Genomic DNA, 62,395 nt, shown 5'->3' on the forward strand with positions numbered 1-62,395 from the left:
CCATGACCGTGTTGTGCTAGATGAAGGCTGCCGCTCAGACCTACGATTCTGGTCCCTCCTGCTCGACCACTGGAACGGCATCACCTTCTTCTATGATGACATAGTGTATTCCTCCGACTCAATGAGGTTCTTCACGGGACGCCGCCCCATCCGTGGGTTTTGGGGGTTTATTTCAGGGAGAGTGGTTTGCGGGCCCATGGCCTCCCACATTCCCAATCATCCTCATCCTCCGCCCTGCACGAGAATCTACCCTATCGCAGTTGCCTGTTATGTGTGGGGTCACCTCTGGCTACGGAAACGCATCTCGGTGCTCTGCGACAACCAAGCAGTAGTGGGAATAATTAAACAAAGCTCGCTCCCCGTGCAATGACATTATGCCGTTTATGAGAAGCATCACATGGTCTTCCCATTACCCATAACTTTCTCATCTCAGCTCGTCATGTTCCCGGCCACCTCAATACAGCGGCTGACTCCCTCTCTCGCTTTCATTTCCAGACCTTCCGGAATCTCTGCCCAGAAGCCAGCTCACAGCCCGTCGAGATCCCTCCCTGCATCTTCTCTCCCTCTCTTAAATGAGAAGCCCATTAGCCAGGCACCTAGAGTCCGCCAGGTTCTTTATGAGGAAGGGCTTAGCCGTTTCCACCCTTAAAAAATATGACTCCGCATGGAGAACCTTCGCTTTCTTTGCGTTTGCTGTAAACATCTCACTTAAACCCGTCCTCATATCCACCGTGTGCGCCTTTCACGTGCTACTGCGCCACTGATCGCCACCTCAAACCTCAATACATCCGAGGCCTCCTAGCTGGCGTGCAGTTTAATGTTCGCTGTTACGATCCCAGCTTCCCGTCTGTTTTCTAACCAATCAGTCAAACTCATTTTGAAAGGTCTTCAAAAAACGTTTCCCACAGTTACAGATTCATAGGCGACCCATTACACTCTCCACCCTGCGTCTCATGCTCTCCAAACTCAGAGAAGGAGTATTTTCTCCCTACGTCGACGCACTACTCGATGCATTATTTCTGTTAGCATTCTATGCTTTTCTCAGACCAGGAGAATTCGGCACAGCTTCCCTAACATTCGATCCCCAATCAAGACGTCTGCTTTGCCGACTTATCTTTCCATGCTAGCCATTTTAGTCTAAAACTTAAGCACTCCAAATGTGGAGGCGCTTGCTCCGTTAGCGCTGCTCGCAACGATTCTCCTTCTGCCCCTATAAATCCATGATTAAATTCCTGCATTTGAGATCTTCCACAAATCCTCTCTCACCACTATTTCTTCTTCCAGGGAATATTCCCTAACTAAACACCGGTTCAACTACTATTAAAACAAATTCTCCTCTAAATCCGGACTAGCACCCCAATATTCTCGGGGGCATTCGTTCAGGATAGGCGCAGCTACATCTGCTGCCATTCAAGGAGTCTCATCCTCATCCCTGCAACAACTCGGACGGTGGTCCTCCTCTGCCTTCACATCCTACATTCGCCCGGGACATCAGTGCCGTGCTGGCCATCCAAAGGTCCCTCAAACATAACGGTACTTATATATACAACTGGTGGTGGTTTAAGCAAGTCAGCACAATTTACGTGTCACCCGTGTTCACGTTTAAACCCACTTCTACTTGTATCGTCAGGTACCTTCGGGTCCGCTTGTATTGAAATCCTGGCAGCGCAGGTTCGGCCATTGGTTGCATTAGTTTAAAACCCGCACGTGCAGGGGCCAGTAGGTCGTGTCATGTTTAACCCTGCGTGCAGGTTGAGGCCTAGGGGCCACGGCTGTTTAACCCTGTGTGTACAAGTTGCGGCCTATGGGTCAGCTTTGTTTAACCATGGTGTACAGGTGCGGCCATGGGTCAGCTTGTTTAACCCTGTGGTACAGGTTGCGTCTTATGGGTCAGCTTTTGTTTAACCCTGTGTGTACAGGTTGCGGCCTATGGGTCAGCTTTGTTTAACCCTGTGTACAGGTTGCGGCCTATGGGTCAGCGTTGTTTAACCCTGTGTGTACAGGTTGCGGCCTATGGGTCAGCGTTGTTTAACCCTGTGTGTACAGGTTGCGGCCAGGGTCAGCGTCATGTTTAACCCTGCGTGTGCAGGTTGCGGCCGTGGGTCAGCGTCATGTTTAACCCTGCGTGTGCAGGTTGCGGCCAGTGGGTCAGCATTCGTCTAATCCACCATGCAGGCGCTAAGCATGGCGGCGTTCACATTAACCCTACAGTTATTCCGACATTCTCATCATGTCCCTGTGTTATCTCATTTCATCCACAGATCTCCTCAATCAGCCAGCAAGGTAAGAAATGCTCACATCTCAGCACTTCTTACTTCTCTTCTCTTTGGGGGTTCATCTGAGCGGTTTTCCCCTCCTGAATGATATCCTACAAACCGGGGGCCTAATCTCCAAACATCAGTTGATTCTTTGTTGTAATCCGTCAATCATAATTTTCTATACCACGTGTCCGGTAATAAACATGTATTTCATACATCACGTCTCTCATGATCGAAATGAAGCTTAGCGCAAGTTCAAGAAGGAAGACCATACCCCCTGGTGTTACACGTCACTGCAAGCTCTTCTCCCATTAAGTAATCAGGGGCGGTACTCCCCAGCTAGTCAATCATCGCACCTGCTAACCCTTTAAATCTGCTCCTCCCTCTCTGTCAGTTGTCATTTCAGGTGTCAATGCACAACCCGCCTCCACCCCTTCGTCTCCTGTCTCCTAATTCAGGGCCAAGGTAATCCTTCTTCCTCCAGACCAGACCGAACCATTATCACCACCACCAGTGTCTAGACCCCGGGGGGTTCATCGGAGCGGTTTTTCCCCTCCTGAATGATATCCTACAAACCGGGGGCCTAATCTCCAAACATCAGTTGATTCTTTGTTGTAATCCGTCAATCATAATTTTCTATACCACGTGTCCGGTAATAAACATGTATTTCATACATCACGTCTCTCATGATTGAAATACACACAACTGATAAGACTGGCAATGATTTTATATTTATTAGACTATTAAAAAAAAGATCATGCTCCAAATAAGTGGGGGTACGGCGTACCCCCGCGTCCAACGCCCACTACACCACTGGTTATATCAGTTCATAATGTATATTTTTACATTTATACATTTATGTATTATTAATCTAATATTATTTGTTTTAAATCATAAATCGAAAAACATCTACACCATGTATAAATAAGAGAGAACGTGATAAAGCATCGGAGGCGGGACTCTGCTCATTCCTTTGAAAGCTGCTCAGTGGCACATTAAGCCAAAAGGGCCTGACGCTGTCGAGAGCAAATGTGCCCGTATGTTGTGGGCCCATATTGCAAATCAAAACATTTATTGACTACTAATTACCAAAAATCCCAGTTCTATCTCCTGTTATTAATTAATTAAAATGGCCCGCCACGAACTTCTGGGAACTATCTGAGTTTCCATTAACCACGTGACGATCAAGCATTTTGGACTTCCGCTGTCGCAACTCTTTAGGGCTCTGGGGTAAAGTATTTGTGGGCCCAATGACGTCATGGGCCCACAAATACCCATGTGGGCCCATGACGTCATTGGGCGTCACAATGACGTCATGGGCGTCATGAGGACAAGACGGACGTTGAAGTACCCTAGGATCATTTGCTTCAACGTCCGGCGCACTGGTGGGCTTGGTAGGAACCAGAGCTGTTTAGGTAGGAAACCAAAAGACTTTATTTGTTCATTTCAGTAAAAACTAACGTTCACATTTCTCTTTTTGATTATAATACTGATGAACGTTCAAAACAAAGCACTTTGGCAACTTACCACATACGTTTTAAAATGCTTAATAAACACCGTAACTTTCATGATATCATTTCTCGGTCATAATCGGTTGTTTCCGTGAACGGCCGACTGTTGTGTGACGGCAAATGCTGCGGCCGCAAGGCATTGTGGGGCAGCACTTTCTCCTCTCCTTTCGTCAAGGGTGGTCCAGTGGTTCCTAAGCTAAAGGAGGTTAAAGGAAGTTTGAAACCACCTTTCCTTTCATCTAGATCAGTGGTTCCCAACCTTTTTTCCCAAGAGCCCCCCCAAATGACTCCTGTTGGAAGTTGCGCCCCCCCCCCCCCCCCCCCCCACACACACACACAAGGGAGGGGCGCAACAGCGGTAATTAAAGTTTCAAAGTCTCAAAAATGCTACAACTACTGTCACAAACTGGATGAATGTGATGTATTTTGTTAAAGGAGGAAGAAAGCGTAATTAAGGAGCACTATTGGAGTGGCTTTGATAGTTATTGGACTCAGGATTAATTCATTTGGATTCCCGCTGCATGAAGAAATTAAAGGACGGCGCAAGTGGAAACAATTCACAAAGGGATTAAACTATTTAAAACACATGCTCAAAATAAGCCGGATTTTGCCGATGTGTTTATGTGGATTCAAAAGTCGTAAATAATCTACAAAATGGAGGGGACCAATCTGATCAGAGCAACTGTGAGAAATAATCCAACTGAAAACCGGCATGGACAATGACTATGTTTTAAAAATGCGCTTATTCCAGACAAGCCCGGTTTGGGACACTTTAACGGGCAGAAGAAATATTTCTATTAAAGAAAGAATTATACATTTCTGTCTTGTTATGCCTATAATAGCTACTAACTTGAATTTGTATTCAAATTAATTAATCAATTATCTTTTATATTTTATTGTAATGTAGAGACAAGGCTTTTAGGTGACAATCATGTATTGCCTTACAATCAGGGGCGGATCTAGACAAATATTCATGGGGTGGCAAGAGGGTGGCAGGAGAATTTCAGGGGTGGCATCCCCTGGCAGAAGTATATGCTGATTTAATCGCAGTTCATATCAACAATGTTAACTTGGAAAGCCACAATATTGATATTTTAATAGGTGCCTCTCTGAAGAACCAGCACCTTACCGTGGTAGAGAGGTTTGTGTGCCCTGATGAACCTGGGGGCTGTGTTGTCTGGAACCTTGTGTTCCTGGTAGGGTCTCCCATGGCAAATTGGTCTCAGGCAAGGGGCCAGACTAAGATTGGTTCAAAAGACCTCATGAAAGACGATACAAGAAGTGAGGATACTCGGCCCGGAGGAAGCCCGGAGTCCCCTTCTGGAGCCAGGCCCAGAAGGAGGACTCGTCGGCGAGCGTCTGGTGGCCGGGGCTTGCCACGGAGCCCGGCCGGGCCCAGCCCCGAAAAGGCAATGTGGGCAACACCTCCGCTTCTCCGTCCCGCGGGCCACCACCTACGGGAAACAGCGATGGGGTCGGGTGCGCTGCCAGAAGGGTGGCAGTTGAAAAGCGGAGGGGTCTTGACGGACCAGACCCGGGCGACAGAAGCTGGCTTTAGGGACGTGGAACGTCACCTCTCTGGGGGGGAAGGAGCCGGAGCTTGTGCGGGAGGTGGGGCGTTACCAGTTGGATCTGGTTGGGCTCACCTCTACACACAGCGTCGGCTCTGGAACCTTACTTCTGGATAGGGGTTGGACTCTATTCTTCTCCGGAGTTGCTCAAGGTGTGAGGCGCCGGGCGGGTGTGGGGATACTCACAAGTCCCCGGTTAGGTGCTTCGTTGTTGGAGTTTACCCCAGTGGACGAGAGGGTCGCCTCCCTACGCCTGCGGGTTATGGGGGGGAAAACTCTGACTGTTGTGTGTGCTTATGCACCCAACAGCAGTTCAGAGTATACGGCCTTCTTGGAGACCCTGGAAAGAGTCCTTTATGGGGCTCCTGAAGGGGACTCTTTAATCTTGCTGGGAGACTTCAACACACATGTGGGCAATGATGGAGACACTTGGAGGGGCGTGATTGGGAGGAACGGCCCCCCTGATCTGAACCGGAGTGGTGGTTTGTTACTGGACTTCTGTGCTAGTCATGGATTGGCCATAACAAACACCATGTTCGAACATAAGGATGCTCATAAGTGTACGTGGTACCAGAGCACCCTAGGCAGAAGGTCCATGATCGATTTCGTTATCGTATCATCGGACCTGAGGCCGTATGTTTTGGACACTCGGGTAAAGAGAGGGGCGGAGTTGTCAACTGATCACCATCTGGTGGTGAGTTGGGTCGAGTGGCGGGGGAAGCCTCTGGATAGACCTGGTAAGCCCAAACGTGTAGTTCGGGTGAAACTGGGAACGTCTGGAGGAGGCCCAAGTTCAGGAGGCCTTCAACTCACACCTCCGGCGGAGCTTTTCGGGCATTCCTGTGGAGGTTGGGGACATTGAACCAGAGTGGTCGGTGTTCAAAGCCTCTATTACCGAAGCCGCGGCGGGGAGCTGTGGGTCTCAAGGTCCTAGGTGCCTCAAGGGGCGGTAAACCCTCGAACCTCCTGGTGGACACCGGTGGTCAGGGAAAGCCGTCCCGACTGAAGAAGGAGGCCTTCAGGGATTTGTTATCCCGGGGGACTCCCGAGGCAGTTGCAAGGTACCGACAGGCCCGAAGGGCAGCAGCCTCATCCGTGGCCGAGGCAAAGCAGCGGGTTGGGGAGAAGTTCGGAGAAGACATGGAGAAGGACTTTCGGGCGGCACCAAAGTTGTTCTGGAAAACTGTCCGACACCTCAGGAGGGGGAAGCAGGGAACCATTCAAGCTGTGTACAGTAAGGATGGGACGTTGTTGACCTCAACTGATGGAGTGTTAGGGCGTTGGAAGGAACACTTTGAGGAACTCCTGAACCCGACAACTCTGCCCTCTATGTTAGAGGCAGAGCTGGAGTATGACGGGGGATCAACACCAATCTCCCGGGGGGAGGTCACTGAGGTCGTCAAACAACTCCACAGTGGCAAAGCCCCGGGGGTCAGGGCCGTATCCAGGATTTCCTAAATACCGAGGTCCAAACATGCTAGGGGGGTTTGGGGGATACGAGATTTTTGGGATTTTCATGATCTAGTTATGGTGCTTTTTAAGTCCTATGGGGGGTCACAAATTAGATAATATATCGATTTCAAACCATTTCAGTGGGCTGACAATGTCAGCATCAATTATTTTGAAAGTGTAATACATAATAAGAATCAGTTGATTGTTACTATTAATGATCTGGACATGCAGAAGAGGCTAAAATGATCACAAAACATTGTCAACATCAGTGGCGAGCCGTGACTTTTATACCTAGGCCCTCTGACCCCCACCCCTTCCCTCGAGTTATTACGTCACAGCGTATACTTCAGCGGAATATCAAAACAACGGCCCGGGGTGCAAAACGCATCAATGAAAGCGACCCTCTACCACACAAAACAACACCTGTAAATAACCCTATTTGTGTTCTTTGAAATTGAAAAGGATATTGCATTGTGTTTGTTACTTTCGTTGCAGTTGTATGTCTTAAGTGTAATTTGGCATGCTTTTATTTTGAAGGCGAGTTAACGCTGTTGACAGGAAGTTGTTGTTGCTATGGAAACAAGAAACGTTTCACAGCGGGCGGAACTTGTCATAAAGTCTGTGATAATAACACCCACCCATTTAGCGGGAAGATATGATTGGTCAATTGTACTGTCATTTGACATTACTCTCTCGTTCAGTTACTAGAGCGGGGCCCTCTGTGAATTCATAGCTGGACCGCCTGGACGTCCAACAGCTCCTCTCTTCACAGTAACTTGCAGAGATGAGCTTCTTTCATTTAACTCTTCACATTCCAACATAAACTGAATAGGCAGATTTGAAGGATTTATTTCTTTGGAAATGTTATTTTAATTACAATTAAATCAAGTTATTTTGGTAAAACTAATGAAAAATATAACTAAAAAAATATATAATTTGTTTTAATGTTTTTAAATATTATTTACACAGAGGGCCCTGACGGCTCGCCACTGGTCAACATTCATTTTCCATGTCTCTCTCCTTTCCATAACCTACAGCCTCTCTTCCATCTTCTTGAGTCTCTCTGTCTTCTTCCTGTTCATTACTCTCTCTGTCCTCTACGCTTTCTCTTTGTTCAATCTCTCCCTCGTTGTTCACTTTTTGCTCCTCCTCACTTGTCGCTCCTGCCAGTGAATTAAAAGCAATTCAGCAATTTAGTTCATTTCACTTGTTTGTTTGCATTATTTTTTTATTTAAATCTGTTTTGTTTGATTCTCAAAAGAGAACAAAGATGTAAGCAAATTGTGTTTTATACAATTGTATGTTATTATGACATCATAACTGCAATAGATGTATGTTTTAAAAGTATGCCTATTGTAAATGAACACTATTGTTATAGATAAATAGATAGATATGGGGTTGTTAAGCCTACATTATTTTTGTGTGACTATACCTGCAGTTCCTTCCTGACTTCCATCACTTTCACTCTCTCTATTTCCCTGTCCTGTCTCTTCCTTACCAACGCTGAGCTTTGACTGACGTAGTCTTTTCATTATATCTGAGTCAGTGTAAAAAGAAAACAATACAATGTTATATCTTCAATGTTTTACTCAAATTGAAATGAAAGAAAACCATTAAAATGTTTGTTAAAAGGTAATCCTTCTGACATTGGATGAATGTAATTAACTTTAGCTCTCTAGCTAGATTATTCACGCAATTTAAACCAAAGTATAGCCTATATCTGCAATATAAGTTAGTGTGCATGTTGTCGGACGTCCACTGACTAACGTAGAGCGTTCACACAGGATCTGCTGCTCATATGATGTCCTGATGAACAGAAACACAAGTAGCCCGCTGGACTCAGATCTCTAGATACCTCATCACTCTTCCGCTGCTCCCGTACAAGTCCGGGCTGCGGTGATTTGTTGATACATGTCGTCTTCTTCTGTTTGCTTTAATCGAGGCTACGTAGTTATGCAGCGCCCCCATGGTCAGTAAATGGAAGTACTACAAAGAACCCCGTTTAGTGTAATTATTTCACAAGTTTTGTATACACAGCTCGGAAAATATTACCGAGGTCCGGACCTCGGTGACCTCAATGGTAGATACGGCCATGCCGGGGGTGGATGAGATCCGCCCGGAAATGCTGAAGGCTCTGGGTGTTGAGGGACTGTCATGGTTGACACGTCTCATCAACGTTGCGTGGAAGTCGGAAACAGTACCGAAAGAGTGGCAGACCGGGGTGGTGGTTCCCCTTTTTAAAAAGGGGGATCAGAGGGTGTGTGCCAATTACAGAGGCATCACACTACTCAGCCTCCCCGGGAAAGTTTACTCTAAGGTACTCGAAAGGAGGGTCAGGCCGATTGTCGAACCTCAGATTGAGGAGGAACAATGCGGATTCCGTCCTGGTCGTGGAACGACGGATCAGCTTTTTACTCTCGCAAGGATCCTGGAGGGGGCCTGGGAGTACGCTTATCCGGTCTACATGTGTTTTGTAGACTTGGAGAAGGCGTATGACCGAGTTCCCAGGGAGTTACTGTGGGAGGTGCTGCGGGAGTATGGGGTGAAGGGGTCTCTACTCAGGGCCATCCAATCTCTGTACTGCCAAAGCGAGAGCTGTGTCCGGGTCCTCGGCAGTAAGTCGGACCCATTTCCAGTGAGGGTTGGCCTCCGACAGGGCTGCGCTTTGTCACCAATCCTGTTTGTAATATACATGGATCGGATTTCGAGGCGTAGTCATGGGGGAGGGGGTCTGCAGTTCGGTGGACTAAGGATTACACCACTGCTTTTTGCAGATGATGTGGTTCTAATGGCTTCATCGGTCTGCGACCTTCAGCACTCACTGGATCGGTTCGCAACCGAGTGTGAAGCGGCTGGGATGAGGATCAGCACCTCCAAATCTGAGGCCATGGTTTTCAGCAGGAAACCGATGGACTGTCCACTCCAAGTAGGGAATGAGTCCTTACCCCAAGTGAAGGAGTTTCAAGTATCTCGGGGTCTTGTTCTCGAGTGAGGGAACAATGGAGCGTGAGATGGGCCGGAGAATCGGAGCAGCGGGAGCGGTACTGCAGTCGCTTTACCGCACCGTTGTGACGAAAAGGGAGCTGAGCCAGAAGGCAAAGCTCTCTGTCTACCGGGCCATTTTCGTTCCTACCCTCACCTATGGTCATGAAGGATGGGTCATGACCGAAAGAACGAGATCTCGGATACAAGCGGCCGAGATGGGTTTTCTCCGCAGGGTGGCTGGTGTCTCCCTTAGGGATAAGGTGAGAAGTTCGGTCATCAGGGAGGGACTCGGAGTTGAGCCGCTCCTCCTTCGCGTCGAAAGGAGCCAGTTGAGGTGGTTCGGGCACCTAGTTAGGATGCCACCTGGGCGCCTCCCTAGGGAGGTGTTCCAGGCACGTCCAGCTGGGAAGAGACCATGGGGTAGACCTAGGACCAGGTGGAGGGATTATATATCTTCGCTGGCCTGGGAGCGCCTTGGGATCCCCCAGTCAGAGCTGGTTGATGTCGCCAGGGAAAAGAACGTTTGGGGCTCTCTGCTGGAACTGCTACCCCCGCGACCCGACCACGGATAAGCGGGAGAAGATGGATGGATGGATGGACATTATTGTGGCACATCAGTAAAGCCTTACATATAAATATATAAGGTGGCAGACATAATTGAATGAATTTTAACTGAACAATAACTGAATGAGTTCACTCTTAGACCAGCAGGGGTACCAAATGTATGCAGACTGCTGCAATAAGTACATTAATTAACTGTCACATCGATGTTTGTCTGTATGAATATGATAATATTAACAATCATATTATTCCTATCAGCTGTCAATCACTGTTATGATTCACATATTCAGTGTTATTATTAAATAAACTATATTTTTTGGAGGAGTTAATGATGAATGTTCCACAAGATGCTTGCTCACCCTCCTTCAAATTTGAAAGACAAGTAACTACTATCATAAATCAAAAGAATCAAAAGAACAGTTCAGCGCCCCACAACTTCATTGCAAACAGTTACAACCTTGACTTTACATCAGAAAGAACAAACATTAAAGAAGTGACCAACTGCATCAGTTAGGGTTAAAAAACGTGTATTCAGCTAAAACATAAACATCGCTGCAGTTATCCAGTGGAAAGTCCTTACCTACTGGCCTAGTTAAATCAAAGTGCTTACTTTTTTTTGGGTGGGCAGTGAAGTTTTACACACCGTCTTATTTGACTTTCTCAGGACTTAAAACAGTTTTTTGGGGGCAGGACCCCACAAAGAAAAAAATATATATGTACACACGTAAGGTCATCATCTTAACAGTTTATTATTCTCATCGACTCATCCGTGAGCAGAGCATCAAGTTGGCATGCCTATAACAGCTGAATGTGGCGATTACCATCTTGTTCAGCAAAACGCCTCACAAACGTATTAAGATTTAAAGCTATGGTGCGTTTTGATTCAATGCTGAGTACAGCCAAACTTGACAGGCTCTTCTCTATCATTGTAGACCGCAAACAGTGGCGGGGCCAGAGTATTTGTGTTGGGTAATCTATGGTAGGGCTAACCCATACAGTGGTGGGGCTCAAGTCAGTATTTGCAATGTAATTACATACACGCTCCCCTTGACAGTGAAACGCCACGCGTGAGGTTTAGATTATTTACCTGTCTCAATCCAACTGTATGAAATAAAAAGGCACATTTTTCTTGTAGTAAATAAAAAGGGCGACCTGGAGCCAATCCTGCAATTTCCCCACAGGTGAAAGAATTGACATGCTGAAAACCCAACCCCTGCAGGGGGTCTGGGAGATTTTTTGAAATACTAACATAAAATACACATTCTGGTACTCTCTTGAGAAGAAAAATAAATAAATCTATTACTACATGACATATTTAAAAAAAGATGAATGCCATTTTAGTTTTGTGTTACTTTGTTCTGAAAGCTGAACCTGCTGCTCCTCACAGAGAGAAGAGGGAAGAGGCTGTGTGAATTACTTTACATTGTGGATAGCCCCCATTGTTCTGTGTGTCAAAATGAAAGACAGCCCACACACCTATCAATCATCAAACCGTGGGGTCTTATTTCATTACGTGTTGATTTCTATCAACACGTAATGTTGAATCGATGTATACCTATAGAGATGTACTACAGCAAAAGTATTCTCCGTCGGGAATTCCTGCAACAACACCACACCGTTATCTTGATTCTGATTGGCCAGAAGACATTATCAAAGATGTTCTATTGAGAAGACGATCACTACGTGACAAAAGTTTTCAAAACCGTTTCTAGTCTTCGGTATTTCCAGGCAAGTGGCTACTGAAATCAATCTGACTAACTGCTGTCTGTGCAATTTACTCCGCGCGAGTTGGCGGACTTTATTTTGCTTACTTTAACATCATTTTTCATGGTGGGGCTAAGCCATTTCCTCGCGCCAGGGCCGGGGGAGGGGTTACAAGGCTCGCGTCTTGTGCTGCATTCACTGGCACTCGGACATTAGAGATTTTCTCTCATAAATGTCTGATGAGAAACAACTTTTCTTTCAAAACAAAGCTGCCAAATGGGGTTGCAGCTGGGGTGGCAAGGCCTTTTTCTGAGGTGGCAGCTGCCACCCCGTGCCACCCCGTAGAACCGCCACTGGTTACAATTATATGTAAAAAAAATCTAAATATATTATTTGGCCTCAAATCATCTGAGGCCTGGCGCCCCCCCCCCCCCCTGCGATCTTTGGTGCGCCCCCCAGGTTGGGAACCTTTTTATATATATATAAATGTTTTATTGAATATTTTTAAAACATACAAAAGCTCGGTGAGGATATCATCAACTTATCAACATAAGTGCAAGACATTCATTCACAATAAGACAAAAAAAAATACATCCAATAAGAGCCAGGGGGAGAGAAAAAAAGCATAAAGGCACAAAAACATTTGAGAGGCATTAAGCTTACTTAAAATAATAACCATTTGGAAATGTCATTGCAAATCTTTATAGACATGTTACAAGATTGTATTTTCCTAAGGGACAGAAAAAAGGACTTGAACTCATTTATGAAACAGGGAAAGGAGGGCTTGCCTCCTCTCCATTTACTACAATGTAAATGGTATTTACCCAAAATAATAATTATATTTACCAAATCAGATATGGGAGAATCCAAATTATCAATATAATATAAAATGTGATATATTTTGAAGGCCGGAATGTTTGTTAATTTAAGTAACAACCAATCTCTCACATTCGACCAAAACAATTTAGAAAAAGGGCATGAGAAAAATAAATGTTCCAACGATTCATCAGATAAATTACAAAAGGAACATGGTTCCACTTCAAATTTAAATCTTGAATTTAAAAAAGTAGAAACCGGGTAGATTTTATGAACAATTTTAAAATGAGTTTCTTTTGCTTTAGGAGAAATAGGCCATTTTATAAAATAAGATAGAGCTTTTTCCATTACAGATAAAGTGTCTAAATCGGTCCCTTGTGGAAATAAGCCTCTGTTCAAATTGTGAAAAATGTGGGATTTCAAAGAAGCATTAATAGATTCTTAAGAGTATCGCCAATAAATTCCAAACTAGGTAAAACTGATACAACATTTGAGTACAGTAAAGTATTATGAATCATTTCAATAAGTGGTACAGGAATTGCTTTACAGATTTTGTTATAATCTTTAGCAGTACACGTTATATTGTATTTCGTTGAAAAAGCCAAAACATCTAGCAGTTTACCATTGCAATCTAGTAAATCACTAACAAACAAAATACCCCTCTCATGCCAATCACTCCTAAACAAGGATTTTCTGTTTATAATAATCACTCTATTGTTCCATAAAGTAGATCCATGAGGAGAAAAATTGTGGGTAAATATCATTTTCCAATAATGAAGTATCTGCTTATGAAAATTTGACAATTTGGTCGGAATCTTATTAACCTCAAAATCACATTTTAAAAGAAAATCAAACCCTCCTAGACGTTTAAATATGGCCTTTGGAATGTGGAACCACATGGATTCTGGCTGGGACAAAAAAGCTTTCAACCATTTTATTTTAATTGTTCCAATCATCGATTCAAAGTCTAAAGCTTTAATTCCGCCTTTATCATATTCTTTAACAAGCTGTGACTTTTTAATGTAGTGAGTTTTATTTCTCCACAAGAATTGGAAAATAATTGAGTTGTTTTTTTTAATATTGGCCGAAGAGACAAAACATGAGTGGCATGGATAAATAAGTTTAGATATACCTTCTGCTTTAGTAAGAAGAACTCTGCCAAAAATAGTAAGATCTCTAGTTAACCAACGACTGAGAGATTTCTTCATATCTGTGATACGGTTACAAATATTAAGATCTTCTCTCCTGATATAATTTTTAGATAATGTTATTCCTAAATATTTCCCTTCAGGTACCACTCTAATAGAGTCAATAATGGAATCATCACATGAATGGATAGGGAGTAATTCACATTTGAAAAAATTGAAATTGTGTTAAGAGTTCCCTTTACCATGGATTTATTCTTTAGGAAAATGGATGTGTCATCCGCGAATTGACTAATTTTAAATTCTTTGTCAAAGAGGGTAATGCCTAATATTTTGTGATTCTTTATAATAAGCGTTGTTAAAACTTGGGTGGTAAGAATAAATCATTTTGGGGAAATAGGGCAACCCTGTCGAATACCACGGAAAACCTAGGGCTCATTCCAGGGTTCAAAGATACAGAACTATAGATGTCCGAATAGAGCATCCTAATTATGTTGCAGAAATGTTCACCAAAACCCAGAAATGTTAGAGTTTCCATTAAAAAGGAATGTTCAACAGTATCAAAAGCCTTATAAAAATCCAGAAATAGTACGAGACCTTCAGTATCAATAAACTCCTGGTAATCGAGCATATCCAATATCAGTCTGGTATGGTTGTGAATACTTCTGCCCTTAATAAAGGCTGATTGACATTCATCTAGTTGATTCAGACCTGAGTTTAACCTGTTAGCATAAACATGTGCTAACAGTCTGTAATCATTACATAGTAGGGTAACAGGTCTCCAATTATCCAACAAAAGATCATTTTTATTTGGTTTTGGAATTAAGGTAATAAGGCCATGTTTCATGGTTGGCGAAAGGTTTCCTGCTGAAATGCAATCTGTGAAAGCCTTATAAAGCATTTTTCGCACATCTGACCAAAAACATTTGTAAAACTCTATGGTTATCCCAGGTTGGGAACCACTGATCTAGATAATTCGAACGGCACTTATCATGGCTGCCACTAAGGGACTTCCGGGTCATTTCACTCCGTTAGGAAGGTTCCTTAGCTAAATGGACTATTCAACTTCAGCCTAGACCTAGATAATTCGAACGGCACTTATCATGGCTGCTACTGAGGTATTTCCGGGTCATTTCACTCCGTTAGGAAGGTTCCTAAGCTAAATTGACTATCGAGTGTCGAAGTCACGCCCATCTACTTCCGCCCCATAAGAGCTTATTTCTGATAAATTAGGCTTGTTTGAGACAAGCGAGACATGCGCAATTACGACCGCCGTCTTGCTAGTGCGTTGCATGATGGTTAGTCATTTTGTCCGACTTGCTCTGGAGGCTCGCCTACATGAGACGTTGAAATCTCGCGGGACAAAGACGCCCGCAGCCTTGATGGCCCGTCCACACAGCGGCGTGCGTTGAAGCTTCCAACGCTTCTGCCCATTCACTTTGAATGGGGTGACGTCACTTTTAGCCGAACTGCATTTTGGGAAGCGACGTGGAGCGTTGCTGGCGTAGCTGGCGTCAAAAGTTGAACAATGTTCAACTTTTGACGCCTCGACGGAGGCGTCAGCCAATGAAATCCCGTTTATGCAAATCTGCCAGTACAATCGCATAGCCAATCAAACCGCGTGTATGCTGGGAGAGACTACGCAGGTCATTTCCTCATATTCAAAAAAATGGAGGGAAAATTCATTATAGCGGTAGTGAATCACCCGGTGCTGTATGATCAGTCTCTGTTCGTCTACCGGGATACAAACCGGAGGAGCGAGGCATGGAGGGAGGTGGCAGAGACAGTGGATGAAACTGGTAGGTTTTCGCCTGTTTGGGGATTTTATATCCAGTTTACTTCGTTTTAACATTGCTATTGCTTTGTATGTCGGGGGCGGGAGATTCATGTGATTGGTTGTTGGTCGCGTTGCTCGCAAAAAATCCCCAAGCTTCAGATACGCCCACCTCCAAGCGTCAACGCACGCTGCTGTGTGGACGCTCCGTGAGAGCGAGGCGCGGCGAGGCGGTGCAGTTTCTCTCCACGGGCTGCGGAAGCGAAATGCTTGATGGGAAACGACTCGCTGGTATCTCGAGCTGAGCGCTCATTGGTGGTTTTTACCACGTGCTGCTGATGAAACTCTCCAATTGGCTCGGCAAAAGTTTGTTGTTGTTTTGTGTCAGTTTTACCGCACTTCCATTCACATTTTCATCATTGTTCCACAATGTTTATCATCATGAAATTAATATCTATATATTTTTATACTAGGATAGGCTACTTGGACTGCTTACCCTTTTCATACTTTATATATCTTAGCATATTCATACACACTGTTAATACTGCTCACAGGCTGCTGTGTATATCTAGTGTATTCATACCCCTCACTGTTTATTCATCATTCAATTCATTCTATCTTTTATTCTGTAGATTGTGTACATTACTTTTCACTTAGAAGCTAAACTGCATTTCGTTGTCTCAGTACCTGTAATCTGTGCAATAACAATAAAGTTGAATCTAATCTTGAGCAACAACTAATGTATTTACTTAGTACATATCTGACATTAACGATTAAACACATTTGTGCATTCTTTATAAATGCAAACCGAGTCAAGCCGACTCCGGAGGCGGCAGTATGCACCTTAAAGTTGTTTGCAATCCGCCAAAAAACCGAGAGGAGAAGGAGAAGCAGAAGAAGAAGAAGAAGAAGATTTTTGATTTTTAAAACAACATTTTATTTGCATTTGTTTTAAACATACACCCACCCTGCAAAAGAGTCGGAACAAAACTAATACATTACACAATCAAATAAATAAATAAACAGATTTTCATGACTACCAAATAAATATCATTTGAAAACCCCATTTGAAAGCGTTTTACCCATTTAAAAACATCCTCTTTTACACACTTTAAAAACGAAAACTACACCTATCCTTTAAAACTTCAAAATTAGAGAGTCATTCTCCCCCAGCGAGCACAGAACCTGCCCAACAGCCCACACATCCAGAAACCCCTGCAGATGATTGATCAGCGTATAGTACGCATGCTCCACCCTCAGACGCGCTGCCACCAGCCCCCTCAGACAGAGCACTGCATCCGTCCATCCCACTCCAGCAAGTTGGTTCTTCCTACTTTTCCAGATTGCTAATTTTGCATTAGCAAACAAGAAATTCATCAATAGTAGGGTTTCCTTCTTTTTCAGGATGTATTTGGGGCCATGGACAAAAAGTGGTATGGAGAAAACCTCCCCGAACCCTTCCACCCACACCTGTAAAAAAATGTTAAGACCAGCCAATCGGGGACAGGACACCACTAAATGCTCCAATGTTTCTGCCATAAAACAGAACGGACAGCCTCCCCTTGTGCCTAGGTCAAAATGAGCTCTGTATTTGTTAGTGGCTATTGCACCGTGTATAATTCTCCATTGGATGTCAGCCATCCTTTTCTCAACCGGAGATTTATTCAGGATCCGCCAGCTGCCCTGAGGGGAAAAGCCCAAGCCAAACACATTTGTCCACCTCGACTCTCTGACGCCTGCGAGCGAGCTGAGGTTTAACACCTTTACACAGCTAAGGTATAGCTTCTTCCCATTGCAGGCGCTGAACTTTGCAGGTGTTAGAGTCCCCAGTGATAGCAGGAGACCATCCTCCTCTCTCCATTCCCCTACCGCAGGACCCACACTCAAGGCATGAAAGACATAATCATGTCCCTTTCTCCACTGGTCAGCCAGATCTGCATCCAGAGCAAAAGTCCGGTGGGATGGCGACAGTGACTGCCACACCTCATCTACCAAGTTCTCCAGAATGCCCGTCACCTCAGCCAGTTTTTCTGTGGAGACCCCCATCAAATGACCAAGTTTTACCACTCCCGCTTCAATAAACGCATTTTTTAGGGTGGCTGAAGAGAAAAGGGTTCCAGAAAGAAAACCAGTGTCAAACAGTGGCTCCTCAAACAGCCACATCCCAGGCCGGGGGTCAGGTGGTCTGGTAAAACTCAGAATCTTCCAGGCATTGATGACTGAGCAGTAAAAAGGTGTAAGTCCAGTTATCTTGTATGCAGGGGCCTTCAGCAGAAACAGGTGTTTATCAAAACCAAAGCCCCCTGCCCTCCAGAGCAACAGCCGGGCCATAGCCAGCCAGCAGGGAGAGGCACCATACAGCAGCCGCTGAGCTGCCTGCAGTCTAAAAGCAGCAGTCCTTGCAGTAATGTCCACGAGGCCCTGGCCCCCCTCCGCCACAGGCAGGTACAGGACCGATGCTGGCACCCAGTGATGACCCGACCAGAAGAAATCCACGAGGAGCCGCTGCAGTTGTTTCATGAGGCCCGGCGGTGGGGTTAACACCTGGAGTCTGTGCCACAGAGATGAGGCAACCAGATTGTTGGCTACAAGAACTCTTCCCCTGTAGGACAGCTGGGGTAGCAGCCATGTCCATTTAGCTAATTTAGCCTGCACCTTTCCCAGCAATCCCTCCCAGTTCTGTGCCACCATGTCCTCAGACCCCAACCAAACTCCCAGGACCTTTAAACCCTTGTTTCCCCAGCTAAGGTTACCAGGAAGACTGGGCCTATTTTCTAGACTCCACTGACCTACCAAAACTGCCTCACTCTTCTCCCAATTAACTTTGGCTGAAGCAGCCTTCCTATACAAAGCTAAACTGTCCTGTAGCTCCTGGATATCTCGCTGACCCTGGACAAAAACACTGACATCATCAGCATAAGCTGATACAACCACCGGGGGGGCCTGAGCTGACTCTGGCAGACACAGACCCCTCAGACGGTTTCTAAGTCTGCACAAAAGCGGCTCGATGGCAATACTATATAATAGGCCTGAGATAGGGCAGCCCTGCCTGATCCCCCTTTTAACTGGTACAGGTCTGCTCATCCCTCCCCCCACCTTCACAACACAACATGCATCACTGTACAAACACTTCACCCAGGACAAAAAATGCTCCCCAACACCAAAAGCCTGCAATGTGGCAGCCAGAAACGTGTGATCCACACGATCAAACGCCTTCTCCTGGTCAATAGAAATAATACCAACATTTATATTATACAGTTTGCAAACATCAAAAGTGTCTCTCATCAAAAACAAATTGTCCACAATTGATCTGCCAGGGATACAATATGTCTGATCAGTACCAATAAGAAGTTCGATAAAACACTTCAGTCTGTTAGCTAAGACCTTTGACAGTATCTTATAGTCTGTACATAAGAGAGCCACAGGTCTCCAATTCTTCAGCAGGGTTAGATCTCCTTTCTTAGGCAACAGAGAAATCACTGCACGCCTACAGGAAGCTGGAAGAGTCCCTTTCCCAAAGGACTCCATCAATACTTCTAGCAAGTCATGTCCCAGAATACTCCAGAAATGTTATAAAAAGTCTGCAGGTAAACCGTCTATGCCCAGAGCCTTGCCGGAGGCCATCTTCGTCACCGCAGAGGTCAGTTCCTCCAGCGTAATGTCAGAGCCCAGGGTGTCACTTTCGGCTGGACTCAGCTGTGGAAGACCCTGAAGAAGTTCATCAGCAGCTTCCATGTCACAACCTTCAGCTTTGAACAGGTCTGTGTAGAAGGACACTGCATGCCTCCTCATCTCAGCAGGTTCAGAGGTTACCTGTCCATCGGGGAGACGCAGACATACCATCTGCTTCCTTTGGCCCACAGACCTCTCCAGGTTGAAGAAAAAGGTGGTTGGTGCATCAATGTCTCTCATGGAAGTAAAACGGGCTCTGATCAGAGCTCCCTTGGCCTTCTCCTGAAGAAAACAGTTAAGCTGTTGTTGTTTTAGGAGGGACTGTTCTATATTTCGAGCAGACACACTCTCTAACTCTCTGATCTCCCTCTCTAACTGCTCTATAGCTCTCCTAATGTTTGCAGTGGAGTAGGCTGTATACTGTTGGCAGAACACTCTAATCTGAGCCTTTCCTACCTCCCACCACTGACTCAGGGAGGGAAAAGACTCTTTCTTTGATTTCCAGTTGATCCAAAATAATTTAAAATTCTCACAAAAAGTCAAATCTTGTAAAATGTTAACATTAAACTGCCAGAACGATCTAGGTTTCTCTGTGTTGGATAAAACCAAATCTAAAGAAACTAGCTGATGGTCTGTAAAACCAACAGGTTGGATGTGACAGTTCACTGCACGAGTAATAGAAGAAGCAGACATGTACAATCTGTCTAGCCTGGCTGCACTGACGCCCCCATCTAGCATTCTCATCCAGGTGTATTGTTTAACAGAGGGGTGCTTCGTCCTCCACACATCCACTAAGTCAGCCTCTCTTATCACCTGTGACAGTAAAAGGGACGACTGAGGATGCGGCTCCCGTCCTATTCTGTCTAAAGTGACATTAGTGCAAACGTTCCAGTCCCCCCCCCAGTATAACACACTCCCCCTGTACACTAGTGTCTAGCTCGTCTTTTAATAACTGAAACACAGATACACGTGCAGGGCCCTGATTGGGTGCATAAACATTAATAAAAGTGAAAAAGAACTCTAACAGTTCCACTTTCACCATCAAGGCTCTACCTGCCACTATCTCTGTGCTGGATAAAATCTTAAAGGTCCCATGTCATGGCCATTTCCACTGATCATAATTCCATTGTTGAGGTCTACTAGAATAGATTTATACTGTGCAATTTTCCAAACTCACATTGGTTTCGCATACAGCATCTCTGTAAACTACGTGTATTCACTCTCTCCACTAAACGGCTCGTTGCAGCTCTTGCCCCCCCCTCCCTGTGAGCCCAGTGTGCTCCGATTGGTCGGGACCAGTCGGGACGTTGTGAATCGCGCTGAGCTCCGTGGAGGTGTGATTTCCTTGTTTAGCGATACACAGCGAAACACAGCCAAACTCACCCTGAGCACACACAAAGTCACAGCCGAAGTAAAAACAATAAGTGTGGCTTGATATTGAGTAAGAAAAGGGTTGATAAACGCTGTGAGAATGGGTCTGCAGAGAGAATGGGTCTGCAGAGAGAATGGGTCTGCAGAGAGAATGGGTCTGCAGAGAGAATGGGTCTGCAGAGAGAATGGGTCTGTAGAGAGAATGGGTCTGCAGAGAGAATGGGTCTGCAGGGAGAATGGGTCTGCAGAGAGAATGGGTCTGCAGAGAGAATGGGTCCGCAGAGAGAATGGGTCCGCAGAGAGAATGGGTCCGCAGAGAGAATGGGTCTGCAGAGAGAATGGGTCTGCAGAGAGAATGGGTCTGCGGAGAGAATGGGTCTGCAGGGAGAATGGGTCTGCAGAGAGAATGGGTCTGCAGAGAGAATGGGTCTGCAGAGAGAATGGGTCTGCAGAGAGAATGGGTCTGCAGAGAGAATGGGTCTGCAGAGAGAATGGGTCTGCAGAGAGAATGGGTCTGCAGAGAGAATGGGTCTGCAGAGAGAATGGGGCTGCAGAGAGAATGGTTGCATGCAGGGAGAATGGGTCTGCAGAGAGAATGGGTCTGCAGAGAGAATGGGTCTGCGGAGAGAATGGGTCTGCAGGGAGAATGGGTCTGCAGAGAGAATGGGTCTGCAGAGAGAATGGGTCTGCAGAGAGAATGGGTCTGTAGAGAGAATGGGTCTGTAGTGAGAATGGGTCTGCAGAGAGAATGGGTCTGCGGAGAGAATGGGTCTGCAGAGAGAATGGGTCTGCGGAGAGAATGGGTCTGCAGAGAGAATTTTGCCGCGATCCCAACTGTCTGTTATCAGCCTGCAGCCAGGGAGGAGAGATCAGCTGAGCTGCATGCACTGAGTGTGTGAGGAAGTCCGTGGATTGGTCAATTTGGACCAATCAGCGGGGGCTTAAAGTAACGGCTCCGCGGACGTAACGTAACGGCTCCACGGATTGGTCCATTTCGTTCCGGGGACGACATGACGTCATGATGTACCAGGAAGAATCAAATGGACAGTGACGTATCTCCAACGAGGCGTTTTGGGGAGGTATTTTCTGTTTTAGAGTTTTACTCCCTACATGGTGTACTTTGAGGGTTTTGACTCTGCACACCGTTTACATGCATAAAAACATTCATAACACACAAGGGGACGGGTACTAACCGGAAAAGCATGACATGTCACCTTTAACATTTAGAGAGGGGGAGAAAAAAACAGCTACTCCAGCACTAAGGTTTGAGCCATGACTGAGTACATACTGACCCCCCCCACCACATTCCCCAGTCCGTCTCATTCAGGCTCTCACTGTGCGTTTCCTGAAGAAATATCTCATCTAATTTTTTCTGATTAAAGACCTCCAACACTAAAGCTCTTTTCTGTGCACTTCTACCCCCGTTAATGTTTAAAGAAGCAACCCTTAAAGCCTGCATTAGAGGAAGGAGATAGAGAAAAATAACAGACAGGTACACACAGCAGAGAGGAGACACCAAGTGTTGCATGATCATTTTGAAATTATTTAGACCTTTTCAGTTTCCCCCCTGTTTTACTTCCTTTCGTAACTTTTTTCATAGTAGTTACATGCTTCCTGAGACGATAGCGTCTCTTTTCATCCAGCAGGTCTAACCCTACAACTTTCTGAAGAGTGCTCACTGTATGAAGAAACTTGTTAGTGTCAGGGAAAAAGTCTCTCACTTCCACTGCCTTGCCAAAGGACTCATCTAAAAAGACATTAATCTCTTCCAAAGAATATATCTCTGTGTTCTGAGAGAGACTATCTGCAACTGAAACACAGTCAGAATCCCCCTCACCGTCTGTGTCCATCTCTGTCACCTCATTATTGTCTGCAGCCTGTTGAAGCTCTTTTTGCCTCCCAGAACCAGACGGCAGCTCCTGCTGTGTGCCAACAGCCTCCACCTGTCCCACAGCACCAGTCCTCGCCTGTCCTGCTACATCATCTCCCACCCGTTTACCTGTTTCCACATTTTTTCCTCTCAGACTCACCACACTCTCTACAATCCCCGTTTCATCTCTCACGATATTCATCCCTACTTCATCCGCAGCCCCTGGGGCCCCGGCGAGTGCAACAGCAGCCCCTGCGACACCGGGCTCCGCGGCCGCCGACCTAGCGGCCCCGGCCGCCCCAGCGACTGGCTCGGCGGCGCCGGGCTCGGCGGCCCCGGGCTCAGCCGCACCCGGCGGAGCGGCGTGCCGTCTCTGTGGACATGCAACACGTTTGTGACCCGACTCCCCGCACTCAAAACACTTTACGTTCCCTGAGCTCGCATAGACCATATAAAAACCCTCTTCGTGCCTCACCCGGAAAGACACATCTAGTGTCTGAGTGGGACAACTCAGAAACATGAACACCTGTCTCCGCAGAGATTGGACATGTTTTAGCTTTTCATCCTTACACCCCAGAGCAACAGTGCGGAGATTACTGGCAAATGTACCGAATCGCTTCAGCTCCCGTTCCAGCGCCTCATTCGGGATGAATGGAGGAACGCCAGACACAGTGATCCGCGTGGACGGTGTCGCCAACGGCGAAACTTGAATATATTCCTCGTTTACCATTAATCTGCTCTCAATAAGTTCCGTCACATATTTCTGGTCTTTCAAAAAGACCACGACCGCTTTGTTCATGCGGGAAGCATCGGAGATGTTTACGTGACCGACCTGCTCCCCCACAGCCAGCAGCACCTGCTCCACTGTGCTTGCGGCCTGAGCCACCAAACGCACTCCGTGTCTCAGAGACACCGGCGGCGCCCCGAAGGACGCCATCCCCGCCACGAGGCACGGAAAAACACTCACGAAAAAGTATTAACCGTACTTGCAAAGAGTACAAATATCCCCACGTAAGATCATACAGTTAAAGAAACGATTGAAACAGAAACAAACGAAATAAAAGTGAAAATCCCTCTTCCCTCTTCAAAAACACACCTCCACCACAGAAGAAGAAGAAGAAGAAGAAGAAGAAGAAGAAGAAGAAGAAGAAGAAGAAGAAGAAGAAGAAGAAGAAGAAGAAGAAGAAGAAGAAGAAGAAGAAGAAGAAGAAGAAGAAGAAGAAGCTGATGCCAACAGACTCAACAAGCTCATCAGGAGAGCAGGCTCTGTCCTGGGAGTGGATCAGGAGTCGTTGGCAGTGGTGTCGGAGGGGAGAATGCTGAGGAAATTCCTCGGCATTCTGGACAACGGGTCTCACCCCCTGCATGCCACACTGGTTTCCTACCGGAGCACTTTCATTCATAGACCGAGATCACCGAAGACCACCACACAGCGCCACAGGAGGTCTTTCCTCCCAGTCAAACTCTTTAACTCTTCACCCCTAAGTAAAGGGAACTGAGAACTTCCACACCAACACTATGTGCAATATACATATCAATATAATTAACATCATTGCAATACACTCGCTGCTATATATATATAACTATGTGCAATATTATATTATATTATTATTAGTATTATTATTAATAATGCTATGATAACGTGCAATTACGTAGCCTAACTGCCACTACGTTTTAATTTTTGCACTACTAACTACTAAATACTGCTAATAATGATTGCATTGATTGTGTGACCATCTATGTTTCTATGTTTCATGTTGTCTGTGGATGTTTAATTGCTCTTTTTCTGCTGTGTTTATTGTATTTTGTTACTCTGGCACAACAATTTCCTTCGGGATGAATAAAGTCTTATCTTATCTTATCTTAAGAAGAAGAAGAAGCCGACTCCGAGCTGTCCGACTTCAGGCGTGCTTTTTGAGACCTCCCCCGGCTGCGATCGGCTATTCTCGTCTACTTTCGAGGCGAGCCGCAACGCGTCTCAAACAAGCCTACTATGTATTGAAGTCAATGGAGAGAGAAAACGTATCTTTCGATCCCGTTTGAATTGTGCCACGAATTACACATATGATGTTTGTCAATCTTAAAAAATTATTTCCATGTCAAAAAAGTCACGGTTTGTCTTAAAACTATTGAAATATAAGACTATGAAAAATATGCAACTAGAAAGACTACAAATCCCAGAGTCGCGTACATTAACGTTACACATACACTTGTGTTAACTGAAACCTTGTATAGCCGGTCCTGTATGCTGGCTCTTACGGAGCGAATAACTCCCCTTGAGTGTATGTACAGTTCTCAACGTGGCCAGACTTGTAGTGATTTTCACCTCTTTTAATACTTTTCACTTCATTCTGAAAGAAAGAGGTGAAATGTGCTAATGTGACGGCCATCTTGGTGTTGGTGACGTATGCAAGACCAGAGTTGTAGTTCATTGAGCGCTTCACACAAAATAATGTGTTACTTCACAGTTTTACGACACATTTTTATTTTTTTTACTTGCAAAATTATCTTTTAAATTGACAAACATCATATGTGTAATTCGTTGCACAATTCAAACGGAATCAAAAGATAATCTTTCTCTCTCCATTGACTTCAATACATGATTTTTCCGAAATTTGGGGCCCTTCTCACTTCGGTTAAATGGATTCCTTGCGTCCCTCACTTGCGTCGTTTCCCTGCGTCTAGTCCCTCCCACCAGGGAAGCATGGAGGGACGCAAGGAAACCACAGAAGCAGGGAAATGAGTTTTAAGAGCAATGGGACGTCCTTTCCTCTGGAGTGAAGCGACTCCGTTTGTGATGACGCTGCACAGCTGATCGTCTGACAGCAGCTCTGTTCCCGTTATTTTTCACAAACACCCCCGCCTCTGTTAGTACACATTTACTAACACAAACATTTGTATCATCTGTTGTAGACCCAAATAAATAAAATAAAATAAGAAATAATTCTCAAAAAAGATAAACGCCATTCTTAAAATGTATAAACGAACAATAGTTTGATGAATATTGATTAGAGTACACAATAGAAATAAAATAATTGAGAGAAGAAAAAGAGATATATTATCTATCAAAACCCAGTTAGATTAACATTCATTGGATTGCACACTTTGTTTGTTTGTGTGGATATGTAGCAAATTAACATTTTAAATAGCACTTAATGACTGACTGAATGGAAATGACAATACATGAAAATGTAAAACGAAAAAAGCGATCATGAAAATGTTTCCAACAAATGAATAAAATGATTTTTGACCACTTTGTTGTTCAGATATATCACATATTTGTAACTAAATGAGACATTAATTGAAACAAAACACGGTATAAACTGAGGAGTGACTCCCGTGAGGTTCATGTATTTTCTTCACTCTGCTGGGAAACTGCTCTCATGTCAAGAAGCATCAGATCAGTGCATGCGCTGCATCGTCCAATCAGTGAGTGATACACAGTAAGGGGGCGGGGCGAGTATCTGAGGATTTCATCGGAGGATGGTCTGGTGGTTCCTCGGTTATCGCTTCTCCATTATCGCTCCTCGCTCCTCGCTCCTCGCTCCTCGCTCCTCGCTCCTCGGTCCTCCGGCAAAAATAAGGCCATTGGGACGCTACTCAAGATGGCGCAGACAAATCGACTTCCGGTGAGACCGAGACCGAGGAGCGAGGAAATGAAAAATAACCGAAGTGAGAAGGGCCCATGTCCCATGGAGCTCCCCCGGAAGGGGAGGGACTTCGCCTCTCTACTCGACTGCTGCTGCAACCCCGGTTTGTGGGGAAGGAAGATGGCGGCGGATGAAACTGAATTGCTTTTGCACTATTAAAACGGCAAAAAAGCCGTTTTTGCCCCTTATCACGGTTCATCAAATGTAATGCAAGACGGCAGCGTTAATCTCCTGCTACAGATAACAGGACTACAGGACTAAAGGTAAACCAGCAGCACACTGTCACTGACCCTCTCGCGACCATAAGCCTGCATGAGCTACTGTAAGAGAAATGGTGAAGCTAGCTAGCTAACTGAATGCCTCCGTCTTTATAGAGTTTGTATCCAAACAATGCAGCGTTCAACGCGACAACTACAAATATGTAACACTAGCTCACCCGGACACAACAAGTTAGGTGTAATCTTTTACAATAAAAGAGTTAGAAAATACATAGGGCAGGGAGGCAGTGAACGCTACACAGGGCAGTACACGGTACACAGCAGAAATACAAGTAATTTGCTAAACGAGAAAAATCGATACATACACAGGTTATTAGCTTAAATCAGGGGTGTCAAACTCAAATATACAGTGGGCCAACATTTTTAAAAAACGGTACTAGTCGAGGGCCGGGCTGGTTCAATGTTTATTGCAAAACGTATTCAAATTAACTTATTGCACATATTAAACCTGGAACTAACAAAGCTTAAATTATTGCCTATAAAAACAACATTAAATAATCAGTTGCATTCATTTCTTATGGCTCTATCTGCAGCTTTTCCGGAGTCATTTCTTATGATTCAATTTTTCCACAGGACAACAACAGCTTCAAAAAAACAATTTCCCTCAAAGAAAAAACAAACATGCCCTGTTGTCTCAAGAGAAAAAGTGCAGAAGGAAACATCCATTGAAACTCAGTGTGCTGCTCTGTGATGCTAGTTCAAGCCAGATACTTGGCAAGTTCATCAATGTTTGGGCTCAGGCTCTGAGCTGAGGAAATCCTCAGGATTGAGTGAAGGTGTGCGTGCAATATACCGGCGGGCCAGATCTAATAGTAATTACAAATTATCCTGCGGGCCGAAATTAAATCCACCAAGGGCCGATTTGACCCCCGGGCCTTGAGTTTGACACATGTGGCTTAAATATACAGGCTATGGTTATTACCTTATATGCACAGTCTATGTTTACTACCATGTACAATCTGGTTGGAGCACGTTTGCATTAATGTTTTGTCCAAAATTTGACTGATTCTGCCAACATGATAAACATAGAAAAACAGGTATAAATTACTAATTCAAGGCTGACCTGATATTTTTCAAACTACCAAAATGAATGTGTAATTTTTTAACCATCATGAGAATTGAAATAAAAGTGTAATTAAATGTTTGCAGTGCATGACATTAAGGATTTTGGCCCTGTGGGCCATCTAAGCTAATTTACAGATGGCCCTGAGCCCAATAGAGATTGCCCTGAAAAATGCGCGCGGACGAAATGACGCACGACGGGCTTGGGGGGCCTCCCCCTAGAACATTTAGATTTGTGCAGGTCTTAGATGCTGTCTGGTGCATTCTCTAGACTGAATTATAAGATGAACCACCACAATATTATATTGTACAATTTCAATTGTATTCTTCATTTCACTTGTTTGTTTGTTCTTGTTTGTGTTTGCTCGCTTGCATGCCCTGCATAGCTATAAGAAATACTTAAGTTGTTGGTCAAGACACTTTCCATCTGATGAAGGCAAATGCCTTCCCAGATGTAAAAAAGTAGAAAACATTACATTCAGTTATAACTGCCAAAACAAACATTATTTACACTATTATGGCCCCTGTTCAAAATGTTTGTAATGTTATCTACTGTAAGTTGGTCCAACGAATGCCTCCTCATCCGGAAGCTGACCGAGCAGCAGTCGAGAGGAGCCGAGCACATCCGCGAAGCACACAAAATGGCGACGTCAGAGTTCCCGTTAGCCGGCAAATCTAAATCTCTTCGGTCAAAATGTCCGGTCAAAATAATTTCCCTTTAGCGCAATACCGCTTCAGTTGCGCCACTTATGTGACAGACAAGAAGAGTATGTGACAGACAAGAATAGTCAATTCTAATGTCTAACACTTAATGTGGAGAAAGAGATGTCCTGTATGGGTTGATTGTGCGTTGATCTGTTGGTAATGCCTCGGGTTTCCGGTGGGCATGTAAACAAATGCATAATGCTGCGCTATACTTTGTGGCCTCACCCGGTTGCATAGCGACACTTATTGTTTAGGTGTCTTTTAATAAGCAGGTAGTCATATCATTAGCTAGAACTAGCTGGATCTGATCGATATGGACATAAACGCGAGTGAAGTCTAATCTGACGGGAGAGAGAGATCAGCTGCTGCTGACGAGTGGACACGCAGCTCTGCATGATCACATGCAGCGGTGAGCGGACAAAACACACTTCAGGTTAGAATATCACACGTAGCTATTTTAATTACCTCTCAAACTACCTAAACTAGTTATAGATATGTTTAGTTTTACTGTCGGGTCACTCATTACTGGATCCGCGAGCTGCATGAGACTGGCATAATAGATTGCCCGATCGGGCAACCAGCAGGTGAGGCTTCATTGCCCGAGCTAAATACTAGATGGCCATCGGGCAGTCCTTAATGTCGAGCCCTGGTTTGATTGCTTCACTCTTCTGTCCACAATGACGATGAATTCTAATTAATGATTGCAGGTAACTATTTTAATAAAAAAATACTTTATGCAAAATATTCACAACTTGTTCAACTTTCAAACATGTTGAATACAAAACGTAGCTTATGGAACACCACCCAAATCAGTAATCCCCCTAAAATGTCGATTTAGACATTTTACAACAGTATGCGTAAAATGTGCTTTAGCTAGTTATTTCATAAGACGGGAAATGCTTGATAAACACCCTCATTTACATGTGTTTGTTGACCACGACCAGTTGTTATTAAAGGCCACATGGTCCATCACTTTAAATGTTGAGGCTGCAAGGTATTGTGGGATGGCATTGAAGCTCCTTCTGCATCATCTAAAGCAGGGGTCGGGAACCTCCGGTTGATTTATAAACACACGCAAAAAATAAAAATATTAAAGGAATCTAGCAGGGCTCTCGACTAACTTGTTTCACCAAATACAATCTAAGCCGTCCCGATATTAATGTGGACCGTCCCGAATTTAAAATGTTAGTTTTTCTACATTATCATTAGTTAAAATCATTCAAAGTGACCTTTAACATAAATAAAACATCATACAAATCATTAGATGATAATTCATCAACCTTTTTATTTGAGTAAATCATTCAATCACATAAACAAAGGCCAAATATATTTAAACAAACACACAAACGAGAAAGTTACTCTAATATTGAATCCAATCAAGTCTCATCCAATTAACAAAACAATCCAACACTGTCCTGAAGACAGAACCCAGAGTAACCGCTAACCAGGATGACAGTCTGTAACACAGTCAGGAGACCTTTACAAACGGCCCCGCCCCCTCGCACACAGACGGGAGAGAGAGATCTCGTCTGGATTGGAAAGCTCGAAAATACATCATAGACGCATGTTGTAGTCTTATTGCATATTAGAAACGGAGTTGGTGAAACTAAAACTGCGATATAATGTGTATGTAGCAATAATACATATGACATATCTTTTTTAAATGTCTCCAGTACCGATAAAAAGTCCGATAACGTCGGAGTTTAACGTTACCACTGTCTTTAATAATTCTGGCCCGGGGCTCGGTACCCATCCCTACATGGGGAGAGGCAGCATATTGCTAAGGACTAAATACGATGGAGAGTTCTCATCTCAGCCTTATTACCCATAGGGGATGAAGAGGAGTGAGTAAATAAAGAGGCCGGCGCTCCAGGGTCTGGTTCTGCTGTGCGTTTTTGTGATTAACGGTAAAACATTTCAGAATTCCTCCACGGGATGCCATTGTACATCACTCAACCCGCGAAATACACACACTCAGTACATAGCTAGACCCGCGAATTTGCCAGGAATTGTGCTTATGTTGACAAGGAGGTTTAATAACTGTGTGCTACACAAAACGTGCAGTCGGTTTCATTTTCATCGCCGTTTGTAGTAGAGTTAGCAGAGTATTTTTATTTTAACTCTCGTCCCAAATTCGTCCCAAAATTATTTTTTATCCTCCCCGAAACAAATGTTTTCGACGACGGGACGTCCTTAAGCTCGAGCCCTGAATCTAGACCGCAAAATAATTAAACAAGCGAGTGCCTGTTTTTCCTGGCCTTGGTCAGGGTCCTTGAACACAACATGAGCCTAACGTGTCATCACATGGTATATGTCTCGTCTGACAGGGGTGCAGTTCTGACCATGGTTCTGACGGAGAGCACCAGAACGCCGCTCCGGCACTTCAGAAATTGCAGTACCCATAAGGAGCCGTACACATGCCGCAGTTTCTGCGTGTCTGTGTCTTTAGTTGAAAGCCCAGTGGTCTGTTCATCTGTCATTCTGATCATACAGTCAATAACTTTGTTGTTATTAGCATCTGGTTAGCTAGCTATGCTAACGAATATAAGAAGCTTTTTCTCCAACCAGTGAGGTAAAGGCACATCTTTATATGATCATTATAGTTATAAAACAATAAGAGAATAAAGTAAACGGGTATAAAATACTATACGACAGTAAAAAAGTTGTTATTAATAAACAAGAATACAGTTTGAAAGGAGAGTGATTTGTAAAATATCCATAAAGAAAAAGAAAATCTGCTTACAGTTCTGTTTCATATGTGTTGAGAGATGTATCCATAGATCTCCTAGTGTTGCTCTCAAAGTGCACCAGATTGATGCTTTTAACTTCAACATTTAAAAAAAAATCCCCCTAGAGGAGGTTAGGTCCCCCATCCATCCATCTTCTCCCGCTTATCCGTGGTCGCGGGAGCGACCCGACCACGACCCACTTAAATCATGTCCACATGGATATGAAACTAAATACATTTGCACACATCTTGTGTCCATATCTTTATGTTTTGGTGGTCATGCCACAACCGTGCACGTGCATGCATGCGCGAGTCATTGTTAGGGCTGCAACAAACGACTAATTGTATAATCGATTAATCTATCAATTTATTAAACGATTAATCGACTATTCAGACTATTACTGTATGCCTTGCACAATTTCTCAAATGCTCTTATTTAGCCATCAACTTTTAGATGTAGCTTGAAGTTGTTTTAGGCATGTGGAAACTAACAATGAAGACAATAAAGATTAATACTTGATTCAAAAATACATATATTATTAAACTAACTAAACAAATTGTGAACAAAATTAACATTGCTTTTTATTTAAATTAAATCAATAATATTTCGCATCAAAAGAAACAATGTTTTAACAAATCGTATTAAATAATCTGATGACAGAACTGTGAACAGAATAGCTGAAACTTTAACAAAATAAAGAGTAACTCTGTTTCCTATAATCATTAACCCATGTTTGTATCATGGAGTTAACTCCGTGTGTTGCTGCTAGCATACATAACACCTGATGTGGAAACGTTACTCGTGGATGGGGCTACAGAGCTGCTAGAAAGACAGTGGAACCCGGTGCATTCCTCCGTCTGGATGTGGAGCACTTTTGCTAAATGTTTAGACACATTGCTCGTGTTACCGCCCTTACATGCTAAACTCTTATTGCACTTTGGCAACGAGCATCGAGACGGGTAAAGTTTAACCACACCTCGGAGCGCGTTCTCTCCGCCATCTCCTCCGTGTGTCGCTGCATGTAGCAGCTGTGTGTGTGTAAACTGCCCCGCCCCCTCGCACACAGACGGGGAGAGAGATCTCGTCTCGATTGGAAAGATAAAAAATACACCATGGACGCATATTTTTGTCTTTTTGCATATTAGAAACGAGTTGGCGACACTAAGACTGCGATATAATGTTTTTGTATCAATAATACATGACATATATTTTGTCTCCAGTACCGATAAAAAGACCGATAACGTTGGAGCTTAACGGCGTGTAAAATACACGTGATGACGTCACCAACGAATCGACGACTGAATTAGTTGGCAACTAATTTGGTTGTCGATTTTAATCGATTAAGTTGATTAGTTGTTGCACCCCTAGTCATGGTGAGATATCTGGATTAAGAGGTTGCTTTTTCTTTGCACAGCATGAAAGAAAGGCCAAATGAGTGGGCTGTGATTTTAGTATTTTTAAGCAGAGGTCAATCATTTGTACGGCCCTCGGAGGATGTTGAAAACATTGAAATGGCCCTTGAGAGGAAAAAGGTTCCCCACCCCTGATCTAAAGAATCTGAATAGCTCTTATCATGTCTGCCACTTTGGTACTTTACAGGTCCTTTGGCTCCATTAGGAACCTTCCTGGGAGATTAAGATTATTATAAATCACAACATTTTTAACCACAACCTTGGTATTAACCTTTACAAACGAGGGTTCCCTTATAGGTAAACATTTATTTGGATATTCTGCCTTAAAGTGGTTTATATAATTTTAATAGCGATTGCCAGAATAGTAAATGCGAACATTCTTGAAAATACATACATACTAACTACGACAAAGCAAAACTGTTTAGTTTGAATCTCAACTAATACAGTGCAGCAACTAGGGATGGGTATCGTTAAGGTTTTAACGGTACTACTACTTTTATCGATACCGCTTATCGGTCCGGCCTTTAAACGGTACTTTTATCGGTTCTTTTAATAAAAATAAAAAAGGTAAACTAACTAAACAAATTGTGAACAAAACTAACATTGCTTTTTATTTAAATTAAATACATAATATTTCACATCAAAAGAAACAATGTTTTAACAAATCGTATTAAATAATCTGATGACAGAACTTTAAACAGAATAGCTGAAACTTTAACAAAATAAATACCTCAGTTTCCTCTAATCATTAACCCATGTTTGTATAATGGAGTTAACTCTGTGTGTTGCTGCTAGCATACATAACACCTGACGTGGAAACGTTACTCGTGGATGGGGCTACAGAGCTACTAGAAAGACAGTGGAACCCGGTGCATTCCTCCGTCTGAATGTGGAGCACTTTTGATACATGTTTAGACAAATTGCTCGTGTTACCGCCCTTACATGCTAAACTCTTATTGAACTTTTGGTAACGAGCATTGTCCACATCGAGACGGGTAAAGTTTAACCACACCTCGGAGCGCGTTCTCTCCGCCGTGTGTGCGTTGCCCCGCCCCCTTGCAAGCAGGCGGGGGAGAGAGATTGAAAATACTAAAAAAATAATCATAGACGCATTTTGCAGTCTTTTTGCATATTAGAAACGGAGTTGGCGACAGTAAAACTGCAATATAATGTTTGTGTATGCAATAATACATATGACATATTTTTTAGATGTCTCCAGTACCGATAAAAAGACCGATAACGTCGGAGTTTAACGGTACCACGGTCTTTAATAATTCAGCCCCGGGGCCCGTTTAATACCGGGGCTCGGTATCCCTTCTCTAGCAGCAACGTAGCAACTATTTTATCTGTAGGAAAATATAAATCTGAGGTGTTCACCAAAGATAATACATATTCAATGACTACTTAAACCAGAGAATATGATCATTTGTGTCTGGAAGAAGTAAACAAGTTAAAAAATATTTCATGTCTGAGAAGGTTTACTTATGGCGCATTTCCACTGCAGCGCGTAGCACGGTTTAAGCGTGCCGTGCCAAACCTGGCCCGTTTTTTGTTGCGTTTCCACTAGGGGTGGTTCCGTCTAACGGGTACTGTTTCACAGTTTTCTGGCCCTCCAAAATCCAGGTTCTTTCCGGGCCAACAACCGGGCTGAGTATGCTAAACTAGAGAGAGAATCGCTGGCAAGGGGGCTACAACTACAACAAAATGAACATATTTGACCGTGATTTAATTGTAATACACGTTTCAAAATGATGCCGAAGTAACAACATACCGGTTAGTAAAAACCATGAATTAATGCTTTGACAAGTCTGCAGACAGACGGCAGGCGAAAAACCTTTTAGAATGCTTGTTTTCTGAATGGAGATCGGCTAAGCAAACGCAGTATATGCGCAGACTGTCCACACTCACAACAACGGCCTACACATTAGGGATGTGCATCTCCATCACTGAGGCCGATACGATGCGCATCTCGATACGCTGCCAACGATAAGATACATTAACGATACCTTTGAAACACCAGGCGATGCGATACGATTCACACCTGTTGCGATACAGTTCGATACGATTTGATTCAACATTATGCGATACGGGACGATGCGATTCAACACGATGCAAAATAATGATACAATTCAATTTGGTACGACAGAGGATTTTAGTTTTATTCCTCATATGCAGCAAATCATAAATTAACAAAAAAGTGCTTTACATATTTGGTTCTCTCTACTAGTACTGCGCATCCCATCATGCTGTTTGACCTTAAACAAAACAAACACTTGGACCTTTCACAGACTGGCCTTTTCACAAGTGTAGTAGTGTTCTCTGTCTCCAGAGTAAAGTACAATGTTATAACACCTCACAGTTAAACAATGTAAGGATGCATTGCTCATGATTAACAATGTGCAAATAACAGCTACCATAGTGCAATGCCCATACAGCTGCCAGCCTGATGTGCTTAACACTCATAGGCTAACTCACCAGTGAGCAGAAAGCAGTGGGTTCTATAGGAACAATGAAGAACACAAAGAACCTTTCACAAACAGCTCTTTCATAACTGCTTACAGTAAGGAAGACATTTAAACTGTTATTGGCCGTCACAGGCTGCTGTAAACTAAACACCACTCTCTCTGACAGAACACCTCACTGAGTGATTTAACTCATATGTCTAACTTTCAGGTTTCTCTTTTCAGCCGCAGACCCCATGTCGCCTCTTTATGTGTGTCGCTAAGTTCCTCGTACTACTTGTGTACTTCAAAGCGGCTCGGCATCGTTAACAATTTGCGAGCGATTTTTCAAGTTGACCGTCTTTCTTGAACAATCCGAAGTGTTGCCAAACGTTTGATTTGTAGGTATTTTTCTGTGCGCTGTGTTTCTCTTTCTCCTCGACTTCCATGTGTGTTGATAACTGAGATTCTCGGCCTCCGTAGTGCGAAGCAAAGATCAAAGATCGTCTCTGCGGAGTGCTGACAGGATGAGGGGATATTATATGAATGAATAGTTTTTTTACCGATGCAAAGACGCTACAATCGATGCATCGCGAGTTCAACCCAAACTGTAGCCGATGTGCACTCTTTCAACCGGTGCACTCGCATCTTCAACGTTTATGCCGGTGCACCGATGCGAATCGGTGAATCTTAACATCCCTACTATACAGACAGAAATAAAGCAGCGACTGTATTCACCATGACACAGGCAGTCTGTGGTTTGTACTTGTTTAACTTTTGTCTAGTTTCTGAACAGATATGAAGAGCTGTGAGCTCTGAGTGCCAACAGCTAACGGCTGATGTTTTGGTTTTATGGTTCGCATTGAAGATGACGTCATAGCTCCACCTACATTGCGTTACTATAGTTACTGCACCACCTACTAAACTGTAATGGAAACGCAGCATAAAGTGAGCCTGGCCTACCAAGGCCTAACTATACCGTGCTAAGCCGTGCGAGGCCCTGCAGTGGAAATGCGCCATTAGAATGTTGCATTTTTCCAACCTCAAATCCCTTGTTTGTTTGCTTACAAATTGTAATTGATCCAAATGAGCTTGCTCATATCCCTGCATTGTCATTCTCTCACTCCTGAAGTGTTCACAAATGCACTGCATGTGCTTATCTTCTAGGTTTATTCCTGGATTCCATTTCTGTGACGTATCCTTGTTGGGGCTTCAAACCGCAGGGTCCCGCTGTCTGACTTTTGCACCACTAGTTTTCCTGGCCCATGGACTTGAGTCCAGCATCAGGCTTCAAAAGGAGGCCCCTTGCTTCCTTTTCCCCGAGTGGAGATAAAGAGATTGCCTGGAGCCCTACTCCCTGCTCGCCATCCTTGTCTCCATCCTCTCCTTCATCTAATCCGTCTTCTCCCTTATCTACATCCTCCTTTGTTTGCATTAACTTAGGTTATCAGAGCCATGTAAAAGCACAGACCCAAGGGACAGAAGTGGCCAAGGTGTCCTCCACTTCTGCCTCTCTAGCAAAGCAGTCACTCTCCTTAACTACACCCAACACCACCTCCTTAGAATCCTTGACTCACGCTTCAGTGCAACCAGGTGTTGATTGTGAAGAAGAGGGCAAGAAAATGGACATGTATGATCCTTTCAATGAAATTGAGGGAGTGAAGGGGGAGGAAGGGGAGAAATATGACCCCTTTGACCCCACTGGTTCCCCAGAATCAGACCCTGATGGAATTGCAAAAGTCAGGGGGGGTGAAAAGAAATGCTGAGAGAGGTGATGAGGAAGGAGAGCAAAAGGAAGAACCTCCAGATTCCACTTATACCTTGGCGGACCTGCAAAGCCCCAGACCAGCCACCCGACTCCCTCTCAGGAGGAGAGTGGACTGTAGCACCGCAAAAGCTGGGGAGCATAGGGAGAGTGCTGAGTCTGATCACTCCGAGATAGAGGAGGGGGAGATAGTTGGAGCTACCGACAGGAATGGAAACAATAAAAGACCATCAACTGGAGAAATTACCCAACTTAATTCTCCCAGTGTCTCCTTTTTTGGCTCAAAGCCAGAGCGCATCCTTCGGGTGCTGGACGGGGACGGCTTTGTGTCTGTGTGCACAGAGAGCAGCTGGGATGTGGACATGGAGCCTGAGGACGAGCCTGTGGTAGAAGTGGAGGATCTTAGGAGGAAGCTGGTCAACAGGCGAAAGGAAAGATATCTATCTTTTCCTTCTCCTTCCCCTATCTCTCCTCAGTCACTGCCTCCTCCCTCAAATCCTCCATCTTCCACTCCCTCTCCCCCTCTCACACTTCCGGTACAACAAGGCATCAAGAACCACAGCAAGTCCTCCAAGATTTCCAAGGACCACGACCAACCGAAAAGCAAGAATAGGAAGGCAGGGGACAAGGAGGAGAGAAGAAAAAAGAGTAGGAAGGACAAAGAGGGATGTCGGGAGAGGAGCAAAGAAAAGGAAAAAGGCCATAAGTCCGGGAAGGAGGTAAAACAAAGAAGGAGCAGCAGGAGCAGTAGCCGGAAGAGAAAGAAAAAAACGCTTAGCAGCCCAGAGCTCTCAAGATCCTGCAACTCTTCAGGAAGGGGGAGGCACACCAGACACTCCTTTTCAAGCCAATCTCTAGAAATAGACAGAGAAAAAGATAAAGACAGAGAGAGAGATAGAGGAAGAGAGAGAGACAGAGACAGGGATCGAGACAGAGAGCAAAGTCAGACCACTAGCCAAAGAAGAGATGAGAGAGTTAGAGATTCTAACTCCAAAAGTAAAGACAGACAAAGAAAAAGAAGACAACACTCAAGCAGCAGAGAGCGAGGCGTTCCAAAGAGGTCTAAACCAAGCAGGGAGAAGAGGGACGAAGAGAGAGACGGGCAGCATGAGAGGGAGCGACGTCTGGACGGTCGTCCTGTTGTTCCGCCCTCTATCCAAGACCTCACTGGGTCTGACCTCTTTGCCATCAAGAGAACCATCACAGTCACCACCACTACAACCACCACCACAGTACCTGGCTCCCCACGACTGGCCCCGGCCTCTCCCTGTCAGCCCACACAGGACTCTGACGAGCCCCACAAGAGGAAGAAGAAGAGGAAGTGGCACTCAGCTGGAGAGATGGAGGAGCAGGGAAGTTGTCACAGCCAATCACAATCACCACCAAGGTATCAGAGCTACGAGTCAGACCACTATTCAGATAAATTGGAGATTGATGTGTTGTCTTTGGATGGAGAGGCTTTGGACTCAGACTACCCATATTTGGAGGATACACCCCCTGCTGCCCTGCCCCCAGAACAAACTATTGCCAGCCCCAAAACTAAAACTATTCCCAAGACTGGACGACATCACCCGAAAAAGAAATCGTATACATTAAAAAAAATTGCCAAATCTCAATCCTCCTCTTCCAATAAAACCAAAAGTAAAGGCCTCTCTTCACTGACAGTCACTTCAGGCCCTGCCTCCACCTCATCTGGCCTGCCCTCAACAAAGAGAGCCAGGAAGGTGGTGAAGGCAAAAAACCGGGACAAAAGCAGCAGAAAAGATTTGTCTCACTCTGGCAAATCAAAGAAAGAAAGTGGAGTTAGTCGGAAAGGCAAGCTTCAGTCAAAAGTGTCTGTGCTAGTGCGTGAGGGTGTGAGCAGCACCACAGGGGCTTCAGTGGGCTCTGGAAAGCTTGGCATGGATCTCATAGGGCCAGGAGGAACAGGAGGGGGGACTGGGAGCTCTGTGGTGGGTGGCTCAATTGCAGTAGTATTCTGCAGGGACAATGAGAGCAGGTCTCCGTTCCTCAAACCGTGCTCGGAGCCCCTATCACGTAGTAAAGATATGGCCAGTATGGGGAAGCGCAGCAGCCTTGCTGCACCACAATCCTCATTGTCCAGTCCTTCAGGACTGAAGTCCAAGAAAACTAAAGCCAGCTCCATCACATCCACCTCCTCCTCCGCCTCCTCCCCCTCATCATCTCTGACAACTAAGCGCCGTCGTCGCCTAGCCAAGAAGACAAGAGAGAAAGCTGGTGTTTTAAGGTTGACTGCTGGAAACGGAAGCCAAACCAAAGCCCTATCTGAAGGCTGGGGGGGGGTCTCTGTAGATCAGTCAGCCAGTGGGGAGGGTAGCAAGTCAGTCAGTCCACATACTAGCCAAGCTGGCCCTTTACCATGTTCTTCCTCTTCTTCCTCTTCTTCCTCTTCTACCAGTGTGCTCCCACCCTCCTCCTCCCCCCCCGCACACGCCTCCACCCTCCATGGCTCCTCTACGGGACACCAGGGAGTCTTCCCCAGACTCTCAGACTGTGGACAGCAGCTGTAAAACCCCAGACCTTTCTTTCCTAGCTGAAGACTGTCCATCTCAAACAAGCCCCACGCTCCAGGCATCCAGTCCTTCAAGCCTGCCCCCCCCCCCAGGGAGCAGGTGTCAGCATTGCCTTGTCTACACCCACTGCCAAACCCCCTTCCTTAGATGATACACCCAAACTCCTGGCCTCCCCTCCTTGCTCATCCTCTACAGCAAGCTGTGGTCCGACTTCCATTTCTCTGTCCTCGGCAGACCCCTCCTCCTCCTCTGTGTCTTCCTCATCTGCTAGTAAGCCTCACCCCCCCCCTCCAGAATTGTCTGTCCTCCCCTGGAGTCTGCAGACCGGAGTAGACTGTACCACTGGAGGAGTCCTAGCATGTGAGTTTTCTCCACAGATGTCATTCCGAAACATGCACACCTTTAGAGGCTTGCAGTACAGTAAACCTCCACTCATTTGATTGTATTTCTTGTTCATGTAAAGAAAGAGTTCAGAGACTTCAAACTTCAAATGTCAACCCTGTGACAGGAAATGAGTAATAGTCTTCTAACCTTTAATATTTGTAAAAGATCAAATGCACTTTGATCTGCAGCCACACACCAGTGTAGCTTCATTTTGAAAACAATAACCTATTTCAAGTATCTCCAAGTTGTTATTTCCAAAGCATGTAGAAAACAGATCCTTCAATAATAAACAATTCAGCATGCAGTTCATGTTCTTTCGAATACATTCTTAAACAACAACAAAATATGACTTATATGTTATTTGAATCATGAATGTATAGCCCCAAAGGTGTAAATGTGCTTTTGCTGAATTTTCAGTGACTGCTCTGCTCTTCAAAATGGAGGAGGCCAATATCGCCAGCAGAGCGAAAGCTCAAGAGTTCATTCAAGCAACAAGCCAGGTGAGTGTGGGTCAGTGACGGTCTCTCTGTCCCAAGCCGGCATTCTCCTCTGTCTTCTTCAGATTTGTTTGGTTTTATCTTATTAAAAGGAACCTTAAGGGCTTTAAAAACATGTCTTTAACACTGGAAAACTGGTCAATTAAAGAAAATCAAAGGCAAATAAAGCACTGACATGTGAGACGACCTGGAACAACTACAGCGACGCGTTTGACGTATGACGTTACAAAACAGCAGTTTTTAGTAGCAGAGCTCAAAACGGCTCCTTTCCCTCTGAATTCCTGCCCTTATGTCTTATAAAACATATCAAGTCCTGCATTAACTTTTTTAATGGTAATTTTCATGCAAGGTTAAGCATAAATCTAGTAAAAAATTAAAAAAAAGCTGCAAGCTGCTCTTTAAGTTGGTAAAGAGGAAAAATATGTTCATTATTACCCCTCTCAGACTCTCTCTTTCTGGACAGTTACAGAAAAAGACAGCCTAAATATTTGTATAGAAATGTACTGGGAGGGAAAGCAGGTCTACTGAGCCATTGCTTTTTCTCATGTTTGTCATGCAGATCCTCTCGCAGGCCAATCAGAGCCAGGCCCAGCAGCTGGCTCCTCCCTCCTCATCCTCACAGATCCCCCCTCCTCCCTCTCTTTCCCTCCATTCTGGTCCGAGTCCAGCCCAGTTCATCCTCCACAGCTCCAAAACCCCCCCCCCTCTCCTTCACCCCTCCATAGGTGGTGGGTGTGCACAGACCCCGCCCTTCATCATGCCTGGGGAGCTGTCCGGCCTCACTGGGAGCTTTGGAGACACTGGCTGGGACCTTGAGAGTAAAGACCCTGATAAGGTAACGCTGATCAGGATGCTTTGCTTCCCATTATGTCATATATTCTACTCTACATTGTTCAGCTTTATCAGCTAAAGTTATTTCAGTCTTATATGTTATCTTGTTAATTAACTTGCATAACTTAAAAAATAATCATACCTCTTTGAACATAAATGCATTACAGAAAGTGTAACTGCAGCTATTGTCACATTCAAGTGTTTGACTGATTTAGTAATTGTAAGTAAAAACCTAAGATCAATAAAGTAGACAAAGTTTGTTTAAGATCACAACAGCAACACAGAATATGAGTGTCTCCAATGTTTCATACCTGTCGACATGAGTTTGAAGGAAACAAAGCTTTCGCACTGAAAAAAACTTGTAATTATTTTAATTCTGTCGAAATTATCGCGTTAACGGCGGTAATTAATTTTTTGAATGAATTGCGTTAAAATATTTAACGCATTTAACGCATGTGCAGAATATGGGGGTTATTCCCTATCTTTATTCAAGTGGTATTTAAATTTGAGAGCATACTTTATGTATTTATTTCCCTCAAACCCTGTCCTCGCACTCCAATAGTGCCTGCTTGCACTTAGATTTGCTCTGCTTTCTGCTCAAACTGTACGCTTGCACTCAGATATATTGCTGCTTACAGATTTGTTCTGCTCTCAGATTTATTCTGTGCGCGCTCGAAACTTTTGTGCAACAATCCTGTCAAAATCCCTCAACCAATAGGAGGCCAGGTGTCCTTGCGGGTGCGTTCGCTTTACTTATTTCAGCGTCCCGTAAGGGCGGTTACTCTTTGGTTTATAAACTCCCGCCCTCCACGGCTTTATAACATAGCATGTACTGCACTTGTTTGATTTACAACTTTTGGGGGTGGGGGGGGGAAGCACAGTTAGTATATGTTTATAAAACGGACAAGTTAAATCAAGCAATCTGATGTTTCTTAGCTGATATAATGAGCGTATATCCAGGGAATAGTTGTTGTTACTTTTCACAAATCAGTATCCCTCCGCGTCTGAGAACCGTTACAACTGTTACATTACGTCCGTCACGAAACTAGCTAACTAACTAACAAAGCTTAAGATGGACACATTTAAGGTTAACTTCGACCTCCGGGGAGTGCCTATCTCCAGAAGAAAAAAAGCACCTAAACGACGACATTCGCTATCTGTTATTGTTGTTGCATAGCAACCACCTCGCACTATGTGCAGAAGGCAACGGAGGGATGATTTTATTTTATTCCCGGGCTGATTTTTAGTCCCAGCCCGCCACTGAACGTAGCTATTATGTAAGGTAGTTGTAAATCAAACAAGTGCAGTACATGCTATGTTATAAAGCCGTGGAGGGCGGGAGTTTATAAACCAAAGAGTAACCGCCCTTACGGGACGCTGTAATAAGTAAAGCGAACGCACCCGCAAGGACACCTGGCCTCCTATTGGTTGAGGGATTTTGACAGGATTGTTCCACAAAAGTTTCGAGCGCGCACAGAATAAATCTGAGAGCAGAACAAATCTGTAAGCAGCAATATATCTGAGTGCAAGCGTACAGTTTGAGCACAAGCAGAGCAGATCTAAGTGCAAGCAGGCACTATTTGAGTGCGAGGACAGGGTTTGAGGGAAAGAAATACATAAAGTATGCTCTCAAATTTAAATACCACGCTCTTGAATAAAGATAGGGAATAACCCCCATAGCAGAATGGCCCGCCCCATACATCCCACCAGTGGCAGCGCCAGGGTATGGCTGGGGTAGGCTACACCCATACCAAAAAATGGCTTAGCCCCAAATAAAGTCCGCTAACTCGCGCGGAGTAAATTGCACAGACAGCAGTTAGTAAGATTGATTTCAGTAGCCGCTTGTCTGGAAATACCGAAGACCAGAAACGGTTTTGAAAACTTTTGTAACGTAGTGATCGTCTTCTCAATAGAACATCTTTAATAATGTCTTCTGGCCAATCAGAATCAAGATAACGGCGTGGTGTTGTTGCAGGAAGTCCCGACGGAGAATACTTTTGCTGTAGTACAGGGGTGCACATAACTGGTATGCAGGTTATGTGCGTAATCTGAAATGCGTACCGTCACTTGTGTCACAAAGCGCATTTGCGTACCGACGTACTTGTGAAGCTTTTCCAGAAGGCGGTTAGATCACCGGACGACAGAGTCGGTCTCCGTGTGCACAGACAGGGCTGCTGTTAACGTCGGTCTGTACAACGGAATTGTGCCAAAACTACGCCAACCGTCTGCGGAGGGAGACTCCCCCCCTTCACTGGAGAACTGCGCTAAAACAGCTGATCACAACGTTCACGCTCTGTGGTCACGAAGTACTCCACTAGCGCGCCCCTCCGTCGACTTTCCTGAAGTACTCCCCCGTTGATAGAAATCAACACGTAATGAATTAAGACCCCACGGTTTGATGATTGATAGGTGTGTGGGCTGTCTTTCATTTTGACACGCAGAAAAATGATATAATAAGCATACATATTGTATGTTAAATGGATATATCCGCCTTCTTTCATTTATCTTTCCATTCCCACAACAATATACATAAAGAAATGGCATATTTTGGACATAGTTCGAATGGTGATTAATCATGATTAATTAATTTTTAAGCTGTGATTAATCTGATTAAAAATGTTAATCGTTTGACAGCCCTAAATTATTTGTATTATATATAATCAAATATAAACCCAATATATCAGTATTAGGGATCGGTTTGAAAATTGCCACAATCTTCCACTTGGACTGAACTGATTAGATTTTAGTGATCAAGGATCAAGATCACTGTGACCTCACCAACCACATTTTGGGCTGTAGCTTAAGAATTAATGTGGTAAATATGACCATTTACAGCAGGGGTGCCCAACCTTTTTTGAACCGAGAGCTACTTTTAAAGTTGCCAGTCTGCCGAGATCTACCAGTCCAAATAGAGAGGCGTAGTTACTGACAGCCTACTACCAGGTAAATACACACTTCTACTTGTATAAAACTGACCTTTGTACGATTAATACTTCATAACATACTGCAGATCCTTTATCTTACCTCTTTCTCATCTACACACATACAAGTATTTAACTGAAGTTACACAACAGTGTTGTTGATACAGAGTTGGAGTTTATTCACACGTCACTACAGTGGGTAATGTTTTCAAGAAACATTGAACAGTGCTGCCACATATGACACAGGGAAAAAAGAAAATACTCTGAACCCTTTCTTTGCCATTATATAAAAATAGTGTTGCTACAAAAGTATAAATGAGGCTTACTAATAAGACAACTCAGATCTGAAGCTACACAGGAATCTGCTGCAACAGTGCAATAAAAAAGACAAAATTAATAGAATCAAACCCTTTTTTTGTTGCATTTTAGTAGATTATAAAAAGAAATGCCTTTAAAATAGGATGCAAGCAACACTAGTTTCTTAACCTGAATTGATAATAGACTATAATCAATTTAAGTTTGCATTCTTATACCATTTTGTACAATAATTATAATGAATAAGTTCAAACAAACTAAAACTTACAGCTGATTAATAACGGTATCTAAATTGAGTTTTTATTATATCAAAAACCTGTTGAAATGCTTCTGTTATTTTTACTGTCCCCAAAAAGCGCGTCGGCAGCCTCCAGGAATGCTTCTTTCACAACTTCGCCGTCTTTGAAAGACTTCATGTGTTTCTCAAGAACGTGACTGACACGATAAGATGCTCTGGTAGCAGCCTTGCTCTTGTTGTTGGGCCTGGTGGAAATGGACTGCTGTGCATTTAGCTGTCCTTTCAGGCCCCTCCCCTTTTGGAGCGTAGGGCAGAATTAAGAGGGAATTCCGTCTCGTAGCGTTTGTGCACTGTTTTGAAATGCCGCTCCTAAATTACCCTTCTTCGATAAAGCCACGCTCGCATTGCAGATGAGACAGATGGACTTTGAATTGGAATAGATACAAAAATAATCATCCTCCCACTCGGAGTGAAAATTATATATGTTTTGCTTCTGCCATAATTGCGGTCTTGTGTGTGTGCGGACTGTCACTCCTGTTGACACGGACAACGTTAGCGAATTAGTGCACTGCTCACCAGCCACGCCCCGACACATGGGGTCACGGCGGCCAATCCCAAAGCTTTGATGCGTTCAAGTGCATTATTCTGGCACAGGAAGATTATGTTATAGGACATTAACGATAAAACAGAATATTGTTGTTCTATTTTTAGACACATCTCGCGATCGACTGGGAATCTCCCCGCGATCGACCGGTCGATCGCGATCGACTGGTTGGGCACCCCTGATATACAGTAATGTCTAATTCAAATAAATGCCAAGTGAAGCGATTTTTGGTCAGACTTGGATTTAAGTGCAACTTCCTTAGTTTGATGCCTTTTACTTGTTTTGATCCTATAGGATAGGACTTGTTGTTTGTGTTTGTTAAAGCAATATTTGAAATTGTTGTATTATAATATAATTCATTTATGTCGTTTGCCCAAATTGCCCAGTACCTGAAGAAGCTGCATACCCAGGAGCGGGCAGTGGAGGAAGTGAAGCTGGCCATCAAACCTTACTATCAGCGCAAAGACATCAACAAGGATGAATACAAAGACATCCTCAGGAAAGCAGTGCATAAGGTCAGCCCAGCACACACACACACACACACACACACACACACACACACACACACTGAGTGACACAAAGTGCAGCAGAACACTTCAATGCAACCTCAATGCATGTTTTGCTTAATGTTGTTCGAATAGGGTTATGTTACTAAATGAAGTTTTAAGTAATGCTTAAAAACTAAGGCTGGGAAAGTTAACGCGTTAATATCGCATTAATTAATTAACACCAAACACAGGCATTAACAATTTTTTTAATTAATATTACATTACATGTCACTTGTTAGACGCTTTTATCCCAAGCAATTTGGGGTGAAGTGTCTTGCCCAGGGACACAACGACATGCTGCCTGCAGTGGGACTCGAACTTGCTATCCCCTGAATCAAAGTTCAGCGCACTATTCCAATGAGCCACAGCCTCCCCTACTATTATTAACACGTCTCAACCAATGACAGCATTTGGGGCGGGCTTAAGACTGCTTCAGAGTTGATAGAACCAGAGTTATTTGGAACCACTGCAAAGTTGAGTTCTCTTATCTTTGGACTCTGAGGGGAACTTCTACAACACGTTAAAGCCCTGGCAGTGGCAAATAGCTCTGGTTTTATATTTGAATACATTAATTAATGTCTAAGTTGAGATTTACAAGAAATATTTGAACTGCTACTGTGTAAAGAGAATACTGTTGTTGAAAAGCAAGTGTTTGCAAACCAAATGTTATTGCGCTTTTGTTCATATGGCAGTACTTTTAAAATAAAAGTAAGCAATACACCACTTTAGATTTTGTTATTGAATTTTGAGCATAACACATTGACTCGTGATGAAACATTTAGATCGTTGCCCATCACTATTAAAAACATAAGGACTATTACTACATATTCCTATAATGAAACAACATCAACAAAATATAAACAAATTACTTTGATATAAAACAGGCACTGTGTCAATTTCTCAGATTTGTCACAGCCGCACTGGGGAAATCAACCCTGTCAAAGTCAGCAACCTCGTGAAGCTGTACGTCCAGCGCTACAAATACTTCCGGAAACATGGACGCAAAATGGATGAGGAAGAGAGAGAGGACAGGGAGCCAGGAGCAGTGCATTCCTCTGCCTGATACAAGACTCTGACCCTCACCGCCGCCTTCTTCTCTTTTATTGTTGTCATAGCCAACTTTTACATGCTTTTTATCTTATCTCTATGATCTCACTGTAAATATGTCTTTCATAGAAAATGTATCATGTATACAATGTTCGGGAAGTAGTTCCTATCATGTACGCCCCTGTGATGTAATACGGCCCGGTACACCTACTTTGCAATAAATTCTGCCTTTGTGAAGCTCATATTTGATTTAGTTGACACTGTCCATGAGAAGCTTCGCAGTGGTAGCACTAATTGCAAGGCTTTTTTCAACAGCATTGGAAAAGATGTTCATAATACTTTGTCTACCCCTTCACTGTGTATCAAATATAAAACCGAGATGAGATGTATACCCAGTTACACATACCAAACGATGTTGTAGAATATTGTAAGGACACAGTGGCGGTTCTAGCTGATATGGCGCCCTGGGCGGTGCACCTCCAAAATTACACAAAGGACTTTCCAGTACAATTACCTTTGAGGTGTTTGCTAAATGAAGTTGACTGTTAATTGTTATAGTGGTTGTTTATAACATTTTTATTGCAGGGCTCCACATTATCGTTCTGAAGTAAGACGGTTTGAAATGATTCCAATGTTTGTTGCTGAACTGACGACGAAACACAGGCAGCTAACAAACAGCAATGGAGTTGAGGTTACCGGCATCATTTAATGGAAAGCTTAATATAGCCCAACTAAATAAATGAGATGTTACGGGTGCATGCTACATACCTTTATCTTTTGAGCGTTTCTCTTCTTCTTTCCTTTTCTTTCTAAACTGGGCACCTGATGCCTTGTGCCTTTTTTTCTCCATCACCGTAGGTATTCATTTTTGACCCGAGAATCAATGCATAGCGTACCCCTCCCCCAACACTGTCAACTACATGTCAAGACTATACCAAGTTGCCGTAGTCAGTTTTTAAATAATGATTTGTTTTGTCAAACAACCCAGGAAAAAGATATTTCTGCAAAACTATTTATATTGTATGAATGAATTTGGTGGCATTTCGAGACCTGAGATTATTTTGACTAACTTTATAAACATCGAAAGTGATTATTTGATAGAGATAGTTTACCCACCGCCCCCTCCTCTCTCCTCAATAGTGAGGGGACCTGAGATCACCCCCACCCTTCTTTGAGTGTGAGACCTTCCATCCAGCTGTCTGCTGTCAGGGCGGCTGCGCGCCCCCTTCTACCAACAACAATACACTATATGAAATTGCGTTCATATTGCCGATAAAACATTTTTTTACACCCCAATTTCTTTCTTTCATTGTGCTTGTGCCGCCCTGGGCGGCCGCCCATGTCGCCCATATCAATATCCTCCACTGAGGACACTACACCACATGTCCCCTCTATTCCCTGTCTGTCAGTCATTAGGGCGGTGGTGGCGAAGTCGATAGGGACTTGGCTTGGCAACTGGAAGATTACCAGTTCAAGTCCCGGCAAGACCAAGTGCTACGAGGTGTCCCTGAGCAAGTTCCGTTCCCAACACTGCTCCCCGGGCGCTGTTGAAAATGGCAGCCCACTGCTCCTAACACTAGGATGGGTCAAATGCAGAGAAACAATTTCCCCACAGGGATTAATACATTTAAAAAAAAAAGTATATATCAGTCTTTGCAGATGGTTCAAATACAATGACCTCTCTGCTGTCTGTTTTGTGTGCATGTGTTACTGAGGTTAAAATAATGTTGCTAAATCTCTTTTTAAAATATTGTTTGAAAGAACAGTACTTTATTCATATAGTACATTTTTTGTATTTGCTTTACCTGTCCCCAGGAACATAAATATACTTGGTAATTAATCTACTCTGAAGTTAGAACAAGTGTTGTTCTGTATTGCTGACCGTAGGCATAAAGTAGCACAGTTACAGATAGAGTAATTAAGGTAAGGTAAACATATTCATTGCAAGAGGTTATATGCAGGTATTGCAGCAGAGCATGAACAGTTATAAGTACTGTGGGGGAAACGTGAAGAGAGAAAACGATGAACTGTGTCGAAGGTTGAATACCTAAGCTAATTATTCCCGAACAGTTTCTCTCTTTTTATCAATTTTGATAACCTAAAAAACCTATTCTAATAATAATTTGTTCAATGCCCTAATAAATAAGGTTCTTCAGAAAAGGTGTAGGCATTCTACACAATGTTGCAAATAATCACATTAATAAAACATTTCAGATTGAAACAGTCAATCACAATCATAAAACATATCTCATCAGTGTTTGGAGCAACTTTTCAAAAGCACAATAATGAACATACATGAAATAATCACAGATACATAATAACATAAACATTTGATCATTTACTCAGTCAATTTTATTTAGCAACCTACAAAATCAAGACTATGCTTGCAGCTCAAATATTTACTTCAAGGCAAACAATTAGTCAAGGCGTCAATAAATCAGGATCATGAGAGTTCCAGCTATGGTTTAAGAAATTCACACTAGTGATCTAACCAATCTATAATCTGCAAAATTGCAGTGTCTTCAATTCAGGATTGTATTTACGTTAGCTTCATTGAATATTAAATCAAGAGACTATGGCATGATAACAGAATTACATTACTTGAAGTATCAATCATTATGTCATTTCAAGATCTGAAGGGAAATGTTAAACAATTCTCAAAATGTTTAACAATCTGAAAAGGAAAAGTTAGACATTTGTAGTATAGTGTAACAATCTGAAAAGGTTAAAAAACATTTTCTTTAATCGGAGCAGAAATATGGTTAATTTTTTTGCCATTCGTTGTAGTCACAAGCCCCTTCTTTGAAAGAGGGAACCCATGGTTCGGACACCACGGCAGGGACCCATGGGTCGGGAAGCTTGGCATCGTAGATGATCACGGTGTTGTCATTGGTGCTGTACACTGTAAAAAAAGATCGTAATTTTACAGGAAATAACTGTAAATTTGTATAGTAAATATCATGTTTTTTTAAATAACTTGCAAAATCCTGTAAAATGACAGATATTAACTATAAATGAACAACCCAAAACATTATTTTAAGTATTTTGACAATAACAACAAATAACATTTATTTCATTTTTTTACAGTAAATTTACTATATAATATTTACAGTATTTTTGCACTTTCAGAAAATACATGCAGATGTACGTAAGATAAAAAGTATTATCTGTAATTAAATATGTAACTCGTAATATAAAAGTGTATTACTATTATAAGACATTAAGATATTTCTTTGTAATTTGAAGGTAAACAAAACTGTAAAAAAAGTCAACTAAATTTTTTTTAAATGTAAGTAAATCATTTTAACATAAATAATGTTCTCTATATTCGATTGAATCAACCACAAACACAAAATATCCAATGTTGAAACAAAAGTAAATGTTTTCATGAAATTCCTAAATTACTATATTGTCAACATCTACAGTCTGAGTCAATATAATTTATCATGTACTATAATGTTAATATTTACATGAATTATGTGACCATCTATGTTTCCTGTAGTTATTGAATTGCTCTCTTTACTGCACTGTTAGTGTACAGCTTATTATTATGCTGCTGTGTTTATTGTATGTTTGTAACTCTGGCACAACCATTTATTTCGGGATGAATTAAGTCCTATACCTTATCTCATCATTTAAAAAAATAAAAATCAGAGATAGTGAAGAAATCTCTGCAGGGACAAAAACAAGCATTGACCGTCTGTTACCTTTGACCCCCCCTCAGACCTTCTCAGTTTGTAATGTTAAATTGACTTTAATTGTCAAGCTGTAGTGCTGCACCCATATATTTCTATGGTGTAAGCCAGCGCCATATGGCGCTGGTGTAAGCTAAATTACATTACTTTTTTTTTTTAGCACAAGGAAAACAAACAAGACAGGACAGAGTTCAATCCCAGGGTTTTCCACACATAGACTTGGGCGGGCCGCCCAGGTATATTAACGGCCGCCCAGGTATGTTAACGGCCGCCCAGGTATATTAACGGCCGCCCAGGTATATTAACGGCCGCCCAGGTATATTAACGGCCGCCGAGGTATATTTCTCGACCCATTTAGGTTTTTTTTTTAGATTTTTTTTTTGTATTCGTCCGTGACCACGACGCCATCTGCGATCGATTAACTTGTGGACAATGATCCCTCGCTCCCTTGCTCTGATCACACCTCCTTCTGGCCTGTTAAGTGGCCTGCCTCACACAGGCTGTCCACACGATGTGGCCTGCCGACATGGCTACTGTCATTCAGATTGTAGTGGCTATTTGTCAACAACACCAAAGTTTCAAAAGGCCACTGAGGCACCAGTTAGCAGATCAGGAGCCGGTAATTAATCCATTGTCCAGACAACGCATCGACGTTTTCGTGGTATTTATTAGTTTCACCTTGCGGGAACATTACAGCAAAAGATGTTTAAATGTTTGCTGAACTCAGCCCTGACACTGATAAAAAACCATATACCTTCCCGGTGCCCAGTGCCTGCTGCTGTGCCCTGATTGCCTTAAATAAACCCAGCTGTGTGCCCAAATTGACCCATCACCTTCAAAATAAAAGCATTTTAGCTGGAACACAACTTAACTTAAATAATATGGCTGTAAATCAATTAATTCTACAAAACAAAAAATAACAAATAAATACATTAAATAAATGTGAAAAATACTGAATAGCTTCCACACAGATCATAAATCAAAGCCCTTGATTGGTCTCTGTGTGTCATTCAAGCTCGGGATAACCTCAGCTCAGGTGAGGTAAAGGACTCTCTGAGTGTTTAGATAGTGAGTCTCAAACGGTGTGGTCACCATTTATGTAATACATATTTCCATTTGAGAGGGTAGTGATTGGTCTAATGCAGGGGTGGGGAACCTTTTTCCTCTCAAGGGCCATTTCAATGTTTTCAACATCCTCCGAGGGCCGTACAAATGATTGACCTCTGCTTAAAAATACTAATATCACAGCCCACTCATTTCACCTTTCTTTCATTCTGTGCAAAGAAAAAGCAACCTCTTAATCCAGATATCTCACCATGACTCGCGCATGCATGCACGTGCACGGTCGTGGCATGACCAGTGCTTGAATTGGAATGAAAAAGGTGCCAGTACTCTAAAATCAGCAACTTTTTCAAGTCAATTTTATATATACAGCCCACAAACAAGAATTTGGCTACTATAATGCTGGTGGGTTTGTCTCTTTACTACTGTATATTTTAGAAAGGTTCACTGTACTTAACATTTTTTATGATAGGCAGCGGATATGGCTAAAGCTCAGTAAGGTCAATATTAACTGAAAATATAGCAATCAAAGTCTAGATCTTCTGCTTGAAGCAGAGACCTTTCAGGTGAGAGCCCCTCTGGTGGTGTTCAACATTAATGACAAGGAAACAAAGCTCTGGTCAGAAGCATTTTTTATAAAAAGCTTTAACAAAATTAAGTATTTCTGTACATTTTGAATGCAATCTAACTTTCCAACTCAGAAAACGAAAAACGAAAAAGTGCCAAAAGTCTTCTCACATGGCTGAGCTGCTTTGCAATATACTTCACCACTGAAGAATACAAATATGTATAAAGTAAACTATGATGCAATCTAACTTTCCAACTCAGAAAAATGATAAAGAGCATGAACAAAGAACATGTCAAAACAAATGCAAAATTTGCACAATCTAAAATGAGAAACTGTAACTGCAAGTAACAAAGTCTGAGCCATGGTAAAGAGTTACATTGAACACCAAGCTGATCAGATAACTCCCTGGTTGGTCTGAAGTCCTTCTATCTCCAGGATCTGTACAAATCGGCACATTATGCCAAAAGTCTTCTCACTGGGTGATCTGCTTTGCAATATACTTCACATTGTTGGAAAAGGCTCCAGAAGGCCTTGGGGACATCAGTATCAGGGGCTGGAGCTGGACAGGCTCTTTCATCAGCACTTCTCCTTCCCTTTGCCAGCCAGGACCTCACATACTGTTCCGGATTGAACTGTCCTAGTGATGGTCCATTACATTTAATGAAAACCAGGCTGGACAGTCGGCTGACAGAGAGAGCATTCCTTTTTGCAGTAAGGATATCGTTCATGCAGCTGAATGCCCGCTCACACTCACTAGTGGAGACAGCGATGGTTCGGACTGCTTTCAGTAGAGGCTCCATGGCAGCAGGTGTACGGGATGCCCTGGTTTCCTTGTATTCGCGAAAGCCCTGAACAGTCTCTCTTCTGTCCACTTTCAGCACTTCGCACAAACGTAGCACCTCTACGTCCCCATACTGTACGTCTAACTCCTCTTCAGGCCAACTTCCAGGATGGATAACTTTCATGTCCTGGATTAGCTGATTGTCCCGGGCCTCCCGGCCATGTAATGGGATTTCTCTTGTGCTGACATGAGAGGAGGTTGTGGAAGTCATTCTGTGTCTCAGATTCTCTACCATACTGCGGAAAAACTGACCTGCATGAATCTGTACAAGCCTGCCATTCTCACGCAGGGCAACACCCTTGAAGGACTTCTCAGCTAGAGCTGTATGAACTGTAGTCATGTGTGGGCCAGGCATGGTGACTATGGATTCAAAAACTCGTATTTCTCGAGTTAAGAGCCTATCTGCTGTAGGCAGTGTCATCTCTCTTTTTTGGAGTTGCCGAGAGAGGTCGCTGAGCTCTGTGAGCGCATCGTACATCAGTCTCAGATTGCTGACATACGTTGCAGATGTGAGCACATCATCCAGGCCCTTGTACTTTGCTCTGTCTCTGGAATCCCTGCTCGTGTCGTTTGCAGCATTTGTGAAGTGATCATGAAGCACTCGGTAGTTTTCCCAGACTGCTCTGACGCTCCTTTCACTTGAAGCCACCCAGCGGATGGACAAAACACGCCCTATCACCAGGAGACGCTGTCCGACTGCTTGCGCACACTGCGCTAACTGCCTCTGATTTTTGAGGGAGGCATGGAACAAGGAATAGAGTTTGTCAAAAAAGATCTGGAAATGATTGAGCCCTGAGACCTCCTTGACCACATCCCCAACTGCCAGCTCTAGACGATGATTGGAGCAGTGCCACACAAACAGGCTTGGGAATTTACTACACAACTGGGTAGCAACGCCTGTTCTCTTCCCTAGCATGACTGAAGCCCCATCACATGCAAAAGAAACGAAACACTGACCTAAAAAGTCCTCGTTAAAATCTCTTCCAAGACACTCCATTAACGCCTTTGTGATGTCATCAGCCGTTGTTCCATCCAACTCGATCAGCTCCCAAAAAAACGTTTCGGGCTCAGCATCAGCTAATGCTGAGCGTAGACACACAACAAGCACCGTTTTACCACTAATAGTGGTAGATTCATCGACCAAAACACAGAGTTTTCTTTGGTTTTCTGTAATGTCTTTTGCCATTTTTTTCTTCAGCTCATGAGCTATGTGGTCGATGATTTCGCCACAGATTTTATTGGAGTGCAAAACCCTGCCCACGTTCAGCCCATTCAGTTTCTGTACATTCAAATCAATTGGCATGTCTGTGAATGGCCGGCTATGTTTGCCAATTTTATATGCTGTTCGAAAAACTCTGATAGTGGTGTCTAATTCAGATTTATGCATAGACTGCACTTGATGTTGAATAGTTTCACGTGAAGCAGATGTAAGGATGTCAGCAGCTTTTACATGGGCTTGTGATTCTTTATGTTCTTTGATTTTTTTTCTCAGGCTAGCTTGTTGTTTGCCCTTGTCAACACCGAAATGAGACACTGCACACTCACCCCATTCAGTTGACAGTTTCAGTCCTTGTCCAGTGTGTATTCCCAAAGATTTGACATCTCTGCATATCCGACATCCTAGCTTCTTATCTTTAAGAAGGAGCCATGCATTGGTCTTGCAAAAAATATTGCACCTGGTCCGTTGTCCAGCAGTCAGGTGCATCGCTTTGCCCGGTGTTGGTGGTGGCAGTTGCGCCAGCAGCAGCTAACGTTAGAGGCTCTGGAGGAGGCGGCGGAGCTAGTGCTAATGCTAATGCACTAGAACTTGGAGCAGGAGGATCAACCAAAGAAAGCTCCCCATCAGACACAATTTCCAACACAGGCACAGCATTCTCTGTATTTGAAGTTTCTTCCGGCGACAACCGCTGTCTTTTTGCACTTTTATTAATCCACGCTAACATTTTAGAAATGCTAATTTGTGACGTGACTTGCTTTACTTCTCTCGGGGGCGTGCCTGCTCTGTTCTATCACTCTACATAGCCACCCACTGGGTGGGAGTTGCACTGCATAAACACAACACACGTGCATCTAGGTAGGTACATTGTAAAGCATTAAAACATGGTTTTACTAACAGTTTTCAGTATGTTGTTACTTCGGCATTATTATTATTATTATTTTGAAACGTGTATTACTATTAAATCACGGTCAAATAGGTTAATTTTTGACATAGTCGTTTCCACCACAGTATTTACATGGAGAAGATAAGCACCGCCCCCTCTCCAGCACGTTCTGTTTGAATGACAGGAGTAAACAGCTGACAGCCGCTGTGAAACTCCAGCGGTTAGAGTGATGAGAATGTCCGTTCGGCACCTCATGACGCATCTACTGAGTACCGGGCGGCTGTATATATATATATATATGGATGTATAATAAGAACGGCGGGAGAGTGTTGAGTACTGGCACGGTGCATGAGTACCGGAGTACCGCCAGCATGCCGGTACTGAGCAAGAAGTGCCGGTACTCCATGGGTCAGAACCAGAAGTGCCGGTACTGCGTACCGGTGAGTACCGGCCCAATTCCAGCACTGGGCATGACCACCAAAACAGGAAGATATGGACACAAGATGTGTGCAAATGTATTTAGTTTCCTATCCATGTGGACATGATTTAAGTGGGGTGGGACCTAACCTCCTCTAGGGGGGTCCGGGGGGCATGCTCCCCCGGGAAGATTTGTTTTTAAATGTTGAAGTTAAAAGCATCAATCTGGTGCAATTTGAGAGCAACATTAGATCTATGGATACATCTCTCAACACCCATATGAAACATAACTGTAAGCAGATTTTCTTTTTCTTTATGGATATTTTACAAATCACTCTCCTTTCAAACTGTATTCTTGTTTATTAATAACAGCTTTTTTTTACTGTCATATAGTATTTTATACCCGTTTACTTTATTCTCTTATTTTTTTAGAACTATAATGATCATATAAAGATGTGCCTTTACCTCACTGGTTGTAGAAAAAGCTTCTTATATGTGTTAGCATAGCTAGCTAACCAGATGCTAATAACAACAAAGTTATTGACTGTATGATCAGTATGACAGATGAACAGATCGCCACTGGGTTTACAACTAAAGACACAGCCACGCAGAAACTGCGGCATGTGTACGGCTCCTTATGGGTACTGCAATTTGTGAAGTCCCGGCCCGGAGCCGTTCTGGTGCTCTCCGTCAAATTTGCACCCGTCAGACGAGACATATACCAGGTGATGACACGTTAGGCTTGTGTTGTGTTCAAGGACCCTGACCTTGGCCAGGAAAAACAGGCACTCACTTGTTTAATTATTTTGCGGTCTAGATTTATTTCATTATTTTTATTTGTTTGCGTGTGTTTATAAATTACCTCGAGGGCCACACCAAATGGTCTCGCGGGCCGTATACGGCCCGGGGGCCGGAGGTTCCCCACCCCTGGGATAGTGAGGTGGGCTGAAGATCGGAAGGCTGTGAGTTCAAATCCCGCCAGGAACACCACCACTAGTGTACCCTTGAGTAAGGCACTTAGCCCTGAGTTACTCCAGGGAGAATGTCCCTGTAATCGGTCATTATAAGTCGCTTTGGATAAAAGCGTCAGCTAAATGTAATGTAATGTGATTAGTCAAATATGCCTGAATAAATTAAAAAAAAGTTAACTAGGTGAAAAAAGGTAAGATATACTTTTAAAACTTGTTGAGAGCTAAAACTAGTCTTTGCTTCTGCCTCAAAGAGGAGCAGGGGGAGAGGAGGGAGACAGGAGAGGCTGATTCAGGAGCACAGACACACTCACAACTATAAATGAACCAAAAATAAATTAATAAACAAGTTTCAGTGTTTTTTTCATATTGGAAATGGTATGTTATTGGTTATGGCCATGATTTTATGATTATTTAAATGTATACAGTTCTGTTTAATATAGGTGTTTCCATAGATCTAGTCTCTTTATTTTCCCAGATTGCACCAGATTGATGCATTTAACTCCAAAATAAAATCTTACCGGGGGGGCATGCCCCTGGACCCCCCTAGGATTTGAGGTCGACCCCCACTAAAAATCACATGGACAGGTTCCTAAATACATTTATAAATACATTTATTTTTAAAATAGTAACCCATTTCCATATGTTCATATGTGGGCAGTAGATTTAAACTATAGGGCTATCACTATGGGCCCTGCCTGTACCTGTTCGCTCTGCCATCGCGTGAAGGGTCTGCTAACAAGCGACCAACAGAAAGGTTAATGTTGTTGCACGTCACCTCAACCCCCCCCCCCCCCCCCCGCCCCCCGCTACCACCACCCTCCCAAGTATATTTCAGATCTGTGGGAAACACTTTGGTATTTTATGTGGTATTTATTCTGTCAAATTCAAACCATGTGAAGTCAAGGCATATATATATATATGAACAACATTCAGGAACACTCAATGTAATTTGTGGAATTGAATAAGAAAGTGGAAAACTAAACTAAAGATAAAACCATCATCCAACAGACAAACTGTCCTGTACTTTTATATAATGTGCTGAACGTGCAGTGTCAGCAAAAAAAACAAAACAAAGATTTTGAAAAAAACAAAAACAACATCATCCAGATTGTAGTTCACATCATTGTGATGACTTTTTATTCGGTCCACTCAAAATTAGCTATTTTGGTGATCAGACTCCGCACCCTTGGATTGCCTGCATGCTGGCACCCCTTTTCCTTTCTCTTCACTTTGGTCCCCTTGTCAGGATTGATCTTGAAGATGCATCTGTGGGAAAAAGAATGTTCAAGTGTGAGATTTAAAGTGATAACCTGTTCTGGCATTAAAACTCCTGTAAAAAAAAAAGTAAAACATTTGAGTTGCAAAAACAAATCTCAGATCGTAAAGGATTAAAGAGCAACTTGCAGGTTAGACACACCAGTGAATAAATGTGTAGGAATGTATACACTAGATTTTCAAAAAGATATACATAAATATACACTACAGTGACATCTGGCGTTGTTTTTGTAAGACATTTTTACTTCCGCATAAAAAAAGCCTCCCCACGTGACTCCCGCGTGTGACGTAACATGGGGGAGAGCGGCCGGTCTAACCTATGAATAAACATGGTTCACAATCAAGCGGCAAACTCTGGGGAACAGCCGGGACGCCAATACGGAAGTGCCACACACTGCAGTTCATACATGGGCCGCCAGGGACTGGCTGCAGAAAGGAGCAATTTCCATAGACCCCCATGTTAAAATGCCCAACTTTACAGTAGAAAAAAACATGTTTCTACCCATGGATGCAATAAATATTATTATCGATATAGTTAGATTCCACCTTCATGATTATGGATCTGTGAGTGAATTGTTTTCTAACACGACCCTTTTATTTATATTAGGTCTTAAAGTTTTTGCATAAATTAGGGCGTGGTCACTTTGATGGACACGTACATGCCTCACTGTCAGCTAACAGCAACTTGTCCACTCTGCTAGGCTACAACCATAGAGGCTACAACGTTAGTTAGTCGTAGTTACTGTACTTGACCCTTTAGCTTTAGCCGTGTTCGTGGTGATTGTGCCTTTTAGGCAGCGACGTGCAGTCAGGGGAGGCAGGGGAGGCAGAGCCTCACCTGTCATACTCATAGACTGGCCATACTAGGCCTACAATGCAATGGAAAAACAACTAAAGAAAAACTAAATAGTAATAATAATAAAATGTCTCCACTGATCTGTGTTGTAAATGTGATTTCTGTTTGATTCCAATCGCTTTTTATAGTCAAAATCAGCAAATTTGCCGAGCTCCGCTACAACTACGGTTAGCGATGAGGAGTGAGGCAGGGACGAGCTCTGCCTCACGTAAGCTAAATTAGTGCCCGCGCTCCAGCAAGTTACTGTGGTAACTTGCTGGAGCGCGGGCACTAATTTAGCGCGGGCACTTATTTTGTGAGCGCGCTCAAGCCAGTTACTGTGTAGTGAGGTGAGGCATAGGCTGCTTCTCACGTCGACTATTTTCATTTCCTCGCTCCTCGGTCCTCGGTCTCACCGGAAGTTGATTTGTCTGCGCCATCTTGAGTACCGTCCCATGGCTCTTATTTCTGCCGGAGGACCGAGGATCGAGGAGCGAGGAGCGATAATGGAGGAGCGATAATGGAGGAACCACCAGACCATCCTCCGATGAAATCCTCAGATACTCGCCCCGCCCCCTTACTGTGTATCGCTCACTGATTGGACGATGCAGTGCATGCACTGATCTGATGCTTCTTGATATGAGAGCCGTTTCCCAGCGGAGTGAAGAAAATACATGAACCTCACGGGAGTCACTCCTCAGTTTATACCGTGTTTTGTTTCAATTAATGTCTCATTTAGTTACAAATATGTGATATATCTAAACAACAAAGTGGTCAAAAATCATTTTATTCATTTGTTGGAAACATTTTCATGATCGCTTTTTTCGTTTTACATTTACATTTATTGTCATTTCCATTCAGTCAGTCATTAAGTGCTATTTAAAATGTTAATTTGCTACATATCCACACAAACAAACAAACAAACAAAGTGTGCAATCCAATGACTGTTAATCTAACTGGGTTTTGATAGATAACATATCTCTTTTTCTTCTCTCAATTATTTTATTTCTTTTGTGCACTCTAATCAATATTAATCAAACTATTGTTCGTTTATACATTTTAAGAATGGCGTTTATCTTTTTTGAGAATGAGTTCTTATTTTATTTATTGGGATCTACAACAGATGATACAAATGTTTGTGTCAGTAAATGTGTGCTAACAGAGGCGGGGGTGTTTGTGGAAATAACGGGGACAGAGCTGGCTGCTGTCAGACGATCAGCTGTGCAGCGTCATCACAAACGGACGTCGCTTCACGTGACGCTCAGGAGGAAAGGACGTCCCATTGCTCTTAAAACTCATTTCCCTGCTTCTCGTGGTTTCCTTGCGTCCCTCCATGCTTCCCTGGTGGGAGGGACTAAACGCAGGGAAACGACGCAAGTGAGGGAAGCAAGGATTTCATTTAATCGACCTGAGAAGCAGCCTGAGTGGTAAGGTGAGGCACAGATGAGATCTGCCTCACCTCAGAATGCGTCACCTCACAGAAACTGGCTGGAAAGCGGGCACTAAGCGCATGCCTGCACCATCTCACTGTATGTCACCAATGTAATGTTTGTAGATCCCTCTATTACATTTATCCTCGCCATCCATAGTCTCTAAATAACTTATTTCACGTATATATGATATTTAGGCTCGCCGTACAACGGCAATGAAAAAAGCACCAGGGGAGGCAGCCATAACCTCTGCCGCACTGAAGGGGGCGCACGTGAGCCCACAGGTCCTTGTTGCTACTGTTATTCTACGCAGAGACGGTATAGACGCGAACAACAAACTAGACTTTTGAAACTAGAGGGAGATAAGGAGGAATTTTACAAAAAAGTAATAGAGATTGTTGTCCAGAAGGATAGCATGGACTTCATCTTCAAGTCAAGGTAAGACCACATTGGTAATGAAAATGGGATCTTACTAAGAAAGAACAATCCAATATTTAGATTGTGGGTATCCTTTTGTTGAACGGTCTGTTTAAAATGAATCGAAACATCAGACTAAAAAAGGTTTTGAAAATAACAGAATATTTCGATTAAGGTCAGAATATAATATTTGTAAATCTGACTCTGAAAGAGTCAGTGCCTCACCAGCCATGAACCTCACCGCACGTCATTGCTTTTAGGGAATATTGTTACAAATACCAGACAATTAAAATGTCGTGCTGTGCGCTTGAATGTACTAACAGAACTTCCAAGAAGTGTAAAAGGATAATATTATACATGTTAACCCCGTTCGCAGGTGTTTGTGTGCTTGGTAGCTTTGCTTGTTACTTATTAGCCAGCTAAGGACAACCCTTTATGCATACATATACATTTTAGTTTATGATTCAGCCTTGGGTAAGACTTTTATAGTCTATGGCTATGACGCCCATAATGCTAAACGGGCGCAAATGTGCAAATAGGGGACCCAATTATCCCAGTGGTGGCCGCCGAAGCTAACGGAGCCGCAGGGGGCTAGCTCCAGCCGGCGTCCCGGAGCTAGCCCACTGCGGCTCCATTAGGTCCGGGCGGTGGAGTCCGTCTTTTCTCAATGTGTGAATGACAAGCATTAAGAATAACAAAATATAGCTAATTCTCTTGCATATTGTCTCATTTGATTATGAATGTAACGTTTATATAGGGGAACTACACTGTTAGCAGTAACTTGATATGCATGTATTTCATGTTAGCTTAGCTTCTTAGCCTGAGCTAGCTCTGTTTACTTCCAGTTCGTAGGCAGCAGGTCCCGCCTCGGCTCCGCCTCTTTGCCCTTATTTGGAGCAGGCGAGATTAGACTCTGACGTCACAGTCGAGCCGTTAGTGGCCGACTCCGCCTACTAAGGGCTTCACGGCAACTCTGCAGAATCCTATGGGTGACGTCACGGACACTACGTCCATTTATATATACAGTCTATGATCACAATGCTAGTTTTGACACAGAAGAGGTTGAAAATAAATATTCGAATGCATATGACGGACCAAAACCATATAATTATGAGCCTGCTAGGCGTCCAAGAGACCAGGAGCAGCCACGGGTTAGAAGAAATAACGGCCATCGGAGAGAAATGGAGCTGTGGTGTGAGGAGAACCAGTGGAGAGCTGGGCAGCTGTCAGTGACCGGGGTTAGTTACAGTTAATGTTAGCTAACATCAGTCACATCACAACATTGTAAAGTTAGCTATCATATATCAGGCTATAACTAAAGTAGTATTGATAATATAGTAACGTTACTGGCAGGACTGTTGATACTGATCCATAACAGAAACCAATGTGCAAGTATCAGCCGCATCTCGCGTCGCTAAAACATCCAGTTTTGAGAAAATAGCTATAATGCTAAGTAGCCTTGAAGTTATACCCCTGTGGTTTTACAACGATCTGGCGGAGAAAGGTTGTGGAGCCTCCGTTGATATGCCGTTGTAAATGGCTTGATGGAAAGCAGGTGTGTAGTCGGGGAGGGTGCACAGCTGATTGCAGCAGGTGAGTGGAGGTTGAGCCGGGAGCCAGGAGTGACAGCCACCACGCCCACACAAACAACATAGACAGGGGGAAACAAACAAACAAACACAAAGGAGACGGCTGGAGCAGTACAGCCACCACAGCGTTACCTAATGCAACTCCACACTATGTCTAACGGCCCGTCCACACTACAGCTTCGACAGCTTCAAAAACGGTTTCCAACGCGTCTGCCCATTCACTTTGAATGGGGTGACGTCACGTTGCCTCGCTTTCCGCCGAACTGAATTGTGGGTAGCATAGCGGTCCGTCTCCGGCGTCAGAAGTTGAACAATGTTCAACTTCTAGAGATATCCCGCCGTTAATTTCTATATTTCAAAAAAAGATGGAGGAGAAACTAATTATCGCCGTCGCGAATCACCCGGGCCCTTTCTAATTTATCTAACTCCCCTCCTCGACTCCTATCCTCGAGACTTAGTCCCGCCCACAGGAGATGTGAGCGGAGGAGCCGAGGAGGGGAGCCGAGGAGAGAGGAGGGGAAGCAGCAGGCGGTTAGAGAAAT

The 62,395-nt window shown here is 43.5% G+C and overlaps 1 protein-coding gene across 1 annotated transcript; it reads left to right on the plus strand.

Moving 5' to 3' along the window:
• The first annotated feature begins 26,364 nt into the window (after positions 1 to 26,364).
• On the plus strand, positions 26,365 to 47,424 carry scaf1 (SR-related CTD-associated factor 1). Its single transcript, XM_034236807.1, is given in 9 exon segments — positions 26,365 to 26,603; positions 36,135 to 36,712; positions 36,714 to 39,173; positions 39,175 to 39,345; positions 39,347 to 39,626; positions 40,068 to 40,150; positions 40,707 to 40,982; positions 45,443 to 45,571; positions 46,509 to 47,424. Coding segments are annotated over 8 exon segments (4,038 nt in total). The 5' UTR covers positions 26,365 to 26,603; positions 36,135 to 36,232; the 3' UTR covers positions 46,668 to 47,424.
• Positions 47,425 to 62,395: the final 14,971 nt, after the last annotated feature.

This window comes from Gymnodraco acuticeps, unplaced genomic scaffold (genome assembly GCF_902827175.1).
Source record: "Gymnodraco acuticeps unplaced genomic scaffold, fGymAcu1.1, whole genome shotgun sequence".
NCBI lineage: Eukaryota > Metazoa > Chordata > Actinopteri > Perciformes > Bathydraconidae > Gymnodraco > Gymnodraco acuticeps.